The following is a 70,684-nucleotide window of genomic DNA, read 5'->3' on the forward strand; positions in this document are numbered from 1 at the left end:
CTGCAAAGGGGCCTCACCAATAATATCTGCCTCTTATGGCTGCTCCTTCCTGACTCATGTTCCAGTGGACCTCATATGGCCCCAGAGTCTGTGCTCCAGGGACTCAATGAGCATTTGCAAATGAGGAAACACTGGGAGGTGTCCATGACCTCAGGGCAGCTTGAGGACAGCTGAGTGCCCCACCGGCTGGACAGGGGCTCTTGTGACCCTCTCTTTCCCGTTAGCATGGTTCCCCTACCATCTCCACACATTTCTCCCTCCTCTCTCCCAGGGAATAGATGGGCAAGTGGGGTAACTTAGAGTTAATACTTTCCCTGTGGGATCCAGGAGAGAATGGAGCTGAGTTTCAGGTGAAGTTATGCCTAGACAAGATCTCATGGGCAGTAAAGGGCAAATGATGGGAAGATGCTCTTTATTCGTATTTCTTGGGGGTCCATGGTGGGTCACAGCCCCAGTCGCTTTCCCTCTTAGCCCCCCACCACTTCCTGCAGGAATGGGAGCCCATTTCCTAGTCCATCCAGGGCTCAGGGCAGCCTGTCAGGGTCTCCAGAAATCCAGGAGGGATCCCAAACCTAGATTCAGGTTCTTGAATATCCTCAGGGCTCAAAGCTGGTTCTCTGACTCAGGCTCCACCTTCTGACTCCATCTCAGGTTTGGCATCTTAGGTGGACTCTTTTCCACAGCCCTTAAGGAGAAGTTCCTGGCAGCCACTAAGAAGCCACATTTGCTTTGTGGTCCATCCCACAGTAAATGTCTGTGTCGGGGTGTACTAATTCCTATAGAAGAAAGAAGAGGCCTCTGAGCTCATGTAACCTCCTCAGAATGTGTCCCAGAATCTCCCAGGCCCTGGGTCCTCCAGGGATGCTCTGTCAGGGGGAGATGGCCTGGCTGTGCTGGGGGTATTCTGACCCCAGACCCCTCTGTCCTCTTCATCCCTGTTCCATTTTCGCTGCTGTTTACCGGACCTTAAAACACAGCCAGGATTGCTGGGGCATTTCTTCGGGCTCCTTGGGCCTGTGGGACCAGAACTTTTTTCCCACTCACCTGGTAGATGGGAACCTCTGGCATGCGGTCAGATAGGCAGGCCTGGGCAGGGAAGAGAGTGGATGTCAGATTGACAGGGAAAGTCATTTCTCCTTGGGAGTGACCATCTCTGCCTCCCGAGCTCTCTTCAAGCCTATTACCCTATCCATGCTGCACCCGTGACCTCACTCTTATTAGCCAGAGACCTCTGCTTGATGATCTCAGTGCTCCCTCTGCACCTGGCTGGACTCTAGGGCTCTCCTGAGGTCAACCGAGGGCACCAGGCAGCCTTAGGACAGGTTGGGTTGTTGTCCTGCCCCCGAAGTAGGCCTGGCTCCTGGCTTGGAGGGATTGTCTTGTCCTGGCTCCTCCAGGGTGAGGGGTGTCTGTGCTGAGTTGCAGAGCTTCATGGTCCTTCTGCCCTGAGTCTGCACAGCCAGGACCCCAGGTGAAGGGACAGGGAAGGGATGTGCTTACCGGGGAGAGAGAGCTGCTGGAGGGACCATATCCTGGGAGCAGAAACAAGAGTTAGCACCAGGGGTGTGAGGAAGCTTAGGCCCATCCAGCCAGGAGAGGATGGGGCTCCAGCTTCCAAAGAACCAGTGGAGAAAGAGCATTGCACAAGGAGACCCTTTGGCAATTTTATGGTTTAGTGTGGACCACGAGGTGACCCATGACTCAGAACCCATAGGTCATTCAGTGTAGCCAGGTGGGGCTCCCTGTGCTGAAGCCCCAGGGAAAGGGTCAGAGGCCTGACTGGGGGTGTGTGGCTGGAGTGGACACTGCAAGGCAAGCCCACTGGCTCCCAGCCACTTATGAGCTGAACAGACACTCACCCGGTGTTGACTCTATGTACCAGTTCTCTCTGCTGTTCCTCAGGCAACCAGGGCTAGGAAAGGTCAAGATTATTTGTGAGAAGTACAGGGAGAGGTCACAATTTTGGTACCACAGCATGGGACAAGGAGGTTCCTTTTTCTAAGTAGGATGTGGAGACCTCAAGGAGATCTCCTCACTGCTGTGGCCACCTGCCTTCAGGCCAGGAGATGCTAAAATGTGACAGTGGTCTTGTCCTCTATCTCCATCTGCCTTGACAAGAGGCATAAAGGATAGCCCATGACCTGCCATCCTGTCTTGTTTTTTCTGTCTCACACATCAGGGGCTATCATTAATGCATCTGTCATGTGGGTCATTTGACCCCACCTGGCCTATCCAGATTTCCACTCTCTGCTGTGTGACCTTGGCCAGAATGACCCTCAGATCCTAAGGCCGTGAATCCCCTTCATCAGGGTAACTGGATTTAAATAAACAGCAAGAGGTACCATTTGTTGAGGACTTAATACCTGCCAACACAACTGTAGATGTGCTTAGGGAACTAAGACAACACTGTGGTGGTGGTCGTGTCTTAGTTGTGCTAACTTATAGATGAGAATGGTGTTGAGGAGGCCACCCCAGGTCAGCATCTGGAGAGGAAGGAGCCACATGGATGAGAGGGGATCTCCATGGGGAAGTAGGGAGGCTGTGGAAAGTCAGGCCAAGAATCAGAGGACGGGGTGTCCTTCCTGGCCTGGGGTCAGTCTATGAGACAAGAGCAGCATCTGGGAAATACCATTGTACCTGCGAATCCTTGCGAGGAAAATGAAACATCCCAGGGCAGCCACCAGAGCCACCACAACCAGGACCCCAATCACAATGCCAACAATGGCCCCCACACTGAGGACTGGGCCATTTTCTTGCACTAAAAGGAGAAGAGAAAGAGTAGGGTAAATGAAAGGCAAATCCATTGGAGGGAAAACCACAAGAAGCATTATAGGGAGAGGGCCTGGTTAGGGAGGAAGGAAATGCAACTGAGGTCTGTGTGTGGTGTGTGTGTTCTGTCATCACAACATCCTCCCAACTCTCCCACTGAAGGTGGTTGCATCATTTTTTGTTTCTTGCATTTGAAACCTTGAACTTACTTTATGTTCTCTCACATGGAGCCATTTCCACATCTTGTTCATTTTCCTTTTAGAATGTCTTCTCTCACACTATGACCCTTCTCTCTTTGTTTCTTCTTTTCATCACTATTGAGGGTCATGGAGGGCAGGCCTTTACCAGGCCACTCAACATTGATTAGTAATAATAATATTACTTGACTGTTTCCAGGTGATTTCTGTGTGCCAGGCACATTCATCTGCTCTGACCCTTCCAAACCCATGAGGGAGAGGGATTATTGTGCATACATAGACCTGAGATGCATCAATCAATGGAAGTCATAGAACTTGGGAGTGGTAAAACAAAATTTTAAACAGGTTCTTCTTGACTTTACAGCTAATAAAACAGTGTTAAAAATAATACTAGTTGAAAACATTACTTGAGCCCTGACTCTGTGTAGGACCCTGCTAATATTTAACCTAATCAACCTCCTTGAAATATCCTTACCACAGCCCTAAGGTCCAGCTCTTTCCGCCCCCCCAGTTTTATAAATGAGGAAACAGACTTAAGAGATCATGTGTCTTGCCCATAATCAAACAGTTGGTATAAATAATAACCCCCACTGACAAGATTAGCTAGGTCCTCCATGCTTAATCGAATATGTTCTACAGGCCATGAAGGGAGATACTCATTACTTGTCTTCATTACACATCCATGTCTAGTGAAATTACAAAGGAAGATGTAATGATGTTGAAGGTAATTCACAGTGCTCGCTGGGCAGAAGCATTCACATCTGCAGACACTGATGGGGGGACCTCACTGATGGGACTCTACATCCTCCTTCTGACACTGCTTATTGTCACAAGGCAGCATCACCCTATCAAAAAGCCAAAAACTCTGGTCATTGATTGACTGATCACTAAATGCACATTCCCATATCATTTGGCCAGTTTAGGCCCAGGTTGGAGGCTCTCAGGGCAGCTCTGAGGGGAAGGGCATGATCCTTGTCTGGTTCTTGATCATGTAGGGGGAGAAGAATGTATGTCAGACTTGAGGACAAGGGCAGTTCATTGATTGATCCCATCTGAGGGCTCCTTGGGACGAGCCACCATCCTTCTCCTCCCCGTTGTTCACTACTGGCTTCCTCCCTGTGCTGTTTTTCTCCTCCCAATGTACTTCTCTGAGGTTGACTCAGATAGCTTTGTGATCAGCATCCTGTCTAAAATATGTCCTCAGGTGGGAGGATGGCCATCACCATATTGAGCCTGTTTAGGAAAACCTACTTCTCAAGAAGGATGTATTCTTGCTCTTTGTTAAATGGTTTATCCAGGATTGAAGAAACTCTGGAGCTGAAGTATCAGAACTACATTAATAATTTACCAGATGGGTTCAACAGCATATTTGGGCAAGCAGAAGAAAGAATTACTGAACATGAAAATAGAAAAATTATCCAGAAATTATCCAGTCTGGGGATTAAAAGGGGAAAAAAATGAAAGGAAAAAAAAAAAAAAAAAAAGGGAACCCAGCCAAAGGACTATGCAGGAATTCTGTCAAGTGGACAAACATATTCAGTGCGGCAGTTCCTGAAGTAGAAGAGGGAGAGATAAGTGCAGAAAATATATTAAAAAAATAACTTCTAATTTTCAAAATTGAAAAAGATGTGTGATGAATCCACACATCAAAGAACATTAACTTAACTCCAAGAAGGATTAACTCCAAGATATATATACTGGGACACACTATCATCAAATTGTTGAGAGGCCAAGGGAAAGAAGGGAATGATAAAGTAGCAAGAGAAGTGACTTATGTGCAATTGTTATTGATTAAGATTAAAAGCCAATTTTACATCAGAGACCATGGTGGTCAGAAGGAGCTGACCTATTTAAGCCCTGAAAAAAAGATTGTCACCCAAGAAAGTTATGTACCAAAAAACTCTCCTTCAAGAATGAAGGAGAAGTTAACATTCCCAGGTAAACAATAGACAAGGGCACTCGTTACTTGGAGGCATGCCATATATGAAATGTAAAAGGAGTCCTTTAGGTGACATGAACAGACATTAGACAGTAACTCAGAGCCAAAGGAAGATAGAAAGAGCAATAGTCAAAGTAACTCCATTGGTAAATATCTTATTTAAGCCAGTATTATGGTCTCTTTTTTTGTAATTGCTCTTTTTTCTTTCTGATTTCAAGGGCAATACATACAGCAACATTAATAAAATCTATGGTAATGTGCACACAGTGTATAAAGATTGATGAAACCTATGACAATAACTATACAAAATGGGAGGAATGGGGATGTACAGGAGCACAGTGTTTGTATGTTATAGAGTCCAAGGTGGTATTATTCCAACTAGGTAGATATATATTTAAGATGTTAATCCAAGTTAACCACTAAGACAAGAACTAAAATATACATGAGAAAGGAAATAAGAGAATCAAAGTGGCACATAACAAGGAAAATCAGCTAAATACTGAAAAAAGAAAGTAATGGAGAAATTGAGGAACACAAAGCATGTAGAACATATAACAAATAGCTGAATTGCAGAATTCCTTGTCAGTAAGCATTTGAGTCATAGATGGCTTGAGCTTTCAAATTGAAGGCAGGGGTTGAAAGAATGGATAAAAATGCTGACCCATCTTTATGCTGTCTTTGAGAGACTTATTTATTTATTTATTTATTTATTTTGGGCTGCCTTGTGGCATATGGAGTTTCTAGCCCAGGGATCAGATCCAAGCCACAGTTGTGACCTAAGCCACAGCTGTGGCAACACCAGATCCTTAACCCACTGTGCTAGGCTGAGGTTCAAACCTGCGTCCCAGCACTCACAAGATGTTCCCGATCCCATTTCACCACAGTGGGAATGCCAAAGAGACTCACTTAGATACAAAGATACAGAAGGTTGAAGTAAGGGGGAAAAAGATAGTCCACACAAATATTAGCAAAAAGAGAGTTGGGATGTCTATACATGTGTCTGATAAAATAATAAGTCAAAAAAGGTTACAAGAGACAGAGTAGGACCTTAACATATCAAGAAAAGTTTCCATTCATCAAGGAAATAGAATGTTTATAAGCATATATATGCACCTAACAACACATCACCTAAGTTGTGAAGCAAAAATTGATAGAGCTGGAGAGAGAAATAGACAATTCTATCATACTAGTGAGACTTCAACATTCTACTTTTAATAATGGATAGAACAGTCAGACATAATTTCAGTAAGGAAATAGAGGAGGTGAAAGCACTGTAAAAAATGAGATCTAATTGACCAATACGGAACAGACCACGCTGTGAGTTTATCTTGTGTAAGTCACAGTACTCAATGCCCCCACCTCTCAGCACAACCACCACCCATCCTGTGAAGAAATGGTGTCATTTCCACTGTAGGGATGATGGTGCAACCGGGAAGACCAGTGAAAGAATCTGGAGTTGAATGTGACAGTAAGCCAATAGCAATGAGAGTGCCAGTTAACATAGTGAACATTTATTGCCAGAAGACAGTTCTGCTACATGCTTTCCACTTTCATTTGTTGCCTATGTGCAACAACTTTATAAAGTTAGTGCATCATAAATGCCATTGTACACATAAGAAAAAAGGAGATTTAGATTTCAACAACTCATAGAAGGTGTTGATGGGTACTCACAGATCACATCCACCCTGGAGGGGTCACTTTTACTGGAACCGATCAAGTTGGAGGCCTCGCACTGATAATTCCCAGCATCCTCCCTCCTGACGGGCTCTATGGTGAGGGTGCTGTTGTCCTGGGACAGCTCCATCCTCTCTGTGAGCAGTAGACTCTGGCCATTGAAGAACCAGGAGATGGCGACCCCGGTGTCATTTGTGAGGCATTTCAGGACCACGGTGACCCCGTGTTCTGTGACGGTGGTGTTGCTGGCTTCGATGATGGGCTTTGCCACTGGTGCTGTGGAGAAACAGAGGAGATGGCGATCCCAGTGTCATAATTTGTAAGGCAGGTCAGGACCATGTGGTCCTTAGGTTCTGTGACTGTGGTTATGCTGGCTCAAACAGAGGGCTGTGCCACCAAATCTGTGGAGAAATAGAATCAGTGACTGAGAGTGGGTAGGGGCCTGGGGCCACACTCTTTCCTCAGAGCTCTTGGCCACTCCTAGGGCCCAGTGAGCTCATAAATGTGACTCAGAGGAAGGTCCTAACACTGTTAACAAAGCCCTTTGTTTAGGTGGCAATGCAAATGAAATGATCACACATCCATTCTGACCTCCAGTTCACCCCAGGGTCACCTTTGCCTTGTCCCTCAAACGGTTCTATAGTATCAGCCCTGGGAACCTTTCCTCAGCCCATGAATCCAGCAACCTCATCATCAGGTGGAAATTTGTTCTCATGCATCTATGTGAGCCTTTCCTATGGTCTTCTGTGACTTCAGAGATATTAGCCCCTCTCAGTAGTATATATTTCTGTGTATTTTGGAGAGGCAGGCTTGCTAGCCCTCTCTATGTCCTAGACAGAACAGCTTACATTATCAGGGAAGGTGTTCCTTTTAGTGAAATAATTTCGTAGCGAATTCAGATGGTCCAGGTCATTTTCATGACCTTAGGACCTGGAGAGTTTCCCGCTGAATGATTTTGTAATCTGAAGAAGTCCTTTAGTCCTGGTCTGTGGATTGAATATCATGGTGAAAGAAATCTCTAGAGAGAAGTGGTTATGGTTTTAACAAAAACATGTATATACTTAGTCCTCCTGTAAACTATATATTTTGGGGAACTGTCCTGTGGGACACAGCTTGGTAGAAAACTACTTTCAGGATGTTTTTAGAAAACCATAGACATTGCCAACTGAAGCTTAGCCCAAAACTCCAGGGACCACTTGCCAGAGACTCTGACTTTTTAATATGGTGCTCTCCATGCCAGATACAGGATTAGGATCTGCAGTTACGTGGTGTGATTAGGAAAAAAGAGCTCCTGAGTGATTGCCAGGGCCTCCCGTTGATAAGGCAAGAACGCTGAGTGGCTGAGGTAGAGGCTGCGTGGCAGGAATGGCTGAGGTTTGCCTCTGAATGGCCATAGGAGTCTGAGGGGGAAAAGTGGCCATTTGGATCAAAGAGGACAAAGCCACACATGATGCAGTCCAAGGGAAGGGAAGTTCCTGGTCTGCATGAAGGCCACAGTTCCTTCTGAGCTGAGTCACAATCTTGTCTAAAAAGTCCCAACCATAACTTATCATGTGCACCCATCCCCGAGTCTAAGATATTAACCTCTTTCCCATCACACTGTGGCGACCTGAGCCTCTCAAGACAGAGCATCTATCCCCTCTCAGTCTTGGCTCAAGGCTGAGCCTGTCCTGATTTGCCTGGGACAGGAAGTCATGTCCAGCCTGGGTGTCCAGAAGTGAGGGTCTGTGTACTGGCAGTGTGGATTTAGGTGGTCAGCTGAGGCCATATAGGAACAGAGGATTCACAGATAATATTCAGGGTGAATGGGTCACTGTGAGCGGCATTCCCTGGGTTCTGGGTTTCACACTCATAGGGTCCTGTGTCATTCCTTTTGATGCTGACTTAAGTGAGTGTCCTATTGTCCTCGGACAGGTCCAGCCTGGTGCTGCTGGGGAGGCTCTGGTTGTTGATCCACCACCTGTAGGTTGTGTGCTGAGTCTCCGGTTCACATGTTAACACCACAGTGTCCTCGTGTTCCACGGAGTTGGGGTTGTTGCTGGTGATGACGGGCCTGGGTAACACCGCTGTGCAGGTAACAGAGAGAACATTGCCTCTCTTATACCTTTGACTCCTCCAAGAGTGTCTTCAGTCAGAATTGGCATCTCTGATTTCTCAGTCAAGCTGAGTCTTTAAAGAATAAGGCAGGTCTATGTGTCCCGAGACAAATGCATGAGTAGCTGAGCTCAGACATGTGAGACCACCTGCCCTATGTCTGGGAGAAAGCATGGGCTTCCTCTAGGGTTAGTTATGCAAAGTTCCAGAGTTGTGGAAAGAACAGGATTGGAGTCAGAGACCACCTGGCGCCTGTCCTGGTTTGCATTGACCTACCTCATGAGAGGGCTCCCTGGCCAGCGTCCTGATAGATGAGCTGCCAGGAGTATCTTCTCTCCTCTGTTCCCCCTGGAGATGCTGACCTTCCTCTAGAGTTTCAAGTCCCCCAGGGCACTTGGCTGATGGCCTGAGACCTCACCATCTGTGCTTTCCACGCTGGGTCTTAGACCCAGGACCAGGCTCTGCCCCTCCCAGATGTGGTTCATGGGGATGAGCCCTTACTGGTGACCAGCTCAGGAGCTTGGGGATGTGGCACAGGATCCTCAGGTCCATGAGAGCAGGAGGCCTGGGACAAGGTCTGTTGAGGGGCTTCCTGGGGCTGAGCTTCTGCATGAGGATCCCAGGGGGTCATCAGGCCAGGCCTCTACTGAGTCCTACAGGGTCTTCCTCAGGGTCATGGTCACAGGGGGTTGGACTAAGTCTGATCTCCTTCTGCTGAGTTACTGCCATCAGACTGGTCCTTCTTTCTGCACAGAATGTCTGCAGGGTCTGGATTCCAGGAAATGAATTTTGATCCTTTGAATTGTGTCTCCAGTGTGTGTGTCCTGAACTAAATTTTCAAACCCCAACATGGGACATAATGCAGAGGGGTATGGGGGCACAGTCCAGCCCTGTCAATCCTGAGTCTGTGAATAGAATTCACCCCACCCAACACCCAGAGATCAGGGAAGAATCACTCACGGTATACGTAGAGCTGTTTCATTACACTTTCGGTCTGTAAATCATTGTATATAATGTTCAGGGTGTAGTATCCTGTGTCGTTCTGGTTGACCTTCTGGAACAGCAGGGATCCATTGGGGTAGATTATCTCTCGACCGCTGTGTGCAGGTCCTGTGATAGTTACTTGACGGTCTACTTCATATGATGCAATTAGTTGGCTGTTCTTTACTCTTTCTCCTCTGTACCAGTGGTAGGCTAGAATATTCTCTATCGCATTGTGGACAAGTAGAAGAACGTCCCTTCCTTTTACAGCATTGAAGGACACTGATTCAACAGTGATCTGGGCAGTGGTGGGCAGGTTCCAGAAGGTCAGGAGTGAGACTAGGAGGGAAGAGAGAGAAATCAGTTAATATTCTGACTTATGTACTGGGATGGGAACGTGCAGCCCTGAGTTCTGTGCAGATATCTCTTCATCTCTGAGTCTTAGTGTTTGTTTTTATAGTGCGTGCATGCGTGTGTCTATGTGTGTGCGTGCGTGCGTGTGTGTGTGTGTGTCCTACTGGTTGAAGGTCAGCAGCATGACCCCCATTACTTCATCTTCTCTGAACTTGTTATTTCCTCTGCCTTCCCAGGTGTGTGCCTGGCTCACTCCCTCACGGCCCTCACACGCCTGCTCACGCTCAGGGGGCTGTTGGGAGCTGCCCTCCCTGAGCACCTGCTCTAAAGATCCCATCTTCACTGTCTTCCTTTCCCTGTTCTGTTTGCTCAAGACACTTGTCAGCACTGACAGCACATTCTGGATCTCTTTGCTTGTCTGTTTCCCCCACATAGAACATGAGCTCCGTGAGGGCAGGGACTTGTCTGATCCTGGGACAGGCTGCAGATACCTGGTGATGAAGGAAGGAGTGTCCCCAGAGCCCTCCACACCCTGGTGTTTACTTGTCATTTTCTGAAGTTGGTGGGTAACGTAATGTTTAGTGTCCTGCTTATATTTTTGTCTGGAGTGACAACTGGTAAAGTGTTATTATTGTCATTCTTTTCCAACAATTGTTGCTTAGTGAAGAATATTTGTAAAATATAAATAATTGAGGTGTCCTGCCCCTCACCAATTCCAGTTCACTGAGATTTTCCTGTTGCTGAGCCCCTCCCCTCTCCTATCCTGGTCCCCTGTCCTCTTCCCTCAGGTCCAAACAGAAGCCCCCAGTCCCCTCTTGGAGGCCTGTCTCCCCAGGAGACCCCAGCCAGGCTCTGTTCTCTCATCTCCAGCCACTCCCTGAAAATTGTCCCCTCTCACCTGCCAGCAGGAGCCTGTGCCAGGGGACATGCCCTCTGTGGGCAGGGGCTGAGGGGGGCTCCATGGTGCCTGCTGCCTGCTGTGTCCCTCCCTGTGAGAGAAGAGTTTCCGCTCCAGAAAGGCCCACAAGCACTGCTGTCTGAAGTGTGAGCTCTGCTGTCCTTCCTCCCTCTGTGCTGGACCTCCTCCTGGGGCAGGAGCACTTCACTGGGTCACGTGGGTGGGGGCGGGGTCTCTCTAGGACCTTCCCTTTTCCTCCCCTCTCGTTCCTGCCTCCCCAGTGCCCTCCTTCCCCTCCCTTTCTGTCTATATGTCCATCCCTGGACACTTCTGAGTCCTCCATCTTCTTCAGTAGTGATTCTCCACCTACACACACACACACACACACACACACACACACACACACACACACACACACACACACACACACACTATTGTTTGGACAAGCACAACCCTGGGGGTATCTGGGTCATGGGCTCCCTGCAGCTGTGGATTAGGATTCACACTCAGGCTCCCCACACAGCCCTCTCTTAGCTCCTGGCTTTTCCCTCCCGAGCAGGAGCCTGGGTTGGGGGAGAAGCATCAGGAAGCCTTGTCATAGGAATGTCATCCCCACTGTGCATGGGAATCAGCTCTGGAACTTTATAAGGACCAAGAATGCCCAGGTGACACCTTAGAAAGGCTGCTTCAGCAGCTGCCTGGATCACATGCTGCCCAGCCTGGCCGAGAGCCTGCAATGCTGGTGAGGCTGCTTCTCCCCACCCACCCCAGTGTTGCCCTCAGCTGTGTTCTGGCCTGGGGTCTGTCAGCACCACACAGAGCCAGGCATCTCCAAACCCTGTGATACTTTTCTTTTGTGACACAGAACCCCAGCTGGGCACCCGGGGTGGCTCTTCCCAGTTCTCAAAAATCGGAGAAAGTTGGATTTATTCCCAGCAGGAAGGTCACAGATGACTCTGGAGGTGAGAAAGAGGCAAGCTGAGTGACAACTGATCAGGGGACCTGACCTCCATCTTTAGTGTCACCAACCTGGTGGCTGTTTCCAGGGTCAGAGAACCAGGGCCGGGTACAATTCCCAGGTGTGAAAGGAAAGGTTTCCTGTGTATTCTCGGAAAGGAGGATGGTGGTTCTGGGAGGTTGGGTGTCTGTAGGCACATATCTTGTCTCTGTGTGTATGTCTGGATCTAAGTCATGTACTTTTGTGCGTCTCTGTGTCTGGTACCCACCTCTTTCCATTTGCTCCAGCTGGAACCCAGGGCATCATCCTGGCCACATCCTACTCCCATCCAGTCCATCATGAAGTCCTGTTCCCCTGGCCCCTCTAGAAACCATAGGAATCTGGCTGTTCTCCCACCTCCACCGCCCCCTCCTCTTAATAACTGTGACAGATATTTCTGTGTCTCTGTCTTTGCCCCCTCCAGGCCTTTTCCACAAAGTAGCCAGAGGATCTTTCTAAAACTTAAATCTGGTCACACACTCCTAGCCTTTCAACAGGCCCATCCTTGCTCTCAGGATAAAGCCCCAAATCCTGGGCGCAGCCTCCCAAACCAGGTGCCCAAATCTGGGCTTCTGCGCACCTGGCCCCTTCTCCTCCTCCCCTCCCTCCGTGAGCTCCCTCTGTACTGCAGGCTGCCACTTCTTTGGGCTCCAAGGTTCTGTTCATGCTGTCTTTGTCACCCTCTCGGCCCCTCTTGCCCATCAGCCATCTGCTCATCTTTGAGTCCAGTGTCACCTTCTTGGGAAGCCTCCCTCTTACATTTTCTCAGGATTTCCCCTCTTGTATTCACCACAGTTTGGCAGATGAGAAAACTCAGATAATCAGATAATTATATCTGACTTGTGGGAGGGTTATTTATGCCTGTATCCCCAGCTCAAACATGAGTTTGTCCTCACTATGAGAACAGCCCTGGCTCAGGTAAGGCTTTGTTGGATGTTTGCTGAATGAGTCTGTGCCAGTGGAGCCTTTTGGGTTCAGAATCAAGGTTGGGGCACACAGCAGTTTTGAGCTCACACACTCCCTGCCCTCAGGAGGCTAGGGTGGCCATGTCCTTGCCCTCACTGGCCAGGCAAGGATGCCCAGGAGCCCTCGCTCCCTCAGAGCCTCAGTGTCATCATCTGGGAAATGGGGTGATCATAATGACACTAGTGTCATCTGTTACTGGCCAGACCAAACTGATGAGTAGGATGGCTCCAGCCAGCTGGGATGCCCTTGGGGCAGGGGTGGGGTCTGAATCACTCAGCGGAGGCCTGCACCAGGGCAGGGCCTCAGGAAATCTAGGCAGGGCCACAGGGGAATCTAGGGGCTTGGGGGGATGAGCCCTTGGGAGTAGGCAGGCCCATGGGTTTGGGAGTAGGACAGGCTCAGCCCTGTGCAGGGGTCCCTACCCAAGAGGATTCTAACTTCTCACAACAACCCTAAGGGCAGCACAATCATTATTATCCCCTATTATCCCCATGTTACAGTTCACCCATTCCTTCCTTCTTAATGGAATGAATATTTGAGTGCCTGTGTGCTGGCACAGCAGGCTCTGCAACTGTGGGGCAGACAGAGCCCCGCTCTCAGGGAACTCACGGGCTAGTTGGCGGTAAAGGTAAGGATAACCCCCATCCCTCCTGAGGGCCGGTTGTGTGACAGCGCCACACACACTACTGCGCTCCTCCAAACCTCACAACGGCACTGGCATAGGGACTCCTGTCATCACGCCCATTTTATAGCTCAGAAAGTTGAGGCAGAGAAGGAGGGAGCCTCTTGTCCGTGTCCCACTCCTCATAGCCTGAGGAACCAGGTCTCCCTTTCTTGACCATGGTCTGTGCTGCCTCTGGGCTCTGTGTCCTGTGTGTGGGGCTGAGTCTTACAGTGTGACAGGGAAGGCCCTTGGGCCCCAGTCTGAGCTCTGAGCCTACTTAAGCCTGCTTATGCATCTGGAGACAACTCCAGTTCTATCCTTGCTAATGATAAAGTCTATGGCAGGGAGGATGATGAGCTTGGGTGTCTCTGGGCTTGAGGGCTCTGTCAGTTTCCTTCCTGCACAGGAACCTCCCATAGGTCCTCACTTGGATTGACACATACTCCTAATCCAGCAAGGACTTCATGTGTGCCTCTGCCTGAGGCTTGTACCATCTCTGTTTGGCCCATTAGTTTGTCTCCAGCCTGCTGAGATCTGTAAATAATGTGACACTGGAGAAAACCAAGGTGACAGCTCTCCCTTCTCCTAAGCAATGGTTAGGGTATCCAAAGCCAACCCTGGGCCCCCTGGTCCTAGGGCAGCCAGGCTGAAGCAGGTGAACTGACAATGAATGGATGAGTGGATTGAATGAGGGATGGTGGGACAGGACTGCTTTGAGCTGTACTGTGCCCCCTCCCCCAGGCAGTCCCCACTATGGAGCACCCCTTCCTCCTATCTTTTCCTGATTCACCACTAAACTTCCTCTTTGGGCAACATCCACTAAACCTCTTCCCCATTACCATATGAAGAGTGGCAGAGACCTCAAAATCTGGACCACTTCTCACTTTGGAAACCCTGAGGGCAGGAGTTGCCCAAGGTTACAAAGGAAGTATGGAGGTAGAACAGCAATCATTACCTAATCCCGGCCTCTGTTCACCAGTGCTGAGTAGAAACACAGAAACAGGTTTTGGGTAAAGTAGAAAAGAACAACTTTATTGCATTGCCAGGGAAAGGGTGCCACAGCAGGCTAATGCTCTCAACACTGTGTCTCGCCCTGAAGTGGGTAGTGAGGAGTCTTAGAGTGTTCAATGAGCAAGGTGTGATCAACTCATGGACATGCTTTTGATTGGTTGGTGGTGAGGTAATTGGGGGTCAGCATCATCAACCTTCTGGTTTTAGCTAGTCTGGGGTCTACTTGCTTGTAGGCATCATACAGTTAACTTCTATCTGGTGAGGGTTTCAGTCTCTGTAAAACAACTCAAAGAAGCTTAGGAGTTCCCATCGTGGCTCAGTGGTTAACAAATCTGACTAGGAACCATGAGGTTACAGGTTCAATCCCTGGCCTTGCTCAGTGGGTTAAGGATCCGGCATTGCTGTGAGCTGTGGTGTAGGCTGGAGGCTACAGCTCTGATTAGACCCCTAGCTTTGGAACCTCCATATGCCACAGGAGCAGCCCTAGAAATGGCAAAAAAAAAAAAGACAAAAAAATTAATAATAATTAAAAAAAAAGAACATGGCTCAGAATATTATCTACAGTCCTTGAGGAAGAACTTAAGGTCCTTGATTTGTTGAATGGCTAAACTATTATTATTTTGTCTTGCTTGAATGTTTCCCTTTCTTTCTGCATTTTGTCATGTTCTGATTAAATTTTTTTTTAAAGACTTTTTTTTGGTTTGTTTTTTGTCTTTTTTTTTTTTTTTTTTTTTAGCTATTTCTTGGGCTGCTTCCCCGGCATATGGAGGTTCCCAGGCTAGGGGTTGAATCGGAGCGGTAGCCACCAGCGGCAACACCGGATTGTTAACCCACTGAGCAAGGGCAGGGACCAAACCCGCAACCTCATGGTTCCTAGTCGGATTCGTTAACCACTTCGCCACGACGGGAACTCCCATGTTCTGATTAAATTTATTCTTTGACTAAATTTTTTTTCTGTAGACAAAAAGCAGGCAGAGGACATGGGTGGGTGTTGATTCTGGGAAGGCCTCATAGAGTCTTGCTCAGTTACAGAATCCTGGTCTGGAACACTCACATTCTGGACTCTCCTCCCAGAGGGTACCAGAGGTGCTATAGAGTCTCTATGCTGGGGGTGATATTTCTTTCTCATATCACCCCCTTCTCAGAGTGAATTTTTCCCACACTGGGCAGGGAGTCTCTGGACTCCTCCCTTTCTCTTGGCAGTGAGTCAGTCCACTTGGCCCCCAGTTTCCTGTAGTATTAGACGTCTAAGTTTCCTTCAGGGCTGATCTCTCCCCTCCCCTTTGGCTTTGCAGTTTAGCCACCACTGGCGCCTACAGCTCTTGGACCCCCCCCCCCCTTTTGGCCCTCTTCAAGGTTGGGGGCGGGGGGGGGGGAACTGGCCAATGCAGCCAGGTTCCCCTAGTTTACTCCTTCGATCCTCTGAGGTTCCAGATCAATTCCTGCCGCCAAGCCCCGCCCTGAACGCCAGTCCTTGCCAAGTAGACCCTGGAGCCCCCACACCACCCAATCCCATACTTTCTTCTCTCTGCGTCCAGCCCCCTGAGAAATCCGGACTTCTCTCCATTGCCGGGGCCCCAACCTCCACGGTTAGGGCCTAAGTCCTGGCTCAGCCTGGGTCCATCACAGAAAATAGCTCTGGATCAACAAAAAATACAGCCCTGGAGGCAGCAAAGCCTACGTGTCAAGCTGAACTAGTGGGGAGTCCTGCGGGAGTCTCCCCAGCAGGGAAACCCGTCTTTTCTCGTGTTGGGTGTCAGCGTCCCCGCTGACCTTCCCACACAGAAATCTTCTAGAAAGCACCGCACCCGCCAGCTGGAGCGGGAGACGGGTGCCACTGAGCCGCATTCTAGTTTGTGTGTGGCCGGGGCGGGGAGGTGAGGCAAGGTCTTCGGGCAATTGTAAGCCAGGCTGGGCGACACTGCCTGAGAGCCTTTGGCAGAGGAAGGGTTTTCCTTCACCTTCTTCCTCCAGCACTGCAAGTGTATTCTTTTTCTCTGCCCTCTCCCTCCTGGCGAGAACCTGCAGGGAGTAGATGGTGGCTGTGCAGTGATCAACGCCTGCCTGCGTACCGGGCCGGAGCTGCTCACCACCTCGCACATATGGAGCCGCCTGAGGGGGGCGTGGCGTGAGCCTGGGAAAAGGCGGGAAAGGCTTGAGGCTCGCGCATGCCCACACACTCAACTGCCTCTAGGAGTTCAGGGAGGGGCGTCCTCGGCTGTCTCCGCTCTGTCCTGAGGGTGTTGTTTGAGTCTGGGTTCGGGAGGCCTAGACAAGCGGCTCTACCATGTCAATACCGGAAATAGCAGATCTGGAACCCTCTCTTCCCATCCCGCCCCTCTTCCCCGCCCTCCTAAAGCATAGGACCAGCCCTGGCACTGAGCCCAAATGACCCTCTTCTCCTTGTCCCTGAGGGAGATGGCACAGCCCTTCTAGGGGACACAGACTTCTGAGTCGAGACCACCCCCCCCCCGGCCCCCATTACCAGCCTTTGGACTGAGCGGCCTCACAGCGCCCTCAGCTTCGGGGTTGGGGCCCGTGCTGTTTTCTCCACCTCAGGCTCTTTCGCCAAGTTTCCCCACATTCCATGGGTAGAACTTCCGTGCCCCTTTGAGCCTAGAGGAGGCGTTCAGGGGCTGAGCCTGCTCCCCCGGGGCAGCATGGCCAGCTCGGGAGGAGGACCGAGAGTGCCTCTGCCCACGGAGTCTTGAGCCCATGACTCGCTCTCACCGCTCCCCCAGCTCTCGCTCCGTGCAGCCCCGACCTTGCCTGAGACTTGAACGGAGCCCCAGCGCCTCAGCCAGGCTCCCCCTACCTGAGATCACACCCCACGAGGCCATGGACTGCCGGGACGGGGCCTCCCCTGGGGGGCCACCTGGCAGAGGAACAAGTGCCTTCCTGCCCGCTGGGCACCCAGAGAGCTCCAGGGTGGCTCCTGCCCGATCTTCAGCCTGGCCCGCACGGAAACTCCCGAAGGTAAGGGCCCACATTCAACATGGTGCCTGCCCCAGAGCTGTGCTCAGAGCGTTCTGGAACTCAGGGATGAGTACTGGCTCCTTGCCCAGGGCCTTTTTTAGTGTCGGTTTGATTTCCCCCAGACCCCTGTGGGGAGGCAGCCTGGTGCAGGGGAAGGAGTCAGAGCCTGGCTGGGGATCCTGGCTTGGCCAGCCCCTCACCGCCCAGCCTCCAGCACCATCCTTGTCTTCTCTAGGCCTCAGCTTCCTCCTCCATCAGATGGGGCTGTTGATCTGTGTGTGGCAGGACCTGAGCTCACCTGACATTCTGGTAGGTCTTAGTCCTTCTTGACCTAAAGAAGGACGGTCCCTGGGAGGTCTCCATGCCTCCAAGGTCAACTCACCTGTGTTCCGGTAGTGTCGGGGGTTCTGGCCTCTGGTTTTCTTCTTGAGTGCTGGCATCCCACCAAATCCTGATGTCACTTCCTAACCAGGTTTTCCCTTGAAGGCCAACTTCATTCTCTGGGCCACTGTGCCATCCCCTGAGCTGGCGAATTGTTGTCTAATGTGGACCCCAGTAATGAATCTGCACCAGAATCTGTGACCCATTCAAGAAATATCTTCCACTCCGAGGCGGGTCTCTGTAGGATGGTTGGTTTGGTTTTTTTTTTTATTTTTTATTTATTTTTTATTTATTTTTTATTTTTTGTCTTTTGTCTTTTTGTTGTTGTTGCTATTTCTTGGGCCGCTCCTGCAGCATATGGAGGTTCCCAGGCTAGGGGTCGAATTGGAGCTGTAGCCACCGGCCTACGCCAGAGCCTCAGCAACGCGGGATCCGAGCCGCGTCTGCGACCTACACCACAGCTCACGGCAACGCCGGATCGTTAACCCACTGAGCAAGGGCAGGGACCGAACCCGCAACCTCATGGTTCCTAGTCGGATTCATTAACCACTGCGCCACGACGGGAACTCCTGGTTTGGTTTTGATAGAAATCTCCACTGGGCCAAAAATCCCTGCTGGGATCTGGGTCCCTGGGCTGGAGCTGTGTGCTGGGGCTGTAGGGTCTGACTGTTGCCGGCTGTCTTGGGATACAGGTTTAGTCTGGGCTGGTGGTCCATTTGGGGGTCCTAGTCCCGGCTCGGCCAGAGGTGTTGATCCAGCTTCTTGTTGAGCTGGAGGTGTCTCTACAGGCCAGGTTGTGGCTGGGCTCCAGGTCCCTCTCTCAATTCTGGCTCCTGTTGATTTCTAGATTCTTTTGCTGGCCCAGGTCTGTGCTGTGAAGCAGCTTCCTCTTTCATGAAGGGCATCTTTTGGATGGGGGCGGGGGGGGGGGGTGACTGCTGAGGTGCAGGTTCCTGTGGGGCAAGAAATTCCTGCTACAAAGCAGGTTTTTGTTGGGCTTGAGGTTCCTGCTGGGATTCAGCTTCATTTTGGGCAAGAGGCTCCTGCTGAGTGAGGAGTATATTGGGTCCCTGCTGATCCTTAGATGCTGGCTTGGCTGTGGCTGTTTTTCTGGCCCAGGGTCCGGTTGGGCGATTAGTGTCTGGTGTGGCTCAGGTTCCCAGTGGCCCAGATACTGACTTAGAACCTGGCTCCACTGTTGTATGTCCCTCATGGGAGATGTTGACCTCCCAGGCTTCATACCTCTGGGCCCCCACAGGCCTCCTTGGTCGCAGATCCCTCATTGGTTACTCATGAGGGCACCTCCCTTGGGGTTCCACTCCTTCACTCTGGTATCCTTGGTCTTCCTTTTGAAGGCAGTTGGTGAGTGGGCCAACCACTGCTAGTGCCCCACTCCTGTACCAAGTGAATCACTCTGTGCCTCCTGCTGTGGGAGGAGGGATTATGAACAGATGGAAGCTGAGGGCCCAACAGTCTCCTACCAGAGGGATTGTGTCTTAAATGAACCCCATCCCACTCACCACTCAGTTACAAAGAAAGTTTCTTCTCATAAGGCCAGCATTCCAATTTAGTCCTCTGTTTCATCTGGATGACAGAAGCCAGATTCTGATCAGTGTTCCTTTTATATTCTCTACTTCTGATGTTTGAGGAGAGGGTCAGAGGGGAAAGCGGGATAAACTGTTGTAATTTTTCCCTCTTAAATCATTCTTTCAGATGGTTGCCACCTTTATTTCCTTATATTATCATTCTGACCATTTTATTCTCATGTTAAAAAAGATATCCTCCTATTTCTTCAGCTTGAAGCCCTTTTCAATGGCATTTGAAATCGTTCACATCAATTTCTAGCCTTGAACTATGCCTCTGCATATGTCTCCTTTACTAGATTGGAAGTTTACAGTATCAGATGACCATTGATGATGATGATGATGATGATGATAAATAATGGAGAGGTTTTACGTGCTAAGAAAACTGTGCCAGGTTTTTTTTTTAACCTATGTTATCTTTAGTAAGACTATGTTTGATTCATTGCTTTAACTTCTTTCTTTGCCTTACCTAGCTCTTACCTCCAAAAATTTTGTTGAATGAATTAAAGAATAAAAAATTGGGCAGTGGAGAGAGATTGAGGGTAGTATTGGATGTGCGTATAATCTGGATTGAGTTTGGAATGAACAAGGTAAAGTGAGTCGTCTGGACTGAATGTGAGGTTCTAGGCCCTATTTGAAAATGATTTTGACTTGTTATATTTAAACATATTTATTGCCTTTTGTTTGCTACTTGCTTGGTTGTATTTAAGGTCCCATGGGACCAGCTAGGCAACCGGGGACTCCTGGTTTCTTTCAGGTAAGTAAGTTTAAGCTGGGTAAGGAGAAGCCCCAGGAAAAGACTGACAAGAGAAGAAGGCACTCCAGGGAGCAATAATCTTGGGGAAAATGCTTTTTGAGAACAGTGGAATGATTTAGGAAGCAGGGACAGGTGTGGGGAGCTTGAGGCGAGAGAAGAGCATCTTCTAGGTGTGCTCACTGCCTTGTTGACTGACAGTGTTTCATCAGGAAGGTGGGCTCTCAGAGCTCCTATAAAGGCAGAGAAAAGCTCTCCAGCTTACATAGTCTGAGAAATTGCTGGCAGGCTCTGGAGGGCTTGTTTTGCTTCTTGTGGTGTCTTTGGTGTCCTAGGTGAAAAGAAAAGGGAGAGACTACTGTTAAAAACATTTTTTTGCTCTATTTTTTAATTAAAGTATAGCTGATTTATAATGTACCAATTTCTTCTGTATAAAAACATTTTAAAAATTCAGTTTTCATGAGAGCTTTTAAAATGTTAAAAGTAAGGCTAATGTAGTGAAAAATATAAAATAAAAAATATATCCAGTAAAAAGTTAAAGATGCCCCAACCCCAGCCTCCATTCCCCATTTCTCAGAGCTAACTATTGTTACTGGTTTGCTCCATATATTTTTGTATATAAACATAATAGTTTACTCCTAAAAACAAAAATGAGCTTATATTATACACATTGTTTTGTTGTGTTCCTTTAACAAATCTTTTATTACTGCATTATACATCTGTATAAGTCCGTAAGGCTTAAATTTGCAGTTCAATAAATGGTTACAAAGAAGTATTCATGAAACTACTACCCAGGCCTGGAAAGAAAATACTAACAGCAACTCTCCTCCTTTTCTGATCACTACCTTCCCTTTCCCCATCACGTAGGTAATCCTGGCTTTTGCTGTGTTAATATATTTTTTTTTCTTTATGGTTTTACCATCTGCCTATACATTTTAAATGTTAGTTTAATTTTATTTATTCTTTAACTTTATGTATGTGAAATCATGCTATAACTATTCTCATTTTTTTCTTTTACTGAACATTATATTTGTTACATTCATTTAGGTCATTTTATTATTGTTCATTCTCACAGACATATAATATTCAATTATACTACTATTTATTTATTCATTGGCCAATTTTCAGTTTGGGATATTTGTAAATAATGCTGCTATGAAATCCTTGTTCATGTCTCCCGGTGTACATAAGCATGCATTCCTTTTGAGTATATAGTCTAAGGGTGGAATTTCTTGGTCACAGAGCTTAAACTTTAGTAGGTAACTGCCAGCACTTTTTCAAAGTGCTTTACCAATTTACACTCTCATCAACAGGAGCTGAAAGTTTCTCTTTTCTACTCTCTGCCAGTACTTGGTATTGTCAGACTTTAAAGTTGTTGCCAATCTGATGATGTAGAGTGATCTCTGTTTGGGCTTAATTCATATTCTCCTAGTTACTAGTAAAGTTGAGGGCCACTTCCCATGTTTGTTAGCTATTTGGATTTCCTGTCTCTGAAGTGCTTATTCAAGTCTTTTGCCTATTTGTTGTGTTACCTGCCTTCCTCTCATTGATCTATAGGAATTCTTTACGTATTCTGACTATTAATCCTTTGTCAGTATTAAAAGTTGTAGACATATCTCTACTCTGTAGATTGTCATTTTATTCTTTTGATGACCAAATTTTCTTTTTTTTTTTTCTTTTTGGTCTTTTTGCCATTTCTTGGGCCGCTCCCGCGGCATATGGAGGTTCCCAGGCTAGGGGTCGAATTGGAGCTGTAGCTGCCAGCCTACGCCAGAGCCACAGCAACGCGGGATCCGAGCCGCATCTGCAACCTACACCACAGCTCACGGCAACGCCAGATCCTTAACCCACTGAGCAAGGACAGGGATCGAACCCGCAACCTCATGGTTCCTAGTCGGATTCGTTGACCACTGCGCCACGACGGGAACTCCGACCAAATTTTCTTAATTTCAGTGAAGTCAGATTTGTTAATAATCTTTTCCTTTATGATTTATACTCTTTGTATTTTGTTTAAGAAATCCTTTTCTACCCCAAGGTCATGAATATATTCTGCTATATTCCCTTATCAGTTTGTCTTTCAGGGATTTCCCTCATTGCCTAGTGGTTAAAAGGATCTGATTGTCACTCCTGTGGCCCAAATTTGATTCCTGGCCCAGGAACTTCTGGAGCCCATAGGTGCAGTCAAAAAAAAAAGTTTGCCTTTCGAATGTAGATCTTTAAATCACTGAAATTTATTTTTGTGATGGGTTTGAAATAGAGGGTTTCTGCATCTTTTTTCACTTAATATATTGTAGATAACTTTCCAATCAATGTATAATGATCTGTCTAATTATTTTTGACAACTGCAGAATTGCCCAATTTGTTCTTGATGAAAAAAAATTTGGGGGGGTATTTTTTAGGGCTGCACCTTCGGCATATGGAGGTTCCCAAGATGGGGGTCTAATCAGAGCTGCAGCTTCCAGCCTATGCCACAGCCACAGCAATGTGGGATCCGAGCTGCATCTGTGACCTACACCACAGCTCACGACAACACTAGATTCTTAACCCACTGAGCGAGGCCAGGGATCGAACCTGCATCCTCATGGATCCTAGTTGGGTTTGTTAACCACTATGAAGGGAACTCCTCTTGATGAAATTTTTTTATTGAAATCTAACCTTATATTGACATCTAACATTATATTAGTTTCAGGTGTACAACATGATGGTTCGATATTTGTATACATTGTGAAATGATTATATTTGTCAATACAAAATCTGCTATAATTCACATTCTTGTACAAAATTTTTGACTATCCACGCTGGTATTTATAATAAGAGATTTCTTTTTTGTTGTTGTTGTTTTTGGCTTTGCCCATGGAATGTGGACGTTCCCAGGCCAGGGATGGAACTAATGTCACAGTACTGACCCGAGCCACTGCAGTGACAATCCTTAACCCACTACACCACAAGAGAACTCCTTATAATAAGGGTTCCTTGAAGTGAGATTACTAGGTAAAAAGTACACACATTTAAATTTTTGATAGGTATTATTATGTTGTATTTTATTTCCATCATTTGTGATAATGATCTAGATTTATCTTTTTCTTCATAACAGCATAATATCAGTTTAACATTTGCCAATATACTTTTTTTCAGCTGTGCCTGCCCTGTGCAGAATTTCCCATCTCAGGGATCCAACCTGTGCCACAGCAGTGACAACACTGGTTCTTTAACCCAATAGATCACCAGGGAACTCCACCAATATACTTTTTATATGACATTTAATTATACCTAGACTATGGAGGAATCAAATTCTGTTTGACACTGACACTGGTGTCACTGTCAGAGATCTATGAACATGTCCCCAACAGCCCTGTCTCCCTCCACTTTGATAAGCAATGGCATGGTATCATTAAAGAATTGGGTTAAGCTTCTCTAGTCATAAAAGAATTGTGTTTTGCTTTTCTTGCTCTTCCTATTTCCCCACAAGTTGACACTGAGTAGAAAGGGCTGAGCTGTGTGCTTATCCTGGTCTTCATTTCATTTCTCTTGTCTCTTTGCAACCCCTGCTTCACCCCTAGTTGATTCCACAGTGACTCTGGTTTAAGGAAGGTCATTCTTTTGTAACTTACTGGTTTTCTTCACTCTGCCCTTGAAATGGTCACAGGGACATGGCTTCTTCGGCAGCCCGTGCGCTGTCATGAATTTTCTTCTAGGGGCTCTCAGGAACCAATCTGAAATAAGGGGGTTTCTGCTTAGGAGGGTGAATGTGTTTGAGGCAGGGCTTTACTTGCCATCTTTCTTGCCTCTCAGTTCTTTTTCATACTGCAGCGAGTGTGGAAGTGGATCAACACAGAAGAGTGGAGATAGCCATTTATATGGCCACCAGCGTTTCTAAGTTGTTTCACTTGACCTCTCTGGGCAAGAATTTGGTGGCAGTTTTGGAGGAGGCATCAGGGTATCATTAAGGAGACTGAAAAATGAGGAATTATACCTAGGTACCTTTTAGTGGCTGCTTTGCCTTGAGCAAGCCTTTTTGGCACTTGATTTCAGTCTTACATATGAGTGAAATAAGGTTGAGAATGGGGTCCAAGAAGGTCTTTGACTGCGGCCCTGGGATGTTGGGGAGAAGGATAAGGGGAGGGAAGCCAGAGAGTCAGCCAACTCCCTCCTGGACCTGAGAGGAGTCCAGCATTTGCTTGAGACTCAAGAAGAAAATAAATTTTGGTGCTTCATGTGATGGGCTGGTGGAGAGGGAACAGGGTGAGGTCAGCTCAGATAACATCTGCTCTGGTCTCGGAGGGACCCAGGGAGCAAGTTGGGATCTTGATGGTGCATCACTGTTGTCAATGTTGAATTACTGACCTTTGCACTCACATTCTTGGACAGCTTCCTGGAGCCACTTCCCAGAAGCCTGCCGTGGGTCCCTATGGCCTCTGGTGATTCCTGTCAGAAGGAAACAGGTCACTTCCAGGCACTGGGTGAAGAAGAGACCAAGACAAATGGTCCACATTTTTTCAGTGCATCTCCTTTGCTTTTCCTTTTTCACTCAGGGAACTAGGGTGCTTCAAGAGACTAGTATTTAAATAGATAAAAAATTGAGGTTTAAAATCTGGCCTAGAGAAGAGATTAGCTGGAACCAGATGGAGAAATAATGGCTTTTTGATAGGAGAGAGGACAAAAGGTAGGGGTTGATCAAGATCTTACTACCTTCCCTCATTAAGATCTCCCCTACAGGGTTTGGGATGGAAATGCTATTAAATTGGGTTGTGATGATCATTGTACAAGTATAAATGTAATAAAATTCATTGAGTAATAAAAAATAAAAAAATAAAAGATCTCCCCTACCTACATTAAAATTCTCATGACTTAAGGAATAAGAGCAAGGAGTAGATTATTCCATAAACCAGTCAGGAACTTCACCTGACCCCCACATTTGGTTGTATTTGAATCCATAATCCCAGATCAACTAACTGCAAGAGGATGATATTTACCTCTGTTCCTCTGGCACAAATCCTTTCCTCTTTGGGACTCTATTCAAGTATGTGTTACCACATAATGCTGCCTTATGCCCATTTTGTGATACCTGAGATATTTTTATAATACTCAAGGATGATGTTTTATAGAGATTCTGGTTAAGAACTGGGTCCAGATGATGCTTCCTCTGTGTAGGAATTGCTAATACTTCCTGCCAGACTTTATTATGACTTCACATGGTTCCCTATCACGTTTGAATGCATCTCTATCATTGCACAATTATGACAAGTTTGTTTGAAATGTGTTCTGGACCGAATTGTGTCCCCCTAAATCTAACCGAAGCTGTAACACTTAATGACTCAGAATGACTGTGTTTGGAGACAGGGCCTTTAGAGACACGATTAAGTTAAAATGAGGCCCTTAATGTTGGGTTCTAATCCAATCTGTCTGAAGTCCTTATAAGAAGAGATTTGGGCGCACAAGGGAACACCAGGCATGTATGTGCCCAGAAGAATGACCAGATGAGATTATAGCCAGGTGGTGACCATCTGTAAGCCAAAGAGAGGCCTCAGAAGAAACCAAACTTGCCAACACCTTGATCTCAGATTTCTAACCTCCAGAATTATGAAGAGATAATTTGCTGTTGTTTAAGCCACCTAGTCTGTAGTATTTTGTTATGGCAGTCCTAGCAAACTAAATGTCTTTCTCCCTCACTGGATTCTGAACCAGTGGCTCGGTAGTGATTCAGCTTCCTGGCCCCTGACACATGGCAGGCACTTGGTAAATGTTTGATAAGTGGATGGACAAGTCATCCAGAGAGGGCCCTTGGAGCAGCATCTTGTTCAACCCAGCTTGCCTATTTCCCAGAGTCTCGCCCTTTCTGTCACACAGATGGGGGATGTTGCATCATTTCCCCAAAGGCTGGTTTTCCAAATGTTTTCATGTGCTGTTTTGAGTAGTGTTAATCTAAACAGGCATAGTCCTTGCCATCTAAACTTTCTAATATTTCACTCTCAACTGACCTCTTCTAGTTCCAGAGAAAAGCCACAAAATATTACAGTCAGAAGGAATCTTGGACATTATTAGTGGAACTCCTTCATTGAAAAGCTTTTCTTTTTCTTTTTTTTTTCTTTTATTTTTTATTTATTTATTTATTTGTCTTTTTGCCTTTTCTAGGGCCGCTCCCATGGCATATGGAGGTTCCCAGGCTAGGGGTCTAATCGGAGCTGTAGCCGCCCGCCTGTGCCAGAGCCACAGCAACGCCAGATCCGAGCCGCATCTGCCACAGCTCACAGCTCACGGCAATGCTGGATCCTTAACCCACTGAGCAAGGCCAGGGATCGAACCTGCAACCTCATGGTTCCTAGTCAGATTCGTTAACCACTGTGCCACAACGGGAACTCCCTCTTTTTCATTTTTTAATGTAATATATTTTTATGTAAAAATATTAGACAAAATTTGTAAAGTACAGATGAAGAAATCTTTACCCTTATCAACGGTAGGAATTTGGGTATGTTTCCTGCATATGAGTTTATTTATATAAAATATAACCACAGTATGTGAACAGATTTCCTTCTGTTCACTTTATAAGCTTATTCCTGTGTTGTCTTACAACATTTATAACATACATTTTGAATGACTGTATAAGACTCCCAAGTGTATGTGCTCCAGATTTTTTAACTGTTCTCCCATTGCTAAATATTTAGATTGTTTTATTTTTGGATATCGATTGCTTCTCAGCCTTTTGGCTAAGATCAAGTGTATTTTTGGATATTGATAAATCTCTTCGTGTTTGTGACTGTTTTCCAAATATTGATTTGCTGTCTTGGGGAAGATTTCTAAGTGGAATTACTGGATCAAAAGTTAAGAACAGTTTTGTTTCTTGGTATCATCATAAGTTGCTTTTAAAAAAGTTGTACTAATGAACCAAATCACTATCCCTTTTATTTTCAGATGAGGAACTAGACCCAGATAGAGCCAAACTTCACAAAGGTAATGGTGACCCATCTGGAGTTAAAAGCCAGGTCCAAGACTACTGTTTTTTCTGCAACTCTACATGACTATAATTCATGGTATAACTGAAAACAAAGATAACAGATTACTATAGTATATTATGTCCCCCAAATGTCAAACATTTTTGGACAACTTTAATGATTTTTGCTATAGCTTACACCACTTCTACTATTAATTAGTTCCTGCTTTTGTTTTAAATAAAGTTATTTTTCTTTTGCTCTTTTTAGGGCCACAGGTGCAGCATATGGAAGTTCCTAGGCTAGGGGTGGAATTGGAGCTGCAGCTGCTGGCCTACGCCACAGCCACAGCCATGCAGGATCCGAGCTGCATGTGTGACCTACACCATAGCTCATGGCAACTCTGGATTCTTAACCCACTGAGCAAGGCCAGGGATCGAACCTGAATCCTCATGGATACTAGTTGGGTTCGTTTCCACTGAGTCACAACAGGAACTCCAACTTTTATAACATCTTCATTCTATGCAGTATTTTCTGTGAGATTATGAGTTTGATACGTGCTTAGATTTTTTTTATACATGCATTAAAATAAGTATATGACTATTAAAGTAGAAGCTAGTTTGTGTTCTACCTAAAATCGGTTTTGGAAAATATTAATACAATGAAGGAGCATGGACTTTACATCCAGGCAGACCTGGGGTCAACTGCTTAACTATGTAGTCTTGCAGAAGTAACTTAGCTTCTATGATCTTTGGTTCTCTGGTTTGCGGAGTGGATATTAGTATCCACCTGGCAGTGTCGTTAGGACTAAAGGAGCTACTGTGGGCCCAGGGCCCAAGCAGGTGTTCAGTACACAATGGTTATTATCCTGGTTGTTTTTGCAGATTTCTAGTTACTTCCCAAAGGGAGTATTTGTGCTGGAATGTTAGGCTTCTTGTTTTCTGTGGACTTGCCTGTGTAAAGAAGTCATTTCCACTTGTTAGCTTTTATGATAAGTCTATTTTAATTTTGACTTTTCAGTTCCACTACTTATTAGCATTGTGATTTTGGACAAGTTGCCTAACATTTCTGTGCCTCATTTACATAATTTGTAAAACAGGGCTGAAGAAAGTACATTGGTGTGTGTACGCATTGTCTGTTTCCTAGCTCTGTCCACCAGAGGGCCCAGATACAGTAGCCCTAGTAGCAATGGGCAATGCCTAGTGCCCAAGGTTTGTGACTATTGTTCTCCTGTGAAAGGAATCAGGACTCTGTGGAGAAACGGCTGACTCCAGGGCTGGGGAAGGGAAGTACAAGATGAGCCTGGAACATCTTTGTCATGTGAGAAATTCAGGAACTGCTAAAGAAATGACATGTCAAAAACACATCAAAGCCACCTTGAGCCCAGTGGCCAGTGAGCAACAGTGGAACAATATGAGCAACATTAAAAATAAGGGTAACAGTGGATTATACTCCACAAATATCTCTGAGTCTTTACCTCTATAAACAAATAATCGAATATCTAAAAAAATGGGAGGGAAGGAACAGCTCTTTCATATAGTAGAATCTTAATAAATGTAGAAGGAATGATAGAAATAGAAAATCACCATTTTGCTAAGACCACGGTAATACTTATTGGAGGCAGGAATCATCAGTGTATTTTAAAAATTAATGGGCAAAAGTGTGATGAGAAGAAACAGGCTATTTGCATGGTCTCAAAGTACCTCTCCACAAGATACTTATTGAAATGGGAAAATAGTACCTTTACCAACACCATCTTAACCAGTGTTCAAATTTAACATAATCCGTCTTGAGAGATATTGTTATCATGGGCCTTCTGCTGTGCTGTACCGAGAAGGCAAACATCACTTCTGTGGTATTAGTGCCCAAAATGCATAATCTCAGTTGAATCATGAGGAAGCATCGTGATAAGCCTAAATTGAGGCCATTCTGCAAAATACATTATGGTATTCTTCAAAAGTGTCAAGGTCATGAAACACATGGAAGGTTGAGAAACTACCCTAAATTGGAGGAGACCAGGAGAGATGTTGTCTTTCTTCAGTGAGGGATCCTAGATTGTCTTCTAGACCAGAAAAAGGACTTCCCTGGATGATTAGCAAAATCTGAGGATTTGTACATTTGCTAATACTTTTGCTAATTTTCTGATTTTGATAATCATATTATAGTTATTGTATGGTGTTGTTTGGTGTTTTTGGATATACTGGAGCTGATTAATTTTACATTTTTTAAGTCTGAAAAATGAAAAGTTAAAAATAAAAAAGTATACTAGATTTCAGTGAGGACACAATGATGTAGTATGTGTAAAGTGCTCAGGAAAATCCTGCCACACGGGACTGTTTAACACATGGAGGGTATTATTATAAGTAATTTTAAAATTAATAAGTAATCTTATTAATTTTAAAAAGATGAGTATTATTATAAGTAACTTATTTCCTAACACTGTCACTGGTTCTTAGCTATTTCCTTTGAAATTTCCTCTTAGAAACCTGAGGATTTTTTCTTTACTTAGCGAATGTTTAGTGAGCACCGTGCAGGATAGTGTGAGGGATGTGGAACAATATACCAGGAGGTGCCATGGGGAGGGTGCAGGGTAGAAGGGCAGGGCCAGGGGTAGGAGAGGCACACCAACACCTCAGCTTACCTAAGGCAGAGCATGAAAAGTGCAGAGAGTCAAGTTAAGCTTGTTCACAGGAGGGAGGGCTCACGTCTGGGCCTGGGGCGAATCAAGGCAGGCTGTGGGAGGAGGTGGTTTGGAGCAGGTTGTGTGAGCAAAGTTGAGCTGGGAAAGCACCAGACCAGCTGGGGAACAGCCCCGGGGTCTAGCTGAGTGGAGCACAGAGCACTCGGGAGTGTGAGGAGGGGTGGACTGAAAGGCAGCTGTGGCTGGAGCTTTGAATCCAGCCTGAGGACTCGAGCCTTGGTTTCTGTCACAGCGGTGGAAAAGCCTTCCCTTCCAGAATGGTGGTCTAGTGCCAGGGCTGTGGGGCCAGCGGCTTCCAGAGAGCTCTCTCTGTAAGGGAGGGAACGTTTGGAATTGGGGTGGAGTCGGGGGGATTGGGGTGCCGTGGCTTTAGGGCCGAGTCAATGCTGAGTGACAAAGCTATTTGGCCTTCAGGTAGCCCTTGGGGAGATGTTCCCTTCCAGTGGGCACACACGTGGGGATGAGGTCCCTTCTGCACAGTTGCCCTGCTAGGGGCTCGGCCACTTGGCTGTAGTGAAAAGTGGCGCTTATTCGGAACCCCTAACCCAAAGGTGAGCTGTGGGAACAGGGCTTCAAACATGGGTACTGTGTGGTGGTGTGATTTTTCTAGTTCATCATCACCTTACCATGAAGTTGCGCTAAAAATGGTTGGGACACGTCTGGTGCGCTGTAAAGAATGTCATGGAGGACCGACTTCTTGTCTTCAGATGTCCAGTCACCTTCAACACCCTCCACCACCGCCTCCCAGGCTGGCCCTGGGGAGGTTCATTGCTCTCTGCCACAGGGATTGGGGCAGAGGTAAGGCGGCAAATCTTTGAGGAGCCCGTGTTTACTTCTCCCCCGCCAGCTACAGTTGCAGGCACTTTCACACATATCCTCCCGTTTAACTCTCACAGCCCTCTCTGGATTTCTGTACAGTTCTCTCCTTTTTATAAAGGAGCAAACAGACACTGAGAAAGGCTAACTTGCCCCCAGTCCCTGAGGCCTAGAGGGGCTGCATTTTACTGCATGTGTGGTCATGCTCGTTTCTGTTTTGCCACATTTCTCCCACCTTTTTATCTTTCACAGAAAATTTAAAAAAATTGTTTTACCTGTATTTGGGTTGCTGGAGACCGTGGACATCAGCCTTAGTGGCAGCAACAGAAGGAGGGAAGCGATTAGAACTTTCATTCCACCTGTTGGTGCTGCGACAAGTCACTTGAAGTCGCTTGAAGACTGTGACAGGTTCCCACTCCTTGGGGTGGCTCAGGCTGAGTGTGGTTCGGGGTTGGTGGTCTGCGCTTTAATCCCAGGCCAGTGTTCCCACTAGAGGGTGAGAAGGGCTAAGTGCCACCAGCCTTGTTAGGTAACAGGTTGGATCATGGGCTTTATCGGAATCTGGGAGGGAAAACCAGGCAAACAAAAGAAGTGAAAGACTCTTAAGAACCTGAGCAGGTGACTGATAACTTGGCAGCAGCGCTGCTTCCCTCCCCCTCTATACCCCCCAACGTGCTAGGATTTCTTCCCCCAGTCTGTCTGCTTGTTTGAATTTCCTTATACCTTTGAGTGGCATTTTCTAGCTTAGTCTCTGACAGGAAAGCGAGTCTCAGGGTTGGCAAAGCGAGGAGGACACGGTCTGCTTCCCCTCTGCCCTCCCGACTCCCAGCCTTGGCACATCATCGGCAATAGCAGTGTTGTTGTTTGGGAAGTTGCCGTGTCCTGACTTTGACAGTTTCCTCGAGTTCTGTGGCCACACGGGGTGGGAAGCAGAGAGGATGAGGGAGGAGAGGCTCTCGTCTCTTGCCCCGAGCCCTGCCCTGGAGCGCTGGGTCAAACCAGGCCTCCTGTTGTTGGTCAGGAAGGTGGCGCTGCCTAAAGGAGAGGGACCTGGGTTGGTGGAAGACCCTCAAGGCTTCAGGTCCAAGAGGGTTTGAGAAACAGGAACCACAGCGGGGAAGGTGTTAGCTCAGGCTGCTGGGCTCTTGGTGCCAGACCTCGTTTGGAAAGAGTCCAAGGCTAAAGCAGGAGCTGATCCTACCTGGAACAAACACCAAGGGTACAGGAAATCAACACTTACTAAGTGTGACTCACTCCAGGGACTTTAGGAAATGGGCTCAAAGACAGAGCAGAGGCTGGCCTTGAGTGCTGGGTGATTTTTGTGGGGCTGAGGGGAAGGTTAACAAGGAAGTCCTCCCTGGCTCCTCCAGACCAGAGTGAGAACAGGTGGTGTGACCGTTCCAGCCAAGGAGAGGGAGGAGGCAAGGAAGGCATGGCTTTGGTTTGCTCTTTCTTACCCTCTTGGTTTCAGATTGTTTGCCTTTGGACATGTTGTAGACTTTGCTACCACGGAGTTTATAAAGCATCTGCAGGCAGCAGGCACTGTGCCAGGCAGTGGAGATTGTCCTGGAGTTGAAGGCTCGGGCTCGGCTGAGCTTGGTCTGATATAAACCACTGATGTGGCTCCTCCCTGCAACGTTCTAACAGTGGTCTGTGTCCTCAGGAAGCTCAAGTCTAGCCAGGGAGGTGACGTGTATATGTCATAACACCTAGAGACACAGTGGGACCAAATTTGAGAAGAGGCAAGAGTTCACTGTGGACTGTGAGACGCCAGGGGACTCTGGGTTTAGCGGAACTTGGGCTGGGTCTGGAGGGTGGGGGAGGATTTGTGTTGGGGGAGGGCAGAGGGGGGCAGGGCAGAGAAGGAGCCTGGAGCTGATTGGGTGGGGGCTTTTGAGGCAGGGGCCGTTTCTTGTTTATGTCTATGTGCCTGAACTCATGTGGGTAGTGTGTAAAGTTTGTTGAATTGACCGATATTTTTGTAACCCTTTAACTAGGCCTGCTACGTTAGGAAGCATGTGGAAGTGCAGCCCATTACCAGAAAGAACCGTTTTTCTGACAGAAGATCATGCGTGCGCACGCGCACACACGCGCGCGCACACACACACACACACACACACACACACACACACACACACGAGTCTGAGGGGCTGCTTTGCTGTCCCATCGAGTGGCCCCGCAGTCCACTCCGAGACTGCCGGGGGATGAGGGAGCTGGTCCTCACACCTTCCTCCAGGTCCCCTCTGTTTGCCCCTCTGCTCTCCCCAGGTCCTGGCTCCCTGTCAGCTCGCTCCGTCTGGCTTTCTCCTCTACGGACTTTGATGGGGTGTCGGGTCCTGTTTTCCACGGGAGGGAGCTTAGGGTCCCTCAGGTCCATGGCTATAAAACACCCCAAGCCCGACAGGCTCTTCTCTTGTTAATACTGACAGCTACTCAGAGCACCAGCTCTGACTAGAACAGTCAACACTCTGCGACTTCCAAAGGTCTGCCTCCAGGACGGAGGTAAGGGGAGAGTGGGAGAAATAACTGTTTTCCCACTGTAATTTCGTCTCCCCACTCTACATTGTGCTTAGTTAGACATTCCAAAATGCTTGTTGACTGTATCCATGCTTCCTGCTGCTCTAAGAATAGCCATTTGTTCACACCTACATTCAGTGGGCATTTGAGTCCCTCATGTGTGCCGGGCATTTGAGTCCCTCATGTGTGCCGGACATCCCTCCGGGTGTCTCCGGAGTAGAGGAAGGTGTGACGCTGTCTCTGAGGAACTGTCACTACACACAGACCTGTGGAGAGTTCGTCCAGCTGCCCCTCTTTGTGGAAGCAGAAATGAAAGCTCAGGGAAGTTATGTGATTTCTTCAGGGTCTCACTCAGTTAGCTTCAAAGCCAGGGAAGGAAAACTCGGGCTTCCTGACTTGCTGGAATCTCTGCTAGTGTGCGGCTGCCTGGCTGCTGCCTGTGCAGATGTGGTGAGCTCCGGTAGGAGAGAGAGGACGTTCAGGATGGAGCAGGAGCCCACCAACATTTGGAGACTCCAGAGGGAAATGTCTGATTGAACCTTGCCTGCAACAATCTGGGCCACTCGCCTTCTTTTACTTTTTCACTTGGAGCTTGAAATGAGGAGCGTGAGAGCCCAGAAACCCCAGAGTGGACGATTTTCACAGGAGGTTGATGAAATGAGCCCAAGTCTTTGTCTACGTCTTTCACAGCATTTCTCGTGTCACTGTTAGGCTCTGGCTTTGAGTGGGGTTCCCTCCATGCCTGGTCCTCAGGGAGGGCAGGGGCCAGGTCCGATTCATCCCTGTGTCTCCAGCGCACAGCGCATAGCAGGCTCTGATAAATGCTTCTTGACAATAAAGCTGAACAGAACGTAGACACCTGCACAGGTAAGGGCTGACTGGGCAGCAGCACAAGTAGGCGAATCCAGTCTCCTGACGGCAACTGGTGTGGAATTAGGCTCTCTAAATGCAGGTGAGGTGCTCAGAATGGGGACGTGGGTCGTCCTGTGGCTGTGCTGCTGGGGTTGGAACAGTCCCCGGACTCGGTGTTTCTGCTGTGGTTGACACACCTCACTTGCCCGTCAGAAAGTGACCAGAGAGCACAGGGAACTTCAGAATATGTCATTTTGGAAATGGCTGAGGGAGGATGGAGGGGTGCATGGTGGTTTCTCACAAGTATTTGAAGGTCTGTTGTGTGAAAAGGTATGAGGCATTTCTGTGCCTACAGAGAGTAGCAGTAGGCTTGTGAGTCTGCATTGGACACATTTTGGCTCAGGATGAGAAAGAACTGTCAGGGTAAAGTAAGTTTCCTTGGAAAATGAAAAGTTTACCGAGTTCAGGCAGGAGCTGGATGTCTGGAAATAACTGTCCTGGTGATTTTCTTCTTGAAGGTTACTAGGGTAGGGCTTGGCTTGGCCCCCTGGATTCCCATTAACACCACATTTTATTAGGTATTATAAAAACTGCCTTTTGAAATGTGACATCACTCTATGACGCAGGCCCAGGTCTGACAGTTACTTCGTCATTGTGGGTGGTTGTGATTCTCTTGTGTAATCTGTGCCTTGGTCTCCACCTGGTCTGCTCACACCCTCCCGGCTCCTTTACTGTGAGCACGGTAAACTCATTGCATTTCCAGAGCGTGACCACAAGGTGGCAGCGGTGCCCCACTCGTGTTTCTAAAACTACAGTGATTGCCAGTGTAAGAGCTCTGTTTAGGATTAGGAAAAGGGCAAGGTGAAGTGACTAGGTAAACTTTTTTTTTTTTTTTCCCGATAAGTCCAGAGTTGAGATGAATCTGAAACTATTACATTTTATTTTTTATAATTTTTAAAGAAATTTATTGAAGCATAGGTGATTTACAATGTTTTTCAGTTATACACATGTATTTTATACACATGTGATTCAGTTATACACATGTATTTTTTCATATTCTTTTGCATTATAGTTTATCATAGGATATTGAATATAGTTCCCTGTGCCATATAGTAAGACCTTGTTTATTCATCCTCTATATAGTAATTTGCATCTTCTTTCCCCAAATCTCAGTCCTTTCCTCCTCCATTGCCCTACAACTTGTCAACCACAGGTCTGTTTTCTGTATCTGCGAGTCTGTAAAACTATTGCAGTTTGGAAGTGGCAGACACTTTAGAGAAGTATCTCAAATTTTAATATGCTAACAGATCGCCTGAGTATCTTGTCCAAATATAGATCTTATTTTTCTGGTAGTGCCTGAGATCTGCATTTCTTTTTTTTTTTTTTTTTCTTTTTTGTCTTTTTGCCATTTCTTGGGCCGCTCCCCCGGCATATGGAGGTTCCCAGGCTAGGGGTCTAATCGGAGCTGTAGCTGCCAGCCTACGCCAGAGCCACAGCAACGCGAGATCCGAGCCGCGTCTGCAAACTACACCACAGCTCAGGGCAATGCCAGATCATTAACCCACTGAGCAAGGGCAGGGATCAAACCCGCAACCTCATGGTTCCTAGTCGGATTCGTTAACCACTGCACCACGACGGGCACTCCCCAGAGATCCGCATTTCTAATAAGCTTTTGAGTGATGCTGTTTGCTCTGGTTATTGGACCACACTTTGAATAACAAAGACTTAGAAGTCATTTGCCTGGGTACACATTGGGAGAAAACTATACTTGAAAAGACACATGCACCCCATTTTTCATAGCAATGCTATTTACAACAGCCAAGACATGGAAGCAACCTAAGTGTCCACCAACAGATGAATGGATTAAGAAGATGAGGTTCATATATAAAATGGAATATTAATCAGCTATAAAAATGATTGGAATGTTGCCATTTACAGCAACCTGGGTGGACCTAGAGATCATCATACTAAGTGAAGTAAGTCAGACAGAGAAAGACAAATAGCACATGATATTGTTTATATGTGGAATCTAAAAAATGATACAAAGGAACTTATTTACAAAACAGAAATAGATTGGCAGACATAGAACAAACTTGTGGTTATCAAAGGGGAAATAGGAGAAGAGGGATAAATTAGAAGTTTGGTTTTAAAACACATATTACTCTATATAAAATAGATAAACTATGGGAGTTCCTGTCGTGGCTCAGTGGTTAACTGAGAACTAAGAACCATGAGGTTGCGGGTTCGATCCCTGGCCTTGCTCAGTGGGTTAAGGATCTAGCATTGCCGTGAGCCTTAGTGTAGGTTGCAGACGCGGCTTGGATACTGCATTGCTGTGGCTGTGGCGTGGGCCAGTGGCTACAGCTCCGATTCGACCCCTAGCCTGGGAACCTCCATATGCCACAGGTGCGGCCCAAGAAATGGCAAAAAAGACCAAAAAAAAAAAAAATAGATAAAACTATGAGGACTTACTGTATAGCACAGGGAACTATATTCAGTATCTTTTAATAACCTATAATGGAAAGGGATGTTAAAAAGAATATATAGGGAGTTCCCGTCGTGGCGCAGTGGTTAACGAATCCGACTAGGAACCATGAGGTTGCGGGTTCGGTCCCTGCCCTTGCTCAGTGGGTTAACGATCCGGCGTTGCCGTGAGCTGTGATGTAGGTTTCAGACGCGGCTCGGATCCCGCGTTGCTGTGGCTCTGGCGTAGGCCAGTGGCTACAGCTCCGATTCAACCCCTAGCCTGGGAACCTCCATATGCCGCGGGAGCGGCCCAAGAAATAGCAACAACAACAACAACAACAACAAAAAAGAATATATATATATATGTGTGTGTGTGTGTGTGTGTATAACTGAATCACTTTGCTATATACCTGAAACTAACACAACATTGTAAATCAACTATATTTCAATAAAACTATGATAAATAAATAAAAAGACTACGTGTGAATCATGAAAGAACAGAGAATGTGATTTATGAAAGCTTAAGAATTAGAAGAAGAGCTTAATTGCCTCTTAGCTACACTATTGGAAAAACAAGCTATAGTTCATATCACTTAAAACATAGAGATGAATGATATTTAAAGACATTTACTATAATAAGGACTTCATGTTGGCCTCAGGACCTAATTTACCCCATAACGGAGGGGGTGCTGAAGAGTGATGGTGGAAGAAAAAGTACTATATTGTAATCAATTTATAATGTTTACCTTGTTTTAAATTGTCTACATTATCTATAGATGGCTTCTCAAATGTTTAGTCTAAGCAATTAAAACTCAAAATTACTCCCTCTCCCCCAAAAGAAATCATTTAGATTAATTCTCCCTTCCCCAGATTTGTGGATGAAGAGAGACTGAAGTCCGGAGAGAGAAGGTGACTTGCCTGACATAGCCGTGACTTGAGCACTTGGGTTTCTCCATCTAAACCAAATCTTCTCACTCTTAGTCCAGTTCTCTCTCCACTGTATCGTGTGGCCCTCTTTACTGTCGTGGTGGTGACTCTGTAGCTTTAGGAACAAGAACTCCCATTTTCACCACCATCCCCTTTGGTCTTTGCTCAAGGCATCACTTTGGTTACTCCGATTGATGGAAATGATCAATAACCAATCTATAGTAATAGTAAAAAAGAGTTTTATTGGAGCCAAACAGAGGATGGTGGCCCTGGAGACAGTGAATAGGTCTGAGAAACTGCTCTGGAGAAGCATGGTTTTCAGCCCAATTTTATATATTGTCAGAAAGACCATCAAACATATCCTTCAAGTTACATTCCTTCAAGGTTTCAAATAAAAACAGATCATCCACGTACACAGCAAGTTAGCATGGCCTCAGCACGGCCTGGGAAGGGAGTCTTATTGTCAAAGGAGTACTAACACTGGTGTCCTCGGAAGGCAGGCATTTGTTTTTTTTAAGTGCATAGTCTCCTCCCTCCCTCCCTCCCTCCCCCTCCCCCTTTCTTTCTTTTTTCATTTACAATATTAAATTAGATTTAGGAGTACAACTTAATGATTCTATATTTTTGTAGATTATATTCTATTTATATAATCTATTTATAGTCATTATGAAATATTGGTTATATTTATATATTTGTGTGCTATACCATATAATTCTATAAGTTATGTATTTTGTACATAACAGTTTATAACTCTAAGTCTCCTACTCCTGTCTTTCTCCTCCTTCTTCCCTCTTCTCACTGGTAACCACTAGCTTGTTCTCTATATCTGTGAACCTGTTTCTTTCTTTCTTTCTTTTTTTTTTTTTTTGTCTTTTTGCTATTTCTTTGGGCCGCTCCCCCGGCATATGGAGGTTCCCAGGCTAGGGGTCGAATCGGAGCTGTAGCCACTGGCCTACACCACAGCCACAGCAACGCGGGATCCGAGCCACGTCTGCAACCTACACCACAGCTCACAGCAACACCAGATCGTTAACCCACTGAGCAAGGGCAGGGACCGAACCCGCAACCTCATGGTTCCTAGTCGGATTCGTTAACCACTGCACCACGACGGGAACTCCCTGTTTCTTTCTTATCATACTCACTAGTTTATTGTATGTCTTCAGATTCCAGGTATAAGTGATAAAATATAGTATTTGTCTTTCTGTCTGACTTACTTCACTAAGCATCTATGTTGTTGCAAGTGGGAAAATTTCCTTCTTTTGAATGGCTGAGTAATATTTCATTTTGTATATTTACTACATGGACACTTAGGTTGATTCCTTGTCTTGATGATTTTAAGTAATGCTGCTGTGCACACAGGGGTTCATGTATCTTTTGCAATTAGTGTTTTCATTTTCTGCAGACATACACCCAGAAGTGGCATTGCTGGATCAGGTGGTGGTTCTATTTTTAGTTTTTCGAGGAACCTCCATACTGTTTTCCATAGGCTGCACCAACTTACATGTCTCCCAACAGTGTACAAGGGTTTCCTTTTCTTTACATCCTCACCAACATTTGTTATTTATGTTCTTTTTGATAGTAGCCATTCTGACAGGGGTGAGGTGATATCCTCATGGTGGCTTTGATTTGCATTTCTCTGATGATTAGTGATGTTGAACATCTATTTATGCACCTGTTGGCCATCTGTATGTCTTTGCTGGAAAAAATGTTTATTCAGGACTTCTGCCCACTTTTTTTATTTTTATTTTTTGGTCTTTTTTTAGGGCCACACCCACAGCTTATGGAGGTCCCCAAGCTAGGGGTCTAATCGGAGCTGTAGCTGCCAGCCTATACCAGAGCCACAGCAACGCCAGATCTGGGCCACGTCTGCAACCTACACCACAGCTCACGGCAACACCGGATCCTGAACCACTGAGTGAGGCCAGGGATCGAACCTGCAGCCTCATGGTTCCTAGTTGGATTCATTAACCACTGAACCATGACGGGAACTCCCTGTTTTTTTTTTTTTTAACATATTGAGTTGTGTGAGCTATTTTTATATATTGGATAGTAATCCCTTATCAATCATATCATTTGCAAATAGTTTCTCCCATTCAGTAGGTTGCCTTTTCATTTTGTTGGTAATTTCCTTTGCTGTGCAAAAGCTTTTAAGTTTAGTTAGGTTCTATTTGTTTTTTTCTTTTTTCTTTTGTTTCTTGGTCTTAGGAAACAGATCCAAAGAAAATATTGTTATGATGTAAGTCAAAGGGTGTTCTGCCTCTATTTTCCTTTAGGAATTTATGGTTTCCAATCTTATATTTAGGTCTGTAACTCATTTTGAGTTTATTTTTGTATATGGTGTGAGAAAATGTTCTAATTTCATTGTTCTACATGTAACTGTCCTGTTTTCTCAGCATCACTCATTGAAGAGACTATCTTTTCTCCATTGTGTATTCTTCTTCCTTTGTCATAGCTTAATTGACCATAAATGGATTCATTGGTTTAATTCTGGCCTCTCTGTTTTTAAATTTTATTGACTGATTGATTGATTGTCTTTTTAGGGCCACACCATGGCATATGACAGTTCCCAGGCTAGGGGTCAAATTGGAGCTGTAGCCACTAGCTTTACCACAGCCACAGCAATGCCAGATCTAAACCACAACTGTGACCTACATCACAGTTCACAGCAACACTGGATTCTTAACCCACTGAGCAAGGCCATGGATTGAACCCCCATCCTCATAGATACTAGTCGGGTTCATTACCGCTGAGCCAACATGGGAACTCCCTTGCCTCTCTATTCTGTACCATTGATCTGTGTGTCTGATTTTGTGCCAATACCACACTATTCTCATTACCGCTGAGCCAACACGGGAACTCCCTTGCCTCTCTATTCTGTACCATTGATCTGTGTGTCTGATTTTGTGCCAATACCACACTATTCTGATTACTGTAGTTTTGTAGTATTGTCCAAAATCAGGGACTATGATAGCTCTACCTCTGTTCTTCTTTTTCAAGATTGTTTTGGCTATTTGGGGTGTTTTGTGTTTCCATGTACATTTAAAAATTATTTGTACTAGGAATTCCCATTGTTGCTCAGTGGTTAACAAATCCAATTAAGAACCATGAGGTTTCGTGTTCCATCCGTGGCCTTGCTCAGTGGGTTAAGGATCTGGCTTTGCTGTGAACTGTGGTGTAGGTCGCAGATGCGGCTCGGATCCTGCATTGCTGTGGTTGTGGTGTAGACCGGCGGCTACAGCTCTGATTAGACCCCTAGCCTGGGAACCTCCATATGCTGCGGCCCTAGAAAATACAAAAAAAAAAAAAAAAATTTTGTTCTAGTTCTGTGAAAAATGCCCTTGGTATTTTGATAGGGATTACATTGAATCTGGAGATTGCGTTAAATGGTATGGTCATTTTGGCCACACTCATGGCATATTGCAGTTCCCAGGCCAGGGATCGAATCTGAGCTGCAGCTGTGATCTGTGCCACAGCTGTGGCAACGCTGGATCGTTAACCCACTGCACCACAGAGGTAACTCCTGTCTTCAGTTTCTTTCATCAATGTCTTTAAGTTTCCTGACTACTAATCTTTTACCTCCTTAGGTAGGTTTATTCCTAGATATTTTATTCCTTTTGATGAGATTGTAAATTGGATTGTTTTCTTAATTTCTCATTCCTATAGTTCATTGTTAATGCATAAAATTCAAGATTTCTGTCTATTAATTTGTATCCTGCAATTTTGCCAAATTTGTTGATGAGCTCGAGCAGTTGTTCTAGTGGTATCTTATGTTAAAATAAAACATAAGAAAAGAAAAACAAAGCTTCCAGTTAATTAATGATTTGCCGGAGTTGAGAACCACTTCCCTAAGTAATCTTCCTGAAAATGGTATTTTGTCATGTTTCTGACCTTTTAAAGCTTTCCTGTAACTCCTGTCTTCTGTAGGATGAAGTTCAAAATCCTAGGTTGCCATTGAAAGCCCCATAGCATGTCCCCCATCTGCTTCCTTGGTCTTTGCAGTAAGACTCAAACTCAAGTTTTACTTTCCCATGTCTGCATTTATTCTAATTCTTTTCCTTCTTCCTGTAGTTCCCTTACTTCCTACTCAGCTTCCTAAATTATTTTTCATCCTGAGGCCCATTTCAGATCCTGTGCCTTCACTGAAAACTTTTATGAGTATTTCTGTTAGAAACAGTCACTTTCCTGTCCTTGGATGCTGGTGGGTAGGATGATGTGGAGTGAAAATATGAGCTTTAGATTTAGAAACATGTGAGTCTGAATCTTGGTTCTCCCTTTTACCTGTTCTTGGATAAGGGCCAAGAAAATTGATCTTCTTGCAATTTTTGTTTCTCATTTCCCTAATAGGGGTAATAGCACCTACTTCACAGGGTCATCGTGAGCATCAGATGAGGTGCAAACATAAATGTCCCAGCACACGGGAGCTTCCTTCCTCCTCTTGTTTGTAGCTCAGTGGTCCCCAGAGGGATAGTGTGTGGTGCAAAGGCTCTTGTCAAAACTTCCTCCAGAGCCTGAAAAGATATCTGACTGGTCATCACTAAGATGACAGACACACTTGTTCTGAACTGAGTGCTTGGATCTTTAAGGAATTCAACTGAGATTTTTGTTGTTGTTGTTCTGGAAACCAACTCAGCAAATAAGTGACCTATGGATAGAGGAATGTAACTAGCAGGGTGGGGGCAGGTAGAGAATAGGTTAAAAACATTGGGAGGAAGCCATCATGCCTCCCACACCCACCCCTCTGCTCTCAGTAGGACATTGAGGAAGTGTCCTTAGTAAAACTCCCTAAACCACGAGTTCTGCTTAGCAAGCCTTCCCTAATCCATTCTGTGCCCAGGTGTTGTGTACACAGTGAGTCAGGCCCCTTGTAAATTGAGTGCTTTCTCCCTTGCTGCTCCCTCCACCCACACAGTTCGGTGTTGGGTGCTCTGGTTTGGCCCCCGGTTCCAGGCCCCTAGTATGGGTCTAAGACGTCAAGGCCAGGAGGGGCAGGCTGGGGAGGAAGTCAGAGGCCAGCAGGTAGGGAAGGAGGCAGGTGGGGCTGCCATTGTTCAAAGGCCACAAACTCTGGGTGTGTTTTATGATTGTTTCTGCATTTAGGACCTCCTCACCTTTGTGATCAACCCAGGGACTCTCCCTCCTCTCTTTCCTACTCATTACCCATTTTGTCCCCAGTGTCCCCTGTCTATGGCCAGAGAATGGCTGTGCAAATAGTTGACAGTTCAATAAAAATGACTTTTCCAGTTACCTGATCCTGTTTCTTGCCCCAAAGAGGCTGAGGTTCATAAACGCTTGCTTTATGAGGGGATGTGTAATTGTGAGTGTAATGTTAGAGTTCAGGTGTGTAAGTCAAGGGCAAGAGAGAAAACAGAAGGATGACTGTCACGTCTTGAAAATGGAGGGGCAAAAATAATTCAGGAAGGTGGATTTCATTCAGGAGACCTCAGCAATCTTAGGGCATCTTCTACCAAGATTAACATTAACATTTATTTGAGTGGGAAAGGAGGTTAAATTATGTTGTTAGATGCTGGGTAAATCACTTCTCTGTCTCAGTTTTTGTAATCTGTAAAACCCTGGGTGGTAATGCTCATGGTATTTGAGAGGCATATGTTGAATATGGGTGGGTATGAGCTCTTAGAATTATGGATATAGATAGGCAAAGGTGGCACCTTGGTCATATGGGTGGGGAGGCATCTTCTAGCCAAGATCCTGGCTGGCCAGCTGGAGATGAAGATGGTAGGGGGAGTCTTATCTTGCATGACTGGAGAGAGTGGGTAGCAGTAACTCATGAGGGGCCTTTTGGAAAATGTCTTAATGTAAAGGCAGGAATATGTAGAGGGCATGTGGCTTGTGTCACAGTTTTTGTCCCTGGGAGTCTAGGATTGTGTCCTAGAGTTAAATGGTTTTGCTGAAAGCCACGCTTATAACCAGGCTTCAGGGTATGTCTTGCAATAGACACCATCTTGCTTAAGGAATTCCCTGTTGTGGCCCAGGCAGTACTTTTGTCTGTGTAGCATCTTTATTTATAATGTGTAAAGAGCAAGACTGAAAAAGGAAATAAGGAAATGTATGTGGATATTAAGAGGGCAGAATTGGGACAGCAGGTATAAGATGTAGGACGTATATATATATATAAGTTTCATGTGAACATAAGAGGACTTTTTAAAAATTGGATCTCTCCATAAAAATATACTGAGCTACCTTGAGTGATGTCAGATTCCATCTGAAGAAGCACTGAAACAAAATCATGAGAGATGAATGTATAGCCTTTTTAGCTTAATGGTTAGACTGAGTCACTGAAGTGAAAGGAGACGAAGAAGAAGATGGACGAGGGTGAGAGAAAACAGGATGGAAACAGGCAGGAGTTGAAAGGGATGTTTACTGTGGCTCATCAACATAGCAGGCACTGTGTTTAATGCCTTAGATGTCTCACCTGCTGTCTTACTATCATTTCCCAGTGCGGTAAGAGTTATCCTCATGTTACAGATGAGGAAGAAGGGGCTAAAGGAGACGAAGTGATGGCTCCAGGGTCATCCAGCCAGTTAATGACAGAGCTAGTGTGTTTCACGTCAAGGCTTGTGCTCCTGCCTGTGGATCAGAAAAAGGAAAGAGAAGGAAGGCAAAGCAAGTTTGGGTGTGGGTCAAGTTTAGGCAGATAATGGTCTTCCCCAAACGTCCCCATCCTGATCCCTGGAACCTGTGAATGTTACTTTTTAAGGGAAAAGGGACTCTGCAGATGTGATGAAGTTCAGGATCTCGAGACAGTGAGAATATCCTGGGTTTTCCAGCTGGGCCCAGTGTCATCACAAGCGTCCTCATAAGTGAAGGAGGGAGGCAGGAGAGTCAGGGTCAGAACAGCGCAGCGTGAGAAAGACTCCACCAGCATCGCTGGCTTTGCAGATACAGGGGCTGTGGGCCAAGGAATGCGAGTGGCCCCTGGAAACTGGAGCAGGGAAGGGAGCGGTTTTGCTCCTTGGATCTCCAGAAGGACTACCATCCTGCCAACACCTCGATTTTATCCCAGTGACACCCATTTTGGGCTTCTACCTCTAGAACTGTATGAACGGGGGTGGAGGGGTGTATATTGCCATTGCATTTCAAGGAGATTCCAGTTTGCCACCTAGGAAAGGAGACTGGTAGAAATATGTCCATATATTAAACTGATTAAGCCTAGATGATGGGTGGAGAATGGAACACGGGCGACCGTTTTTTTCATACTTTACCTTAATTTTCAAAAGTAAAAATGAAATATCATTACTTTGTGATGTTATGAACGTTGAAATATAAGTATGTTCAATGAACTGTGGGAGCACAGAGAGGGAACCACACTCTTTTGCCTGTGGAGGCCCTTCCCACTCTGAGGGCGCGCGCCCTGTGAGTTTGCTGAGGGCAAGGGCAGGGGAAGGACGGATGTTGCAGGTAGAGGAACAGCTTGTGCCAGGGCAGGAAGGAGGAGTGATAGACTTTGTTGGGGGTGGGCATGAGACTTTGTCCTTCAGTCTAAGTAAGTGTTCAGTCATGCAAAGGATGAAATCCAAAGGGACGAGTCTCTAGGTATCAAGGAATATGGTTGGGGACATCTTATGGGCTGAACCAAGACTTTCTGGCATTTTGAAATCATACAAGTAGCTTCAGACTCAGTGGCTGGGGAGGATGTGCTCGTGAAAGAGTTGTTGTTTAAGGCTCAGGCTTTTGTGCTTTTCCCTCCTCCTGTTTCCTGCAGGTGGTCAGGTTCCCAGTCCCCAAATAGGTCCCCTGTATTTTGCAGGAGGGTTTGTTTCCTTTGTTAGGAGTGGAGTGGTTTTTTGTTTTTTTCTTTCACCAGCAGTTAGGAAAAGGATAGAGTGACTTCCTTCTCTGCTAACAGTAGAGAATAGAATAGAGCCATAGAATCTCATCTTGAGAGTCCTCCACCCACCAGAGAACCACTCCTATTCCTGGCCCTCCTAGATCCTGGGGAACTCACAGGCCACACAGAGCTCTATGTGAGGAAAAAAACCAAAAAAAAGAAAAAAAAAACAACCCAACAATAACAAAAAAAACCCCAAAACCAAAGGTGAGTAAGAAAAAGTGTTGTAATTGATTTATTTTTTTTTTTTAAATGTTTCTCCCTTTTTTTCCTCACCACCCTTATATGTTAGTGCCAATTGCTGCTCTCTGGGCATAAAACTCATTTCCTTGATCCTGCTGTGGTTTGGTTCCACCCATCATAACAAGGGACCTATTTTTTTTCTACAGTGAAAGGCCCCTGTGTTTGTCCCTAGAAGTTCCACCCTGAACTGGTGCCACAGGTTGAATTTCCCTGTTCTGTTTCTTCCAGGTCATCTTAGAATCTGCAGGCTTGTGGGGCTGGAAGAGGGTCCCGAGTTGCGTGCAGGGAAAGGGGAGGCCTGTGCGAATCCCATGCAGTTCTAGGCCTGTTTGCAGAAGAAGCAGGATTGTGGGCCAGGGGACCTGGGTCCTGGGGCTGGTGGCTAAGCTTGACCTTGAATTAGTAGACTTGTTTCTCTAGGCCTCAGCCTTCCCTGCTGCAGAACGATGATCTCAGGCCCTCCAGCTTGAACACCCGCCATGCATTTTCTTTCCTTTTCCTCTTTGAAATCTGTATCATTCCTTCAGAGCCCAAGGATCCACCATCAGATAAAACTAACTTGACTAATGTCTGTGTGAGAGGGGACCCGCTCCCAGGTATCCTATACCCAGTTGGCTGGTCTTTTAGGATGGAGTGAAGGGTGGATATTTTTGGCCTGGTCTCATTTGGGACCCTCTTTGGTGGCAGGAAGGGCAGGGGTGTATGAAATTGTGAAAGTCTCGACGAGCAGCTTAAGGAGTTTGGACTCTTGTGACTGAGGAACCACCAGCGGCTTTAAGTGGGAAGTGACCTGGTCAGATCTGTGTGTTGGGACATGTGCTCTGGCAGCTGTTATGTAGGGAGAACTGTGGCTGTGGAGCGTCCCCATGAGAGGCTGAGATCGGAACGGGGAGAGCAGAAGGCCTGGGGAACAGGGGACAGGAGAGCCTTTGGAAGACGAGCAGGCCTTGGCGAGTGACCCGAGAGGAGAGGGTGGTGAGGAGGAGGCCTGAAGATGAGCGGGAGCGGCGTCCAGTTAGGGCTCTTGGGCGATCAGATGCCACGAACCCTGAGATAAGGATGAGGGGAGGTTGTCTAGGGCCCGAGATGCTAACTCAGACCTGGAAATGTTTAGACAAGATGCCTGTGGACTGTGCAGGTGGAAGTGCTGCCCAGGCAGTGGGAAGAAGCTCCCCGAGGAGCTGGGGCTGGAGCGAGTGAGTGGTGGAGGCTGAGGGGGGGAAGCGGGAGCGAGCCTGGGGGCTGCGCCTGTGCGGTACTGCTCGGCCTGGTCTCCTCGTCACAAGGCACAGAGCTGAGTTCCGCTCCTCATCACCCTTTCCTCTGTTGATCAGGGTGCCTTTTCAGGGTTTGGGCGAGAGAGACATTCTTAACCTGGGGGTCACTTACTACCTGCCTGTAATGTAAGTCTTTGGCAAATGGGTGCTGTTACGCGACGAGGGGCGAGGTGGGAGGGAGGGAGAAAGGAAGAACTTCTGGACAAAGTGGCGGAGAAGGGCAGGCAGTCACGCGCTCTAAGGCCCTTTGGCTTTCTTTACGAAACCCAGAGCACAGCGTGAATGTGAGGTTGTGTTGAGAGCACCTGTCCATGGGCAGAAGGCGGAGGGGTGAGACCAGGAGGGTGGAGAGGAAGAAGTGCCTTAGAAGGAGAAGCTAGTGGCTAGGCTCCTAGGTCTAGAAACGTCCTTGGAAGGCTCCTTACTGCTTAAAAATTTCTTGACCTGCCCATTCCTCGGGGGTAAGGCGTTTGATGTGTACATACTGCAGTAGAAACTCCTAACAGCCAGCGCATTGATTGACATTGCTGGTGACAGTACAGTTGACAACTAGTACCACTAGTCGTATACTAATAGAACAACTGACAATCAACAAATATTGTGTGCTTACTGCAGGCCAGGCAGTGTGCTAAACACTTTAAATAACCAGATGACCTCATTTGTTCCTCAAAAGGGCACATGTGGTAGGTACTTTTATGAGCCCCCCCCTCTTTTTTTTTACAGATGTGGGGACCAAGATGTAGTCTGTTGCCCAAGGCCTTGCAGCTGCAGGGCTTGAGCCAGAATTTGAAGCCAGGTCACCTGGGGGAGTTTCTGGCCTGTGCTCCTAACCACTCAGCAGTCCTGTGGGGATGTGATGAGGTGGTATTCTCACAGAGTGGTGCTCAGACCATCCGTGTGAGTGTTACCTGGGATGTTTATTAAAACTGAAGTGGGAGCTCCCGTCGTGGCGCAGTGGTTAACGAATCCGACTAGGAACCATGAGGTTGCGGGTTTGGTCCCTGGCCTAGCTCAGTGGGTTAAGGATCCGGCGTTGCTATGAGCTGTGGTGTAGGTTGCAGACGCGGCTCGGATCCCGCGTTGCTGTGGCTCTGGTGTAGGCTGCTGGCTACAGCTCCGATTGGACCCCTAGCCTGGGAACCTCCATATGCCCGTGGGAGCGGCCCAAGAAATAGCAAAAAGACAAAACAAACAAACAAACAAACAAACAAACAAAACCCTGAAGTGTATAGGTCTCACCCAGGGACATGCTGAGAGCGGGGGTGGGGATGGTGGAGGGGCAGCCTGGCATGTGCAGTGCAATCTGTCACCCACACAGAGGTCTGCATGCTCCCCATCTTTTTTGAAATGGAGGGTCAGTCTCCCTAAGGGCTCTGAGCTGCAATGCAGAGAAACTGGTTGAAATAGAGAGCATCCAAACACATTTACCGGGCTGATCCAGTTATGCAAGGAACTACTGGCTGAAACCACTCATCTTGGCCAGATACAATAATAGCTGTTTGCATGAGTTTTCTCACAACAGGAGGCCCCAATAAGGAACGTAGTACTACCCCGAAAAACTAACTGGGAGATTTTGAGAGGAGCCAGTAGGAAGAATGACACAACCAACCTCCCAGAATTCTTGATGCTGGAATCCATCTTGGCTGAGAGATGCATGTGCCACCAAGAAGGACCCTGGGCCAGACCAAGTAGGGGCCAAGCAGGGAATTGGCCAGAGAAAACCTGGAAACTAACCCACTCCCATAAAACCTAAGACTGCAAGCCATATGGCAGAGCAGTTTCCTGGATTCCCTTTCCCTCCTGCTCTCCTCCTTGGTGCCCCTTCCCAATAAAGTCTTTTGCTTTGTCACCAGGTGTGTCTCTTCAGACAATTCATTTCTGAGTGTTAGATGAGAACCCACTCTTGTCCCCCTTCCCGCAGCATTCGTACTGCCTACCTTGAGTAAGGGCATTGGAGAGTTTCTACAGTGGATAATTTTAGGATGTTCCCACACCATGGTCTTGGGGACATGCAGAGGTGGGGGGCAGAGCCCTGGGGCTGGGAGTGAGGAGAGCTGGTTCTGAGTCAGCTCAGCAACCAGTTTCTTTGTTACTATGAGAAAGTCAATTGCTCACTCTGGACTTGAGTTTTCCCATCTAGGAATTGTTGGATTGGGGTGAGAAAAGCTTTGCTCTCAAGTTCTGCTTCTGTAATCCGTCTCAGAGGCCAGGGCAGGTGTGACAGAGCTGTGAATGCTTCTTTCTTTTGTGTGTGAGTGTTTGTGTGTGTGTGTGTGTGTGTATTTATTATGTCTCACATACATGTCTCCCCCCCTACGAGCAGGTAGTGAGTTCTGTCTGTGCCCCTCTTGCACAGCGCTGTGTCACAGTGGCCTCGCAATGTGCCCTGCAGGTGGTGAGGAGTCTCTGGAGCCAGGAGTCCTCGTGGTGCTGGCGAAGGAGGCCTAGTTGGTAGGTTCCCTGCCATCATAGAGACTCTGTTTTGTTGTGACAAGACTTCCTTCCTGTCCTCCCCCTCCCCCCTCCCCAGCCTTGAGCATCCCTTTCAGTTTCCGGAGTGGGCTAAGATTGTTTGATTAACTTTCCTGGCTGTTTCTTTTCTGCCTGTAGTTCCCTGAAACAGAGAGGAGGAAATTCATTTCATAGCCACCAGGGTCTCTGCTTCATGTTTTCCTCTTTCCCCATAGAGCCTGACAGAACACAGCATTTGCGTATGGTGAAGGGTGGGGTTATGTTCTTAAAGTTGCCTCCTAACACATATGTGAAGCCTTGTGGAGCCCTGATGTCTGTTCCTGCCAACTAAGAGTTGAGAGTGGGCTCGTAAAACTCAATATCACAAAAACAAAGTATCAATAAAAACTGGGCAGAAGATTCGAATCAACATATTTCCAAAGAAGGAATACAGCTGGCCAATGGGCACATGAAATTATGGTCAATGTTGCCAACCATCCAGAAATGCAAATCAAAACCACAATGAAGTATCACCTCACTCCTGACAGAATGGCTGTCATCCAAAAGACTGCAAATAAGGAATGTTGGTGAGGATGTAGAAAAAATGGGACTTTAGTACTCTGTTGGTGGTATTGTAAATTGGTGCCGTTACTGTGAAAACCAGTATGGAGGTTCCTCAAAAAACTAAAAATAGAATTAACACTTTATCCTGCAATTTCACTGCTGGGTATATATCTGAAGAAAATGAAAATACTAAGTTGAAAAGATCCATGAATTCCAGTGTTCGTAGCAGCATTATTTACAGTTGCTAGGATATGGAAGAAGCCTAGGTACCCAACAACAGATGAATGGTTACAGAAGGTGTGGCATACATTGTGGTATATGGAATGATGGGCCAATGACCTGCTATATAGCACAGAGAACTCTAACCAATATTCTGGGAAAAGAATCTGAAAAAGAATGGATGTGTGTATGTGTAAAATTGAATCACTCTGTAAAGTAGAAATTATCACAACATTGTAAATCGACTGTACTTCAATAAAACTTGAAAAAATGAAAAAAAGGGAGTTCCTGTTGTAGGGCTCAGGGGGATATGAACCTGACTAGTATCCATGAGGATGTGGGTTTGATCCCTGGCCTCGCTCAGTGGGTTAAGGATATGGCATTGCCATGAGCTGTGGTATAGGTCCCAGATGTGGCTTGGATCCTGTGTTGCTACAGCTGTGGCATAGGCCATCAGCTGCAGCTCCAATTCGACCCCTAGCCTAGGAATTCTAGCCCAGGGGGGAGAAAAAGATGTGGTATAGCTATACAATGGAATACTACTCAGCTGTAACAAGAATGAAGTTCTGGCATTTGCAACAAGATGGATGGACCTAGAGAGTATTATGCTTAGTGAAGTAATCAGACAGATAAAGAGAAAACTCTAAGTTATCACTGATATGTAAAATCTAAAGGATAAAATGAAGGAATGTATATAACAAACAGAAACAGATTCATAGATTAGAGAACAAGCTTGTGGCTACCAATGGGGAGAGGGAGAGGAGAATGGTTAAGATAGGGGTATGGGATTAAGAGACATAAACTACTATAGATAAAATAAGTTAACAACAAGGATATGTAATCGAGCAGGTCTCTGTGGGGCCTTTGGGGGACAGAAACCCCATATACTCTTCCTGCCTCTTGTCAAAGAATATTCTTGAGCCAAAGAATAAATTTAATCACAGAAATGAGAAAATGCAGAAGCAAAGGAAAATAGTCAAACAAGAAAAAATGATAATAGTTTATGGGATTTCCTGTCGTGGCTCAGTGGTTAACGAATCCAACTAGGAACCATGAGTTTGCGGGTTCGATCCCTGGCCTTGCTCAGTGGGTTAAGGATCTGGCATTGCCCTGAGCTGTGGTGTAGGTTGCAGATGTGGCTGGGATCCTGCATTGCTGTGGCTCTGGCATAGGCGGGTGGCTACAGCTCCGATTCGACCCCTGGCCTGGGAACGTCCATATGCTGCGGGAGCGGCCCTAGAAAAGGCAAAAAGACAAAATAATAATAATAATAATAATAGTTTAGCCATTAAGCACATTTAGGGACATTTAGTTCCTCCTCAAAGGCTATAGATAATATTGAGCAATATCCTTTGAGCTGTTTTGCAGACACTGAAACCCCCATCAGGTAGCTGTTAATTACATGATGACCAGACTGTAGCCTCAACACAAGTGCTCTATTTTGCATAATTTCAAGACTGGCCTCAAGGAAATTGAAACAAACCGACCCTGGAACTGAAGATTAACTGTACTTAAAGCAATCAAGATGATGCTTATCAGACCACCCCATGAGCAATTTCAAGATGATTGTTGGAGCTGATGGTGCTGTTGTGCACATAGCCTCCTCCCTCTGAAACTTCCCTTTATTTTTTTGGCCATGCTCACAGCATGCAGAAGTTCCTGGGCCAGGAATCAAACCCATGCCACAGCAATGACAGCACCAAATCTTTAACTGCTAAGCTACCAAGGAGCTTAATGAAACTCTTCTTTAAAACCTCTTTCCCTGGAGTTCCCGTTGTGGCACAGTGGTTAATGAATCCGACTAGAAACCATGAGGTTGTGGGTTCGATCCCTGGCCTTGCTCAGTGGGTTAAGGATCCGGCATTGTTGTGAGCTGTGGTGTAGGTTGCAGACTCGGCTCAGATCTGGTGTTGCTGTGGCTGTGGCGTAGGCTGGCGGCTACAGCTCTGATTCGACCCCTAGCCTGGGAACCTCCACATGCCGCGGGAGTGGCCCTAGAAAAGGCAAAAAGAAAAAAAAATAAAAATAAATAAATAAATAAAATAAATAAAACCTCTTGCCCTGTTATTGGCAATGGGGAGTTGGGTTTTTTTGGGACCTGAGTCCACCTTCTAGCCAGGTTGCCAGCCTCCTGAATAAAGCAAACTTTCCTTTCCTATTAACACTTGTCTCTCAAGTATTGGCTTTCAAGTGACGCAGCTGAACCTGAGTTTGGTGTCAGGTATATTGTATGGCACAGTGAAACATAGTCATTATGTTGTAATAACATTAAATGGTATATAATCTATAAAAATATTGAATCACTACGTTGTATACCTGAAACTAATATAATGTTGTAAATCCATTATACTCCAGTTAAAAAAAAAGAGTTGAGAGTGGGTTCTGTGAATGAGCAGGAGTGAATTACCTGAGCCTGGGTGTGAGCCTGTGGGTCAGAGTGTGGGGTCAATGGCAGTTGATGGTGAGAGGAAGTGATTCAGAAGCTGGGTTTGTTCTCTTTATGCTTCTGCTTTTTATGCAATGTACTAGTAACTTGTGTTGTCAGAGGGCTGATTAAAAAGATGTTAGACCTTTCCTTAATGTGGACTGAAATTTGCTTTGTTTTATTCTTAGGTGTGTAATGTGTGTGAGGGTGTGGGCAGTGGAGGATGACACACCAGACCTTCCTGAGCTGTCTGAGGTCAGCTCTCAGAAATTCAGTGTTGAGTATTTAGTCATCATCACCCTTGGACTTGTGAGTAGGACCCAGGTGATTTGAGAGCGTCTATGACAGAGGAATCATCCTGTTCCGGGAAGGTTAGAGGCACTTTGACAAGCAAGAAGCAGGCCACTGTTAGCCACTGTTAAGAAGGACAATGGCAGTGAGAGGTCAGGGCAGTTGGAGGCCTTGTGGAATTGTCTCTAGGGAACCGTTCAGACCAGGAGATTGAACAGTAGCTAAGGGTGAGGTGGAGAGAAAGATGCACGAAAATGCTCAGAGCAACCGGTGCCAAATATTTTCTGAGGTTAGGCGTATGTCTCCTTGACCACACTGAGGCCCCAAGTCAACTTGGTGGGATCTGCCCTCTGTGCTGAAAACCCCCTCTGCTAAGGCTTCTTGGGGCCCTTGTGTGACTTCTTTCTCTTTCAATACTGCCTGTGATATTCGCTTTAGCCCAATGTTCTTGTGTAAAATCATAGGGGGCAGGGTGAGTGAAAGTCTTCCAGACCCCACATTCCTAGGGCTGGCTCTAGGCCTCGCACCCATCTACTTCTCCATGATGACCCTGGGAATGTAATTAAAATCTAAGGACTTTTGTTTTTCTTTCACCACCCAGCAGCTCCTAAGAGCAGTTTACCAAGAGACAGAGAGAGAGACAGAGACAGAAAGAGAGACAGAGAAGCTTCAGGCCCTGAGCTTGTCAAGTGTCCATGTGCTTTTGGAGTCAGGTAGACCAGACCTGGATTTGAATCCATACTTTGTCCTTCATTAACTGTGTGACCTTGGCAAGTGACATAAGCTCTTCAAGACTCAGTTGCTACAGCTGTAAAATGCAGGCAATGCCCACATAATAGCAATTATAATAGCCAACATGTACTGAGCATTTTATACTTATTAATTCAGCTAATCCTTATACGTTTCTAGGAATGAATAGGGTACCTGTCATTTCTCAGATGAGAAATTGAAGCAGAAACAAGTTAAGTAGCAGCTCCAAGTTCATGTAACATGTAAGTGGTGGAGCTGAGATTCTGAATTTGGACATTTGGACCCTAGATCCTGTGCTTACCTACCTCAGTGGACTGTGTAGTTCAGAGAACATTAACAAGAATTAATCAAGATGAACATTTAAAGCCCAGGGTATAGTGGTTGGCACACAGAAGCACTCAGTAAATGATAGCTGCCAGACAGGGAAGCCTGCTTCCAGGTGGGCATGTGGAAGATGTGGCCCTGGGTCAGGGCGAGGTAGGAGAGACACTGTCCTCCTGGGACCTGGGTTCACACAGCGTCAGGGCTTCTTCCAACCCACTCTGTTCAACAGGGGTTTTGGCAAGGTATTATCCCTGCAGTCCCAAAGTTTTCTCACAGGCCCCAAAAGGAAAACACAGGAGCTGGAATTGGCAGCCCTAGGGAAGGGCTCCGTCCCAGGGAGTCAGCTGCTCAAGAATCACTTTTCTGACTTTGGTTTAGAGGAATATGGCTTTTCATCATGTGAGCCAATTGAGGGAGCCAATTCCTTATAATCTCTTTCTTTATATCTCTCTATCTCTACATCTAGTTATGTATTCATCCTCTTCATTCTTTTTCTTTGACTAATACACTTGGGTTCTGAGTTTACAAAATTTTGGATTCGCATGAGATGTACTTTAAAAATGATGCTTACCAAGGTAAATAAAAGTGAATGAAACAAACTTAAAAGTTTTTGCACAGCAAAGGAAACCATCAGTGAAATGAAAAGAAAATCTACTGAATGGGAAAAAGTATTTGCAAATGACATGACTGATAAGAGAGTAATATCCAACATATATAAGCTGATCATACAACTCAATACCAAAAAAAGATGATTAAAAACTGAATAGAAGTTCCCTGGTGGCTCGGTGTGTTAGGGATCCAGAGTTGTTACTGCTATGGCTTGAGTTTGATCCTTGGCTCTGGAAATTATACATGCTGCAGGTGCAACCCCCACCCCCCAAATGAACAGAAGAACTAAATAGACATTTTCCCAAAGAGGAAATGCGGGTGGCCAAAAAACACATGAAAAAAAATGCTCAACATTTCTAATTATCAGGGAGATGAAAATTGAAACCACAATGAGATATCACATCTCACCTGTCAGAGTGGCTATCATCAAAAGAACGTAAATATCATAAGTTGGCAAGGATGTCAAGAAAAGGGAGCCCTAGTACTCTCTTGGTTGGATTGTAAACTGGTACAGCCACTATGGAAGGCAGTATGGAGGTTCCTCAAAAACTGAAACTAGAACTACCATATAATCCTGCAATTTCAATTCTGGGTATATATCTGAAGAAAATTAAAACATTGATTCAAAAAGATACATTCTCTACAGTGTTCTTAGCAGCATTATTTACAATTGCCAAGTTCTGGAAGCAACTGAAGTGTCCATAAACAGATGAATGAATATAGAAGATATGGAATGCTACTCAGCCATAAAAAAAAACAAAATTTTGCCATTTGCAGCAACATGGATGGACTTGGAGGGCATTTATGCTAAGTTAAATAAGACAGATGTCAAATAAGACAGATAAATACTATATGATATCAATACGTGGAATCTAAAAAATATAATAAATTAATGAATATAACAAAAAAGCAGACTCAGATATAAACAAACTGGTGGTTACCAGAGGGGGAGGAGGGGCATGTAAAGGTGGAGAAGTGGGAGGTACAAACTCTTGGGTGTAACATAGGCTACAGGAATGTACTGTATAACTCAGGGAATATAAGCAATATTTTCTATTAGTTTACTATAGATAACTATAGTTTATGTTATAATCATAAATGGAAAGTAACCTTTAAAAATTATATAAAAATAAAATCTAAAGATGGTGATTACCAAGTTTTTCTGAGATAAAATATCAGAGTAGAAAGACTGAGCTCACCTCCTTTCATGAAAATACCAAAATCACAACTAACTGCCGAACAATCATCAATAAAATAGATTGGAAGCTACCAAAAATATATCCTACACCCAAAGACAAAGAATAAGTCACAAGATGGTAGGAGGGGCACTTTTGCAATATAAACAATCCCACACCCACCAGGTGGGTGACCCTCAGACTAGAAAATAACTATATCACAGAGGCTCTCCCACAGAGTGAGAGTTCCAAACCCCACGTCAGGTTCCCCAGCCTGGGGAGTCTGGCATTGGGAGCATTTGGCGTTGAAGGGCAGTGGAGCTTGAGCAAAGGAGAACTGAGGAAACTAGAGATCCCACTCTTGGAGGGTGCACACAGGGTTTCATAGGCACTGGGTCCCAGGGCAAAGCAGAGACTCCATAAAAATGTGGGTCAGACCTACCTGTGAGTCTCAGAGGGTCTCCTGGGAAAGTGGGTTTTGGATGTGGCTCACTGAGGGTGTAGGACATTGGAGGTGGATGTCCTAGGAATCATCATCAGCATTAGCTCCCCCAGAGGCCACCATTTTGGAAAAATATGGCCCTACCCATCCAGGATGAGAAGCCCCAGGCCAAACAACAAACAGGGTGGGAACACAGCCCACCCATCAGCAAACAGGCTGCCTAAAGTCCTCCCAGGCACACAACCACCTTTAATCACACACAGAAACACAGCCCCACCCACAAGTGGACAAGCACCAATCCCTCCATCAGGAAGCCTGCCACATGCCCCTGTATCAGCTTCACACACAAGGGGGCAGACATAAGAAGCAAGAGAGGATATAACCAGGCAGCCTGCAGAAAGGAGACCACAAACTCCAAAAACTAGACAAAATGAAATACAGAGAAATATGAGCCTCTAATGAAAGAACAAGACATAACCTCAAAAGAAAAACTAAGCAAAGTGAAGATAAACAACCTACATGAAAAAGACTTTAGAGTAATGATAGAATGATCCAAGATCTTGGGAAAAAAGCTGGAGGCAAAAACAGATAAATTATAAGAATATTTAACAAAGAAATAGAAGACTTAAAGAAAAAACAAGCAGAGATGAACAACACAGTAACTGAAATGAAAAATTTATTCATTCAGAAGGAACCAATAGCAGAATACAGGAGGCAGAAGAATGTGATGGAAGACAGACCAGTGAAATCACTGAGGTGGAACAGAATGAAGAAAAAAGAATGAAATTAGGACAGTCAAAAGAACTGTGGGACATTAAACACACCAACATTCCCATTATAGGGGTACAAGAAGGAGAAAGAAAATGCCAGAGAAAATATTTGAAGAGATGATATCCAAAAACTTCTTTGCTATGGGACAGGTATCACTCACTCAAATCTAGGGAGCGCAATGAGGACCATATAGAACAAACTCAAGGAGGAACACCCAGAGACTCATATTAATCACACCAACCAAAATTAAAGACAAAGAGAGCATATTTGGAGTGTCCATCATGGCAGAAATGAATCCGACTAGGAGCCATGAGGTTGTGGGTTAGATCCCTGGCTTTGCTCAGTGGGTTAAGGATCCGGCGTTGCCATGAGCTGTGGTGTAGGTCGCGGATGCAGCTCAGGTCTTGAGTTGCTATGGCTGTGGTGTAGGCTGGCAGCTATAACTCCAATTGGATCCCTAGCCTGGGAACCTCCATGTGCCATTAGTGCAGCCCTAAAAAGACAGAAGACAAATATATATATGTATATATATGTGTGTGTGTGTGTGTGTGTGTGTGTATATATGTATGTATGTATATATCAGTTGTTTCTCATTCTCACAACACTTGGTATTGTCAGTGTAACTGTTTGCTAATATTTTTTAATTGAGCATTTCTCTGAGCCTGCAGACTATCCTAATGTCTGTCTCATGGAATGTTCACTCAACTCCAGTTTTTCAATCCTACCTATGTTTCTTTAACCTCTTGTTTAACTCTTTATCATACAGTATTTGTCTTTTTTTGTCTTATTAGCCCTCCAAGTCCATCCATATTGCTGCAAAATTCCATTCGTTTTCAGTAGCTGAGTAGTATTCCTGTGTGTGTGTGTGTGTGTACACGTACCACATCTTCTTTATCCATTCATCCATTGATGGCCACTTAGTTGCTTCTGTATCTTGGCAACTGTAAATAATGCTGTTATAAACATTGTGGTGCATGTATCTTTTTGAATTAGTGTTTTGGGGCTTTGGGGGGTATATACCCAGCAGTGAAAGTACATTATCATATGGTGGTTCTATTTTTAGTTTTTTGAGGACCCTCCATGCTGTTTTCCATAGGCTGCACCAACTTACATTCCCATCGACAGTGTAGGAGGGTTCCCTTTTCTCCACATCTTTTTTAACATTTGTTATTTGTGTTCTTTTTGATGATAGCCATTCTGACAGGTGTGAGGTCCATTTTGGTTTTAGTTTGAATTCCTATGATAATTGGTGATGCTGAGCGAATTTTCATGTGCCTTTTGGCCATCTGCATTTCCTCTTTGGGAAAATGTCCATTCAGTTCTGCCCATTTAAAAAAATGTAGGAACTTTTTATTTTATTTGCTTTTTTAGGGCCACACTTGTGGCATATGGTAGTGCCCAGGCTAAGGGTTGAATTGGAGCTGCAGCTGTTGCCACAGCCACAGCAATGCACGATCCGAGCCTCATCTGCTACCTACACCTCAGGTCCTCATGGATGCTAGTCAGGTTTGTAACCTACTGAGCCACAACAGGAACTCCCTTTATTTTTTAACAAGAAGAGTACTAAAGGGAGTTCTTTCTATGGGTACACATGGAGTCACATGGCCCTGGAGCTGTTAAATATTTTCTCTGAAATTGATGTCACAGCTCCCTTCTTGTGATTCTCACTCCCTCATCCCATACATTACTTCTTTTTTAAGTTTCATTGAAGTATAGTTAATTTATAAGGCTGGGATAATTTCTGCTGTACAACAAAGTGACCAATTGAACTATATCTAGTCACTTATAATGGAACATGATATGATGGAGGATATCGTGAGAAAAAGAATATACCTATCTATATATCTATACTATATCTGTACAGTAAAAACTGACAGAACACTGCGAACCAACTATAATGGAAAAAATAAAAATCATTAAAAAGTGACCCAATCATACATATATATAATATCCATTCTCTCTCAGATTCTTTTCTCACACAGATTATCACAGAATACTTGTGGGTATACTTGTGCCATACAGCATACCCACTTTTTAAATATCATTTTGTTTTGTTTTGTTGGCCATGCCAGTGGCATGTGGAAGTTTCTGGACCAGGGATCAAACCTGCGTCACATCAGCAGCCCAAGAACCTGCAGTGCACGCTGGACCCTAACCTGCTGTGCTATGAAGGAACTCTGTGTTGTTTGGTTGTTTTGATATTGAGTTGTTTTTTGTTTTTGTTTTTGTCTTTTGTCTTTTGTTTTTTTTAGGGCTGCACCTGCGCATACGGAGGTTCCCAGGCTAGGGGTTGAATCGGAGCGTACACCACAGCCACAGCAACATGGGATCCGAGCCACGTCTGCAACCTACACCACAGCTCATGGCAAAGCCAGATCCTTAACCCACTGAGCAAGGCCAGGGATTGAACCCGAAATCTTATCATTACTAGTTGGGTTCCTTAACCACTGAGCCACGACGAGAACTCCTGATATTGAGTTGTAAACGCTGTTTATGTAGTTTTTTGTTTTTTTGTTTTTTCTCTTTCAGCTGCAACTGTGGCATATAGAAATTCCTGGGCTAAGACTGTATCAAAGCCACAGTTGTGGCAATGCTGGATCCTTAACCCACTGTGACACAGTGGGAACTCCTGAGCTGTTTATATATGTTGATATTAATCCCTTATTAATCATATCATTTTCAAACATTTTCTCCCATTCAGTAGATTGTCTTTTCATTTTGTCAATGGTTTCCTTTGCTATACAAAAGCTTTTAATTAGGTACTATTTGTTTATTTTTGCTTTTGATTCCTTAGTTTTAGGAGATGGATCCAAAAAATATTGGTGCCATTTATGTCAGAGTGTTATGTCTATGTTTTCCTCAAGGAGTTATAATATTTGGTCTTACATTTAGGTCTTTAATCAATTTTTGTATATCAATCATACCTACATTTTAAGTGTTTCCTAACAGATGTGCAAATGCATTTAGCTAATTCTCTGATCACTAGGTCAAATATCTGTGGACTTAGAGATAGGCTCACTGTGACCCCCAGTTAAGCAAATTGTTTCTTTTGTAAGTAAAGAAGAAATTGTGGAAAGCAGCAAAAGTGTGAGGCAGCACGTTGATGTCTGATATATAATTTTTATTATAAATATAGAGCAAATTTTACAAATAATTCAGAAGCAGACTTAGCCAGGCAAAGTTAAATTACACAGAACAGCGTGGATGAGAGAAGGTGCATACAGTTTGTGTCAGGGTTAGAAAACCCTGAAAGAGGTACCTGAGTACAGAGACCTGCCGTCCAGCCCTCTTTGAGGGGGTCAGTTCCACACAGCATGAGGTCAGGTCATGGATGTGGAATAAAACCTTTCTCTCAACAGCCCTGAGGCGCTTCCATCTGTGCAGAAGGCTGGGCTGCAGGAGGACATGCCTCTCTTTCTCCCTCCCTTCCTTTTCTGCTGACACACTGGGTCTCATAGGCGCCAGGGCAGAAAACAGATTGCAGAGGTTATTCAAGAAGCCTAGGGCTGAGTTACATCCCTCCCCTTGGGTCCTAAGGAGCATCAGCACCAGTGCAGCTTTCTAGGTTGCAAATAGCACCAACAGCATGTGTGGTAGTTTCCTTCAGGGCGCTCCCACTTCTCAAGAACCAAACACAGCTTAGCAGAGGCCAAGGTTTCCTGAGAAGGTGAGTGGGGCAGACGGATGGAAGTGCACAGGCGGGGACATGGATCATGGTGGTGCTGATGATTGGTCTGATGCCTAGAAACTGAGTGAGATCCATTTCTGGCCAGGAATGTAGAGAACAGCTGCTTCCTATTTTCTGAGTGGAGCCCCTGACATAAAAGGCTTGAGGGGCTCCTGGCCAGAAGGACTTGGGGAGTGGGTGGCTTCTTTCACCTAGTGTAGTCAGATTGGCTTACACAGGTAACTAAGTAAACATAACCCCTTTCACATAAACAAGCAGTTACAAAAAGTAAAATAGCAGAATGTCTCAGAAGAAGGGAAAAAACCCAATACCCCAAATTGTTCATTCTTTAAAAAATATTTAAATAATTTCTGAAGAATAGCTTTCTTATTCATTCCCAAATCCTAGCAGATTATCTCTGTTAAGGTCTGACTGCCCCATAAAGTGATGATAACCTCTCCCTCTATGGGTATTTCCTGGAATAAAGCCCTTAAAGTTACTAAAACATACCTGCAGTTTTTAAATTTTTCATTAGGAATCACTTATGGATCTTGACTTAGTTTTCTGGTTGCTTCTAGTAGGTTCTCTGGAAACATGCTTTCCAAAGAACATAGATTGTATTCTAAGTAAGCAGCAAGGTGTTTAGGCCCTGGTCCTCTGGGTAGACAACACTGATAGTGGACAAAGTTGTAGAATTTGCAGTCCTAAGTTAGTTTTATATGTATTTTCCTGTGATGTTGGATTCATACTGGAGTTTGGATGTTTTCTTTTTCCTTTTTCTCTCCTTTTCTGGCACATGTGTTTCAGTGCATAAGGACATAACTCTGTAAGTTATGTCACATTCAAGTTAGACTCCAGTAGGATAGGGCTGTGGTGGGAAAGAATGAGTGTGTTCTGAATAGGCAAGTTTAAAACCAGGTTAGGTCAGGAAATGGGGAGGGGCAGAGGCCCTGGCACCTCTCTCCCAAGGTCTGCTTTGCCACATGTCACTGACAAGGATGGTTGGGTTTCCTGCAGACCTCCTCCTACATGTGCCTTTTCATCTACTGACACCGAAGGAGGAGGCTGTGACCAGGCAGCCTGGTCGAGCCTCACTGGGGAATGAAGAGGGGGAAAGACCCTCTTCCCATTTTCCCTGAGGGGAAAGGGGTCTCCTGGGGATGGAGCTGAGAAGCTTGGAATAAGTCAGCAGTGCAGCGAGCAGGACTGGTTGCATTTCTCTTTTTTTTTTTAACTTCTGAATGAATCATTTCTGTGGCTGTTGGGGGTGGTGGGGAGGCCGAACTGTGTTTCTTTGATTCCTGGGCATTGAAGTTCAGGGAAGAATATGTAACTTCATCGATCTGAAAGGCATAAGCAGCAGTCAGTTAAATCAGTGTCACAGCCTAGGCCCTCACCTTTGGCTAGTGTGATCCAGCTCCACGTGATTTCACTACTTTGAGACTTGTGGCTTCAAAGAAGGGCTTTTACTAGCCATCATCTCTGCTTGCTAACATCCTATTGAATGATCACTAGAAAAGATAGATAATGGAATTCTCCAGTGGAATACCATGATACGGCAATAAGAACAAAAACCTTAAAGACATCAACAATATGAATGAATCTCAAAAAACAATTTTGAATGAAAGAAGCCAAACACATATAAGGACATGGTGTGTTTTTCGCTTATGTAAGAACAAAAACTGGGTTAAAAAAATCTAGTATTTGGAAGTGAACATAGTGGCTACTCTTTGAAGGGGAGGAACTGGAGGTCTTTTTAAAGGGGGTGTTTGTGACATGCTTTATTTATTGATTTGGGTGCTGTTTACATGTGTTGTTCAACTCCTGAAAATTCATAGATTGTTAAAATATGATTTAAGCACTTTTCAGGTTATATACAGTTCAATATACCTACCGAAGGATCAGATGAAAAAATTCAGTAAAAATAATAGACTGTAAAGGAACTAAGACCTCAGACCCAGTAGAATGGAAACTATCATTTGACAGGGAGAGCAGGGTCAGATTTCAGGCACAGGAAGGAGGATAATCTAGTGCCTTCTCTGTGCTGGGCATTGTACTGGGTGCTTTACATTTGCTATGTCATTTAATTCCTTGAACTTCTCTTTAGCGTAGCAGCATGCTCATTGTACAGACAATAAAGCTGAGGATCAGAGAGGTTAAGTTACTTGCTCAATGTCACAGGATGGGAATAATTCCAAAGTCCATCTTCTTCCATGAGTTAGACCCATAGGAGAGATTAAGCAATATTTCTTTGTTTGTTGCTGCAGTGAGGAACTTTGGCCTATACTTGATCTCACATTTGTGTCTTCAAGAATAACCCATTCTAAACGGAGATATTTCCTTGAGAAAAGGAGCTAATGAAACTGGCTGTACTTACCTTGTTAGGTGAGTTGTTGACATGGCTGTGACCTGGGGAAGCAAAAGAAGAGTTATCAGCCCATGAAAATGCAGAGCTGACTTGTGGCCTCAGAACGTGGTGTTCCTAAGCTGTTGTGACTTCTGGCTGAAGGAGGTGGCAGGTGGTGGCAGGGTGGGGTGTGGGGTGGCCCATGATCATTTAAGGAATTTCCTTCCCTCAGTCTGTGGTCCAGACCCCAGGACATTAGACCAAGGAGGGGTTGGCAGCTACAGGAGGCCTCCGTGGGCTTCTGAAAATTTCTTCCAGTTTACAAGGCCTGAGTGTTGCCCAGGAGTGTTTCTCAGCAACAGGCCCCAGGGTCAAGGAGGGGCATTGAGGCCCACAGCACCCCAAGCAGCAAAGGCAGGGAAAGTCTCACCAAAGGAGATGCCCTCGTCCGTAACAGAGACAGGAGGGGAAAGGAGCAAGGATGAGGAATGGCTCCTGGGAACATGTCCATGTCATGGCCTTCCTGGCTTGCCTGGTCTGGTGGGAGTGAGTGTTCTCCTGGGGCTGGGTCTCAGGGGAATCTTGCCTGGCAAGGAAGGGTGTGAAAACCCATGACAAATTAAGGTTGGGACACGGAGAGCCCTTCTAAAAACTCAGAAGGGAGGGAGATATTGGGAATCAGGATTTTCGACTGGGGCAGGGCATGTGGTGAGTGAGCAGGTTTACTTACTTACTATGGTTGAAGTCTGGGGATTTGTGCTCTGTGATATCATGCCGGTCACTTGCCCTAAATAAATGTGAGACACTGTGACTGACATTTATTTGCACCTTGAATTAAGAAGGACACTGTCAGCGTGATTCCTTGGGGCTCCTCAACGCTCATTTACACTCGGTTGGTACTCTTGCCTCTGAGGACCTCCTTCAGTCTACAATCATCCCTTCTAGTGTTTACTCCTTTCCTGGTTACTGGCTGTTCACATATAGGGCCTTTCACATCGACTGCTTCCGAGCCTATTTCTACCCTGGCACCTTTCCCCTTTTGTAGGTAGATGGCTGGTTGTTTCTCAGTTTATTTATTGCTCAAGTGGCCTTTGGTTGTTTCTGCCTTTTCATTAGGTTCTCTTCCTGTCCTATCGCTCCCTCCTCCTGCTACTATTGTCATGAGAGCACAGGAGTCCCTTCCTCCTGCTTCTCCTTTCGTTCCCTCATTAGTTTTCCATGTTGGACCTGGGTTTCCTGGACTGGGGACAGAGGAACACAACTGGCTCTGCCCCATCTAAGCCAGAAGGGGATGGAAGTAACCATGTCCACATGAGAGCAGGGCACAAGCAGCATGAAGACCAGGGAAGAAGAGACCTGCAGGTGTTAATGCCAAGAAGCAGGGCTTTAGGAAGAGAGAGGAGCAGATCCAGACCCAGAGACAGAGATGACGTTTCCTTCCCTCTCCCAAGCATGATGGTTAGGCTTAGAGAAATAGAATAAGAGGAAATGCATCATACCCTTCAGTCTATCTGATACACAGAAATTACACCAGGCCTCCTATGAGAGCTACCCCAGCCATGGCTCCAATCACAATGCCAGCAATACCACCATCTGAGATGCCAGAAGTACTTCCTGGTATTGAATCAACTGTCATGGAAAGAAAAGAGAAGAATGAATTAAGATGACATTATTTTACAGTGGGAGGTGCTCTGCAAAAGAAGTGTCAACATGAAGGAGTCTTTTTGCCTCTTCTAGGGCCGATCCCGAGGCATATGGAGGTTCCCAGGCTAGGGGTCGAATCGGAGCTGTTGCTGCCGGCCTACACCACAGCCACAGCAACGTGGGGTCCGAGCCACTGAGCAAGGCCAGGGATCGAACCTTCAGCCTTGTGGTTCCTAGTCGGATTCATTAACCACTGAGCCACGACGGGAACTCCTGAAGGAGTCTTTACTTGTTCCTTCAAGGAATAAATTTTCTGTGGGAAGGCTGCTGTGTGGTGATTAGGTGACTATATTCTTGTTTTTTTTTTTTTTTCTCTCAGTGTTATTTATAGATGGGTGGTCAAACTTAACCTCAGTTCCAATCTAGCATTTCTGCACATGGATATTTTTGAAGACTTTGGGAATATAAGAAGGGCTGATGGCTATTTTTGTGTGTTTTAGTTTAAGTTTACCACCTTTTCATGGTTGGATCTTTCTCCAGGTTCCATGTGTCTTGTAGTGGGAACTTAACTGATGGAAGGCTCTCTGAATTCACTACCTCTTTGCACAGAGACCACACTTCACACAGGCATTCAGCAAGGATGTGAAATCAATCCCAATTCCGTGAGAACTGATCTTCCTCCATGGGCGATTTTAGCTTAAGGACTCCCCGTCAGCTTTGCTGACACCCTGTAAAACTGCACTGCAATCTAAAACTTCCTTCCTTCTTGTTCTTTTTCATACGGGTCAGATATGCATCATGGTCTGAGGACCCTCCCAGCCTCCTCCCACTCTTCCCCAAATTGCCTTCATAGGCATTTTTCCGCAATAAATGTCTTGTTTGTCTAATCCCATCTTGGCTGCATATCACAGGATGTAAACTCTTATTCCAGACATGAAACTTTGCACTCAACCCCTTTTTTTCTCTCCCATAGTTCATCAGTAACATGTTCCTGTGGGTCTTTTATGTTATGCTCCCCCCCAATATATAATAACTTTTGCATCTGTTTATTCTTTTTTAAAAATTTCCGTTGCCCTCACCTGTCTACTCAAATATGAAGATTAATGCTGATGTTAGTTATTGTTATGAGTTACTGTTATGTGCCAGGCTCTGTGCTATATACTTTCAATATGTCTCATTTAATTCATATAACTCTGTCAGATTGACAGTATTTCCATTTTACAAGTAGAAAATCTGAGGTTTTCAGTGGTGAAAAAACATACCCAAAGTCATATGGCTAATAAGAGATGATTAAGAGTTAGGTAGTCCTTGAACTTAGGAGTACCTGGTCTTATAGAGTTTAATGGTAATAGTAGTTACCATAGCATCTAACATTTATGGAACATTTCCTCCGTGTGTGGCATTTCACTAAGGGTTTAATTGAATATTACTCAAATCTGTGAAGAGCGCCACGAAGCAGGAAATTTAATTGCAATTTTCAGTTAGTAATTTGAGGCTCAGAGAAGTTAAGAATCTTGTGCAAGAAGTTTATAAACTGTAAAAGCTTACATTAAAAAAAGAAGGGGAGGGAGTTCCCATCGTGGCTCAGTGGTTAACGAATCTGACTAGGAACCATGAGGTTGCGGGTTCGATCCCTGGCCTTGCTCAGTGGGTTAAGGATCTGGTATTGCTGTGAGCTGTGGTGTAGGTTGCAGACATGGCTTGGATCCCACGTTGCTGTGGCTCTGGCATAGGCCAGCAGCTACAGCTCTGATTATACCCCTAGCCTGGGAACCCCCATATGCCACAGGAGCAGCCATAGAAAAGATAAAAAAACAAAAAACAAAACAAAATAAAGAAGAAGGGGAGTACCCGTTGTTGTGGCACAGCAGAAACAAATCTGACTAGTAACCACAAGGTTGTGGGTTCCATCTCTGGCCTCACTCAGTGGGTTAAGGATCCGGTGTTGCCATGAGCTGTGGCAGAGGTCACAGACATGGCTCAGATACTGCGTTGTTGTGACTGTGGCGTTGGCTGGCAGCTACAGCTCCAATTCGAACCCTAGCCTGGGAACCTCCGTATGCCGTAAGTGTAGCTCTAAAAAGAAAAAAAAAAGAGAGAGAGAAGGACCTCAAATCAATAACCAAGCTTATAAGTTAAGGAACTAGCAGAAGAAGAACAAACCAAACTGCAAGTTAGCAGAAGGAAGGAAAAAAATAACAATTAGAGTAGAGATAAATAAAAAAGAGAATAGGAAAATAATAGAGAAAATCAATAAAATCAGAAATTTTTTCTTCAATAAAGATTAACAAGGAGTTCCTGTCATGGCTCAGTGGAAACCAATCTGTCTAGCATCTATGAGGATGCAGGTTAGATTCCCTGGCCTCGCTCAGTGGGTTAAGGATCTGGCGTTGCCATGAGACGTGGTATACGTTGCAGACTCGGCTCAGATCCTGCGTGGCTGTGGCTGTGGTGGAGGCCGGCAGCTGTAGCTCCGATTCCCCTAGCCTGGGAACCTCCATATGCTGCAAATGTGGCCCTAAAAAGACAAAAAAGGAAAAAGAGGGAGTTCCCGTCGTGGCACAGTGGTTAACGAATCCAACTAGGAACCATGAGGTTTCGGGTTCGATCCCTGCCCTTGCTCAGTGGGTTAAGGATCCGGCGTTGCTGTGAGCTGTGGTGTAGGTTGCAGACGCGGCTCGGATCCCGTGTTGCTGTGGCTCTGGCGTAGGCCAGTGGCTACAGCTCCGATTCGACCCCTAGCCTGGGAACCTCCATATGCCGTGGGAGCGGCCCAAAGAAATAGCAAAAAGACAAAAAAAAAAAAAAAAGAAAAAAAAAGAAAAAAAGATTAACAAAATTGCCAAACATTTAACTAGTTGGATCAAGAAAAAAGGGAAGATTCAGATTACTAAAATCAGACATGAAAATGGGAACATCACTACCAAGTCTCAAGAAATAATAAGAATTACAAGAATACTATGAATAATTATATGCTAACAAATTGCATAACTTCAATAAAATGGACAAATTCCTGGAAACATAAAAGCTACCTAAGGTAAAATCACAAAAACATAGAGAATATGAAGAGCTATAACTATGAAAGAGATTAAATCAATTTAAGCTTTAGACAAAATTCAAAATCCTTCATTGTAAAATAAGAATAGAATGAAACTGATTCAGCAAAATAGAGGCCATATATTAAACCCCACATCTATCATCATTCTAAATGTGAAAGACTAAAAGTTTTCCACTAAGATCAAGAACAAGATAAGGATGCCTGCTTTTGCCACTTCTATTCAAAGTAGCATTAAAAGTACTAGGCAGACCAATTAGGCAAAAAGAGAAAAGAAAGAAAGAAAAAACATTGAAATTGTAAATGAAGAGGAAAAGTTGTTTGCTGATGATACGACCTTATATTGAAAACCCTAAAAATCCCCCCCAAAAAACCAAACTGTTAGGACCAATAAACAAATTTGGCAAAGCTGCAGGACACTAAACCAACACATAAATACAGTGATATCTCTATACATGAACAAATCTGAAAAGGAAAATTTTTAAATTCCTCTTATACATGTTCCCATCATGGCTCAGTGGTTGATGAACCTGATTAGTATCCATGAGGACACAGGTTTTATCCCTGGCCTCACTCAGTGGGTTAAGAATCCTGTGTTACCCTGAGCTGTGGTGTAGGTCACAAACACGACTCCGAACTGGAGTTGTTGTGGCTGTAGTGTAGGCCAGCGGCTGTAGTTCCAATTCGACCCCTAGTCTGGGAACCTCCATATGCCATGGGCATGGCCCTAAAAAGACAAAAGACCAAATAAATAAATAAATAAATAAAGCATTTAGGAATTAACTTAACCAGGGAGGTGACAGACTTGTATGGAAAAACTAAAAAACACTTTTAGTTTTTAAAGGAGAAAACATTGTAAAATAAAGAGGATATAAATAAATGGAAAGACATTCAGTGTTCAAGGACTGGAAGCCTTAATATTGTTTAGAGGCCAATACTAACCCAAGAGTAGTGGATGTATATAGGTAATGGTTGCAAAATAATATGAATGTATTTAATACCACTGAACTAAAAACTTAAAAATTATTTAAATGGTAAATCTTACATATATAAATTTTTTTACCATATAAAGTATATCAGAAAAAAAAAAATCTTGTTCAGGGTCACAGAGTAATTCCAGACCAAGGATCAGAAACTAATTTTTCATTGACTGAGCACTTAACCATTTTGGCATTCTGTTGGTAATGGTCTCTTAACATATTCTGCCTGCTGTGACCTCTGTCTTTTTTGCAAATCATGGGTAGCGGGAAGATGGAGCATGAGGCCAGTGGTCACTTACATTTCACATCCAGCCTGAGAGGGTCACTTAGGCTGGAATTTCCTGGGTTGGAGGCCTCACACTGATAATTCCCAGCATCCTCCCTGCTGACAGGCTCTATGGTGAGGGTGCTGCTGTCTTGGGACAGCTTTATCCTCTCTGCGAGCAGTAGACTCTGGCCATTGAAGAGCCAGCGTATGGAGATCTCAGTGTCATTTATGATGCAGGTCAGGACCACGGTGTCCTTTTGTTCTGTGACGGTGGTGCTGTTGGCTTCGATGATGGGCTTTGACACTGGTGCTGTGGAGAAACAGAGGAGGTGACTTGGCGGCGAGTGTGTCTGGGGCCGGGGGCCACGCTCCTTCCTCAGAGACCTCAGCCATTCCTGGGGCCCAGTGACCTCTGTAAAGGTGACTCAGAGGATGGCCCTGACCCTGTGAACAAGGTCTTGGGTCTCTCTTCCTTGATGCCGTGTAAGGAGAGGGAGGCACCTCCTTTCTGAAAGCCAGATACCGCCGGATGACCCCTGACCCCTCGACATCTAAATAGTATCTTGTTAGCCCATGTGTCCAGCATTCTCATCATCAAGTAGAGTTTTTTCCTGTGAATTTTCTTGACCCTTTCCTAGGACTTTACTTGGCTCTAAAATGTTCAGATCCAGAGTTCCCATTGTGGCTCAGCGGTAACAAAATCTGACTAGTATCCATGAGGACTCAAGTTTAATCCTTGGCCTCGACATCAATGGGTTAAGGATCTAGCATTGCCATGAGCTGCAGTGTAGGTTGCAGAATCAGCTCAGATCTGGTGTTGCTGTGGCTGTGGTATAGGCAGGCAGCTACAGCTCTGATTTGACCGCAAGCCTAGAAACTTCCATATGCTGTGAGTGCAGCCCAAAAAAAGAAAGGAAGGGAGGGACAGAGGAAGGAAGAAAAAAGGAAGAAAGAAAGAAGGAAAATGAAATGTTCAGGTCCCATTCCTTATATATGCTTCGGCCTATGTTGAGGAAGACAGTCTTGCCAGCTCTGTGCATCTCTGGGGCCAAGGGAACGTTACATAAAGTAGGGAAAGCACTTCTTATTAAATAATTTATTAGGGAATGAGGATGGCCCCATCCAGTCTCCTGGTATATATGCATATATCTCTCTGAACCAGGTACAATTAAAAAAAAAAAACTTTCCAACCATGACCACTGCTCATTTTCTGAGTTGAGACATTAATGTGTTTCTCCCATCACAGGATTATGACCTCAGAAGCTCATTCTCCTGGTGACCTGGGCAGCCTGGCTCATGTTGGAGCCTCACAGGGGCTGCTGCTCCCACTGATTTCTGTGTTCTTTACTATTGCCAGGAGGGTGGGCAATAAAAAAGGACACAGAATATTTGCAGGATGGGAACAGGGCAGTCAGCCGTTTGTGGGAATATTCGTGGAAGGTTTAATGGTGGGGGCAGCTGCGCAGAGCAGGGCCAGTCCCGGCTGGGATGAAGGAGGAGGAAGATGAGAGACATGGAAGGAGCTGAGAGAGGGAGAAATGTGCATTTACAAGTGACTTCAAAGTGGAGGCTACAGGTGACTTCAAAGATCCAAAGGTCCAAGAGCCCCACAGCTGCCCAGAAGCAGGACCTATGCCACCCTGGAAGCCCTCCCACGGCTGAGCAGCCCCACCGTCATCCTGAGACTTGGCTCTCAGCGCGCTTCAGGGGCAGGTGGTCAGAGGATGGAACATGGCTCCCATCCCTAGAGAGACAGGCACCAGGTGTGGCCAGAACCTGCTAGGGCTCTGCATCCTGATTCCAGTGTCTGAAGAGACTGTAGATCATTCCTTCATTCTTACTCCTTCCATCCTTCCTTCATCAAAGAAAGATTGCGTTTGCTACCTCTTGGGC

General features: G+C 45.4%; 3 protein-coding genes across 3 annotated transcripts in view; all 3 read right to left on the reverse strand.

Moving 5' to 3' along the window:
* Positions 1–395: 395 nt before the first annotated feature.
* LOC125133083 (carcinoembryonic antigen-related cell adhesion molecule 3-like) lies at positions 396–11,077 on the reverse strand. The gene is made up of 8 exons (XM_047791101.1): positions 10,907–11,077; positions 9,634–9,993; positions 6,577–6,855; positions 2,638–2,758; positions 1,860–1,912; positions 1,501–1,532; positions 1,045–1,086; positions 396–776 (listed from the first exon to the last, which is right to left on the reverse strand). Exons 1-8 carry the CDS (start codon positions 10,968–10,970, stop codon positions 711–713), a joined length of 1,017 nt encoding a protein of 338 aa, XP_047647057.1. The 5' UTR covers positions 10,971–11,077; the 3' UTR covers positions 396–710.
* A 9,242-nt stretch (positions 11,078–20,319) lies between these two features.
* LOC125134287 (C-X-C motif chemokine 17-like) lies at positions 20,320–31,269 on the reverse strand. Its single transcript, XM_047793390.1, has 4 exons — positions 30,957–31,269; positions 24,583–24,663; positions 23,850–23,951; positions 20,320–20,569 (listed from the first exon to the last, which is right to left on the reverse strand). Exons 1-4 carry the CDS (start codon positions 31,033–31,035, stop codon positions 20,472–20,474), a joined length of 360 nt encoding a protein of 119 aa, XP_047649346.1. The 5' UTR covers positions 31,036–31,269; the 3' UTR covers positions 20,320–20,471.
* A 28,667-nt stretch (positions 31,270–59,936) lies between these two features.
* The window catches only part of LOC125134081 (carcinoembryonic antigen-related cell adhesion molecule 1-like), a 13,558-nt gene continuing 2,810 nt past the window's right edge, over positions 59,937–70,684 (reverse strand). The window contains exons 3-6 of the mRNA XM_047792941.1: positions 68,823–69,101; positions 64,344–64,473; positions 62,875–62,906; positions 59,937–61,840 (exon numbers count right to left, since the gene is read on the reverse strand). Coding sequence (XP_047648897.1) covers positions 64,370–64,473; positions 68,823–69,101 — 383 coding nt within the window. The 3' untranslated portion in view covers positions 59,937–61,840; positions 62,875–62,906; positions 64,344–64,369. The remainder of the gene's footprint in view (positions 61,841–62,874; positions 62,907–64,343; positions 64,474–68,822; positions 69,102–70,684) is intronic.

This window comes from Phacochoerus africanus, chromosome 8 (assembly GCF_016906955.1).
Source record: "Phacochoerus africanus isolate WHEZ1 chromosome 8, ROS_Pafr_v1, whole genome shotgun sequence".
Taxonomy (NCBI): Eukaryota; Metazoa; Chordata; class Mammalia; order Artiodactyla; family Suidae; genus Phacochoerus; species Phacochoerus africanus.

Excerpts from the sequence above, each read along its gene's own strand:
- LOC125133083 (XM_047791101.1), bottom strand. The coding sequence starts at position 10,970 with ATGGAGCCCCCCTCAGCCCCTGCCCACAGAGGGCATGTCCCCTGGCAC. Across the intron at positions 9,994-10,906 it reads GCACAGGCTCCTGCTGGCAG|TCTCACTCCTGACCTTCTGG; the intron begins GTGAGAGGGGAC and ends CTTCCCTCCTAG. Across the intron at positions 6,856-9,633 it reads GAAACAGCTCTACGTATACC|CACCAGTGGCAAAGCCCATC; the intron begins GTGAGTGATTCT and ends GTTTCTCCACAG.
- LOC125134287 (XM_047793390.1), bottom strand. The coding sequence starts at position 31,035 with ATGAAAGTTCTAATCGCTTCCCTCCTTCTGTTGCTGCCACTAAGGCTG. Across the intron at positions 23,952-24,582 it reads CCAAGAATGTGAGTGCAAAG|ATTGGTTCCTGAGAGCCCCT; the intron begins GTCAGTAATTCA and ends CCCTTATTTCAG. Across the intron at positions 20,570-23,849 it reads GGGCAGAGTGAAGAAAACCA|GACACCAAAGACACCACAAG; the intron begins GTAAGTTACAAA and ends CTTTTCACCTAG.